The 72,089-nt window shown below is 46.4% G+C and overlaps 1 protein-coding gene across 1 annotated transcript; it reads right to left on the bottom strand.

Annotated features, from left to right (window-relative positions):
• Positions 1-20,863: 20,863 nt before the first annotated feature.
• Positions 20,864-56,613, bottom strand: COL1A1 (collagen type I alpha 1 chain). Its single transcript, XM_086923959.1, has 51 exons — positions 56,410-56,613; positions 53,100-53,297; positions 52,202-52,233; positions 51,923-51,958; positions 51,670-51,753; positions 51,481-51,549; positions 50,662-50,706; positions 50,075-50,128; positions 48,773-48,826; positions 47,907-47,960; positions 47,338-47,391; positions 46,749-46,802; positions 46,603-46,647; positions 46,068-46,121; positions 45,897-45,941; positions 44,116-44,169; positions 42,379-42,477; positions 42,238-42,282; positions 42,044-42,142; positions 39,886-39,939; positions 39,677-39,784; positions 39,397-39,450; positions 38,627-38,725; positions 38,083-38,136; positions 37,888-37,986; positions 36,894-36,947; positions 36,340-36,393; positions 36,191-36,244; positions 36,028-36,081; positions 35,377-35,421; positions 35,168-35,266; positions 34,198-34,305; positions 33,809-33,916; positions 33,055-33,108; positions 32,884-32,937; positions 32,057-32,164; positions 31,903-31,956; positions 31,224-31,277; positions 30,588-30,749; positions 29,998-30,105; positions 29,385-29,492; positions 27,621-27,674; positions 27,401-27,508; positions 26,694-26,747; positions 26,470-26,577; positions 25,480-25,533; positions 24,894-25,001; positions 24,502-24,784; positions 23,836-24,026; positions 23,477-23,719; positions 20,864-22,796 (listed from the first exon to the last, which is right to left on the bottom strand). The coding sequence occupies exons 1-51, from the start codon at positions 56,489-56,491 to the stop codon at positions 22,650-22,652; spliced, it is 4,353 nt and encodes a 1,450-aa protein (XP_086780085.1). The 5' UTR covers positions 56,492-56,613; the 3' UTR covers positions 20,864-22,649.
• Between the last annotated feature and the right edge of the window lie 15,476 nt (positions 56,614-72,089).

The raw sequence follows: 72,089 nt of genomic DNA, 5'->3' as shown, positions 1-72,089 counted from the left end.
ATTAGTCGCGGCACGCCTTGATTCTTTTTCTCTCTTGACTGAGGAAGCCTTTCTCTCCCTTCTCCCGTTGATTAAATCAGGCTCACCTCTAGACCCCTGCCCTGCCCACATCCTGAGGCACATTTACTCGGTCTGTGCGCAGCCTCCTCTTAAATTTCTCAATAGCTCACTGTCCCAGGGCACTGTCATGCAACCTCTAAAATCGGCCATCATTGTCCCTATCCTCAAAAAACCGGGCGCCAACCCCTCCGCTCTCATTAACTATCACTCCGTCTCATTGCTGCCCTTCCTAGGGAAGGTGCTGGAGCGCCATGTCACCAGAGCTCTCAGTACCTTTGTGGAGGAAAATGGAGTGCTAGCCCCCCGTCAAGCCGGGTTTCGCCCCGCACACTCCACTGAGTCCGTAGTGCTATCGGTCCTTGACAACCTCAGAGAAGGCATGGACACTAACCACCCCCAGGCCCTGGTACTCCTCGAACTCTCCGCCGCTTTTGACACGGTTGATCACTCCATATTACTCTCTCGTGTCGGAGCGGCGGGGGTCGGTGGCTCAGCTTTGGTCTGGCTGTCCTCCTTCCTGATGGACCGCACCCAGGCTGTCCGCTTGGGCGACTACTCGGCGGACTTCCGGAAGGTGCAATGCGGGGTCCCCCAGGGTTCTTCCCTCTCTCCTCTTTTATTTAATTTGTACATTGCCCCTCTCATCTTTGCTCTTCAGCAAATGGAGGTCTCCGTCTACAATTACGCAGATGACCTCCAGCTTATTTTTACTTTGTCCCCCTCCCCTGACTCCGTGGCGAATTTCCAGTCTATTATGATCTTTAACCGGGACTGGATGAATTACAACCACCTGAAGTTAAACCCAGACAAAACCGAGTTGGTTCTGACAGGTGGTTGCTCCAGTCCCTGGACCCCGCTCTTCTGGCCCCCCTCCCTAGGTCCCCCCCCCCCCCTCCTCCCTCTTCCTCCGTGAAAACTTTAGGGATCAAACTAAACGACCAATTCACTCTGCACTCCCAGGTCAGCTCTGTGGTTTCCTCCTCCTTCCTTTCACTCCGCACCATCCGCAAAGTCTCCCGTTTCTTTTCTTTTTCCGCCCTGAAACTCATTGTCCTGGCGATGGTAATCTCCCGCCTAGACTATGGCAACGCTCTATACTGCGGCATGCCCGCCTACAGCATGCGCTGATTACAACTGGTCCAAAACCAGGCTGCCCGCCTGGTTCACAATCTGGCCAAATTCCACCATGCCACTCAGCTCTTGAAGTCCTTGCACTGGCTCCCTATTCGAGAACGAGTTCAGTTCAAGATAGGATGTATCACCTTTCAAGCTCGGGCTGGCGTAGCCCCTGCGCTCATCTTCTCGGAAATCAAAGCCTACGCACCCGTCAGGGAATTACGCTCATCCTCTCAACAATTGTTGACAGTTCCCCGCTTTAGGCGTAAAAAGTGGGGGGGGGGGGCACGAAATTTTCCACACTTGCCCCTGCCTTCTGGAACTCTCTCCCCGCCCACCTAAGATCTTCCACTCAATACCCGCACTTCAGCAAGGCGCTCAAAACCTTGCTTTTCTCACAGGCCTTCCCATCATAATCGTCCTACTCTTCCCCGCCACCCCGACCCTCCTGCCCTCTTGGGCCCAGTACTTCAGAGCGCCATGAAAACGCCTGGTGTACGTGCGCTCTACAAATATTTTAGGTTTAAAGCACTTCCCCTCCACCCCGACCCTCCTGCCCTATTGGGCCCAGTACTTCAGAGCGCCATGAAAACGCCTGGTGTACGTGCGCTCTACAAATATTTTAGGTTTAAAGCATTTTTATTAAGACAAAAACATAGGGAGAGGGAACAGGAGGTTAGGGTTACATACATTTAAGCGGAGGAAATGAGCATGACATTACGAGTGCGACGGTGGACTAGTCCGCTGTGGAAGAGGAAGCAACAGCAAATGAAAAAGTCTACATTTAAGCAATAACTCCATTCTGAGCAAAGTTAACACCATCAGTCTAAGCAAAAAAAATAATAAGCAATAACACAGAGGAACCCAACCCACCAGCCCCTAGAACCCCCCCCCCAGAAAACTCCCCAACTCCCCCCCATCCCCCTGTCCAATGTACCGCTAATAACACTACCTGCCCCCCCACCGCACCCCCCCCCCCCAGGAACCCAGCCCCGCCACCCCTCCTATTCTGCTGGAATCACCGGTGGCGTCAATCTTAGGAGCCTGAGGTACCTCGGACAGGTGAGTTCCCTGAATTCGGTAGTTAATAGCGCACAAAAGGGTTGCCACAGCTCATCAAATTGGTCTATCTCCCCCGCTACCGTGAGTGACAATTTCTCCAAACCCAGCACATGCCAGAGCCTGTGCAGCCAGCCAGTGATGGAGGGGACCGTGGTGGTGCGCCAGTGGATGAGGATGTTCTGAACCGCTGAGCCCAGCGCTATCGCGATTTGCCTGCCCCTACGGGACTTCAGCGGATACATCAGGCCATTAGGAAGGCCCCGCAATATATACGCCGGAAAGCACGGTAATTCAATTTCAAAATGCATATCAACCTCATCAAGAACCTCCTTCCAATAAGCGGCCAACAAGGGGCAATCCCAAAGAACATGTGAAAGGGTCCCCACCTGACCACAACCTCTCCAGCACTCCTTCTCGATATGTCTGTTCATCTCGTGCAGTCTCTCTGGGGTGTAATACCAGTATGTGGACACCTTGGTGAATGTCTCAGTGAGGCCAGTGTGATATTCCTTATGGCTAAGTGTCCTACCCAATTCCCTGTGCCATCGTTCCCTGCCCGGGTTATAGTAGTGAAACGGAGGGGGCTGTAAGAACTTGTAGAGATCGGTGATTAGTTTAGCATCAGAGGTGCTTAGTCACCAGCCACCGCTCATATGGCATTATCTGACGATCAGCGGTGTCCCGCACCTGGGGTTGAAGCGCCCAGTGCCGAACCTGCATATATCGCAGTCTATCCGACTCCGGCAGGTGGAACTCCTGTTGAAGTTGCTGAAAGGGGACCACTCTCTCCGACCCATAAATCTGAAAAAGCGCTCGGCAGCCCGCCGCCCTCCAATGGGAGAAAGCACCCGGCTCCATCCCTGGGGAGAAGTCAGGATTATCCACTATGGGCGTGAATGGCGAGGGGAACGTGGTGAGCTCCCGAGCCTCGCAAACCGTGTCCCACACCCTCAGGGGAACCCGCGTGACAAAGGAAGCATAAAGGTTGGGGGGGCGGTGAACCCGGCGCAAGAATGGAACTTCCTGGAGGGTACGCCCTGCCACCGCCTGGTCCTGAAAGAGCCAGTGCTTATCGGATTCCCACCTGCTCCACTCCACAAGGTATCGCAGCTGCGCCGCCTGAAAATATTTCCGGAGGTCCGGAATACCAAGGCCCCCCGCCTCCGGGGCAAGCGTGGAGAGAACCCTCTTCATCCGCGGCTTGCGGCCTTGCCAGACAAAGCGTGCGATGTCAGCTTGCGTCTGCCTGATCCAACCCACTGGAGGCTGGAGCGGCAAGGCTCGGAAGAGATATAAGATCTGGGGCAGAACCGTCATCTTGACCGCTGCAATCCTACCAAGCCAAGACAACAGGCCCTTGCTCCAGCGGCCAAGCTCCTCCTTGATCTTCTTACTAAGAGAGGCGTAATTAGCCGTTACCATCTCCGGCAGCGTTGGCGCCAACAGAATCCCCAGATATGGCACCAGAGACGATGACCACTGCATGGGAAAGAGCCGCTGAAGGTCCCGTCTAGTATCCGCAGCCAGAGACACATCTAGAGCCACCGACTTGCTCATGTTCATTTTGAAACCGGCCACTCGTGAAAAAGCATCCAACTCGTGGATGCAGGCGGGAAGGGACCTCCTGGGATCATCCAGGGTCAGCAGGACATCATCCGCATAGAGGCTGACCGTGTGAACATACCGCCCCATCTTGATCCCGACTGCGTCCGGGTTTTGGCGGATCCTCTGGGCAAACGGCTCCATGTAAAGAGCAAAGAGGAGTGGGGAAATAGGGCATCCCTGCCTCGTGCCGCGCTCGATTGCAAAACTACGGGAGCTGCACCCATTGACCCTCACCGTCGCCGAAGGGTACCTGTAACAATTGAAAACCATCGAGCAGAATTTATCACCGATGCCCATTTTCTTGAGCACCTGCTCGAGGTAAGGCCAGTGAACCCTGTCGAAAGCTTTCTCGGCATCCACCGCTAGCAGCATCCGCTCGCCTGGGATCCGCGAAGCCTTCTCCAGAATGTGCGTCACTCGCTTAGTGTTGTCGACAGTTTGTCTGCCGGGCACAAAGCCGGCCTGGTCGGCCTCAACCAGACCCGGGAGGTGCAGGGCCAGCCTGGATGCCAGAATCCCCGTGTACAACTTGAGGTCGACATTCAGGAGCGAGATGGGCCTATATGAGCCACATAAGGCCCGATCCTTCCCAGGCTTCGGGATCACCGAGACCGTCGCTCTCAGGAGGTCCGGTGGGATGGCTCCCGATTCGGAGAAGGAATTAAACAGCCGGGCGAGGATAGGGGCCACAACCGGGCAAAAAGTTTTGTAAAACAGGGACGTGTAACCGTCCGGGCCCGGGGCTTTCCCATGCTTAAGTCTGGCTATCGCGGAAATCACCTCCTCAACGTGGATATCGCGCTCAAGATATTCCGCCTGAGCGGAGTCTAGCGCCGGAAGGGTCACGGACTCCAGATATTCCACGGCTTCCCTCGGCGAGGAGGGCTCCCCGGTGTACAGCGCCTCATAGAAACCACAAAAGGTTTCCGCCACCGCCGCATCACCCGAGACAGCCACCCCATCTGCACCCAAGAGTTCCTTCACTACGTTACGCTGTTGCGCAATACGGAGCCTGTGCGCCAAAAGTTTGCCACACCTGTCCCCCCCTGTGTAGAATGCATGCTTCAGACGTAACGCTGCGTATTCCGCTCTGTCCATGTCCAGCGCCGACAGGAGCTTCCTGGCAGCCTTCAACTGCCTCCAAACCCTTGGAGCACCCGTACGGCGGTGGACCTGTTCGAGCTCCCGTACCTGGGAAGTCAACTCCTCCCTCTTCCGCTGCCGCTCCCTGTTTTCTGCCGAGGAGATGGAGATGAATTCCCCCCTGAGGACCGCCTTCAGCGCCGCCCACTGTGTCGCCAATGAGGTGTCTGAGTTGCTGTTGTGTGCCTGGTAGTCTCGGATTGCCTCCTCAATATGTTTAACCACTGTTTTTTTGTGCAGAAGGGTGTCCCTAAGGCGCCACACCCCCCGAGAGGGGGAGGTCGCCGGCCACGCAAACGTACCCACGACCGGCGCATGATCAGACAGTGTCAGGACCCCAATGTCCGCCGCCGTAGCAGCGGCACGCATCGGTCCACTAACCAAAAAGTAGTCCAACCGAGCGTAGGTCCGGTGCGCATGTGAATAATAGGAGTAATCCCTATCTGTAGGATGGAGGGTGCGCCAAAGGTCATGCAAATCCATGTCGGTGATTCGAGCCTTCCCGGCCTGGGAAAGTTCCCCAGTCTGCGGGAATCGCTGCGCTGACCTATCTAATGCAGAATCGAAGACTATATTTAAGTCACCCCCTAGGATAACATGATGATCGGGGGAGGCAGTTACATCCACTAGCACCGAATCTAAAAATCGTTCTTGATGGTCATTCGGGCTATATAAGGAGCCAATGGTTAACGATATGCCCCCCAGACGGAGGCGGTATGCCAGAAGTCTCCCCTTCTGTTCAGCAAATTTATACAACACCTCCCCCTTGAAGGAGCTCGCCAGCAGAATAGCCACCCCCGCAGTCTTGGACGCAGCAGAGGAAAAAAACTGGGTGGGAAACCTGGCAGAGCGCATTCTATGACAGTCACGGGGCAACAAGTGGGTTTCTTGTAGGAGGCATATGTCAGCTTGTGTCCCCTCCAGTAGAGACAAAATCGCCCTACGCTTTACAGGGTTATTCAGACCCTTAACATTAAGGGTCACCACCTTCAGGGACAACATATCTCCCAGAGTCAGGAGACGCTATGTCGCGGGCAGGCAACCGGAGGGGGAGGGGCGCAGGGAAGCAGCGCAGGACAGGCAAAATAGGACCAAGCGATAACACAGGATACATCGGACGGTTCCTTCCCAGCCCCTGAACAACTCTCGAGCCCACCCCAAACGAACCAATGGCAACCAGCCAAATTCCAACACAAACACAAACCCATTGTCCCAGTCAAGTCCCAAAACGGACAAGTCTGCAGAAAGTACCAAAAGTGGACGTCCAGCCACTCGCTTCCCTCGCTCCCCCCCCGAACCTCCCTCCAACCCTCGAACCTGGCACCGAAGAAGCTGTGTCCATCTCCCCCCGGAGTGAGTCTAGGCCGTCAAGGCCACACCGTTCGAGGCGGCCGAGTCCCTGGCCGCTTCTCTCAGGGCACTGGCCATGTCCGCTCTGATGGTGGGCGAGTCAGGCCGCCCAGCGCTCGCCGCCGATCTCCTTCTCGCCGACCGCCGCCGTCCTCCTCTATCCGAGCGCCTCCAGGTCGGTGTTGCTCCATCCTCCTCAGTAGCCGTGAGCCCCAAGACGCTGCAAACATCCTGCAAGGAGCGCAGCTGATGCAGTACCCCGTTCCAACGGAAAATCAAGCGAAAGGGATGCCCCCAGGAGTACGGTGTCTCGTGCTCGCGTAGGAAATCGGTTGCAATCTTGAAAGACCTGCGCTTCTGCAATGTGATGGCAGACAGGTCCTGATACAGCGCCACAGGTCGCTCTCGGAACGTCAATGGTTGTTTCCTACGGGCCTCGGACATGATGCGCTCCTTCATCGGAAAGTCAGGGAGGTAGGCCAAGATGTCCGGCGGAGGTGCCGCCGACTGTCGCTGTCGGCCGACTCTGTGGGCCCTGTCGATGCGGATCGGAAAGTCCGCGTCTTCACCCAAAATCTACCGGAACAAGTCCTGCAAATAGCCCACCAGGTCTGTCCCCTTATCCGCAGACGGTACACCCCGTACCCGTATGTTATTCCTCCTCGACCTGTTCTCCAGGTCCTCGTTATGGGCTTGGAGTTCAACATGTTGTTCCCTGAGACGGAGAACATCCTGTTGCAAATGGACAATCTCGTCGTCCCGACGTTGGGCCGCTGCCTCCACTGTCTCCATTCGCTCACCAAGGCCCTCCACTTCCCTGCGGACCTCGCGTACTTCACTGGCCACCTCCTGCTTCAGCGTCTGGAAGTCTGCTTTAAGCGAGCTGAACAGGTCCTCCATGAAGGACCTCGTGACGGGGGGCTCACCCCCGGTCGGGTCCGCAGCGGCCCGGGAAGAGCTCGGAGACGGTTGTGCCCTGTCCCGCTGTTGCTGGGCCCTGCTAAGCATGTCCGGCAGGGTGCGATCCCCCTTCCTCGATCCTCCTCTTCCGGACATTCGTGTTCCGTACTCTGTCGCACCCAACTGAAGCAGGGACACTGGCTTCGGCCACTTCCAGTGGGCTCGGCCCTCGATGAGTTTCCGACGTTCCACAGAGTCCCTCAAGAAGTAACTCCTGGCTAGATAGGGGACCTGCGCCCCAGATGACAAAATGGCGGGCCAGTCTAGTCCCAGAGAGCCGATCGGCGCTCAGCCAAGATTCCAACAGGTACCCCCTGCCAGGGGAACCCCGGCCGGTGCGTCCCGCAGGGAGGGAAAGCTGTGTAAAAGCAGAGGCGAGGGAGACAACCTCAAGCGACACTGAAGGGGAGCTGCGTCACCGTCGCCGTGAAGACAAGATGGCAGTCGGGCGGGCCGGGTAGATCATCCAGGCCCGGCGGTGCCACCAGGGCCACTCTAGAAGCCAGGCATACAGAGGAAAGTCTTAACCATGGCTGTCCAGCTAGGGAGGGGAAACAATAGAGCCGGTTCCAGTCCTAAGCATTGTCGCCAACTGGCCACAGGGCCGGGGCCCGCACCACATGAGAGGCCACCACCGCAAGTCCAAGCCCCGCCACGATCACACGGCAGGGTCCTCGCGCAGTGAAGTCACACAGCTGTTATCCCTCTGACAATCCCCGTCGAGCACCGGGGCGAGCTGCACTCCAGATCTCCAGACATCAGCACTATGCCCCAGCCGAGGCGTCCGGACAGCGCCCCGCTCCGCTCCGCCTCCAGGGTGCTCCGTCGTCCTGCAATCGGTCTTTTAGCGTGCTTCCGCCGGAGCGATCGGGGCCAAAGTAACATCAATGTGTGCCCCAAGGTCTCCGCCGCCCGTCTCTCAGCCGCTGAGCTTCAGCGGGGGGAGAGAAGCTAACGAAAAAGGGCTCGGGCCTAGTCGGGCCGGAGGAGCTGCGGGAAGAAGCGTCCGCTCACCCCGCCATCTTGGCCACGCCCCCTACAAATATTTTAAACTCAAACTCACATCAATCTGCCCCTAATTATCTTCGGCCTTAATGACTACATCACCGGTCCTGCAAGATCTTTAATATTCTATGCAATCCTAATGGCTAGGAGACAAATCTGCAAGTACTGGGTGGATCCAGTTGCACCAACCCACTCAGAATGGCTGTCCTCGCCATATGAAGTATCCAAGATGGACATGGCTAGATCCTGTAGTAAGAAAAAGATCGCGTTTTGGGACTTACTGATTCAGTGGAGGTAGAGAGCTGGGTTTTTTTGCTCCCGGGTCCTATGATTATGCTCTTCTTGGTTACTCCTTGGACTATTATATCCTCCCAGGTGAGCAATATGGTCCATCAGGTCTGTAAAGACCGAGTTGGAGTAAAAAACCTAACCTTACCCCTTGACATTCCTCCTGCCTGCTAAACGTACCCTTGCTGGAGCTAACAAAATGCTAAAGACTCCTGAGCTCAAGCAGTAAGGCTGCGAATGGTGGCTGGTTTCTTTTTTTTTCGTAGGAAGGTTAAATGTGAATGAGGACAAAAAAAAAAAAAAAGAAAGAGTATCGTTACTATTGTGTGGTAATGTACCCCCTTCCATAATGTCCTTCCCTCTTTCTTTCTGGGTGGATTTATCAATCGCATTCACTGCTTCCTGGGTCACCCTGGTTATCATTGCCTGTCAGTTTTAATCCGGAAAGGTGTTTAGAGAGTAAAATAGTTATGTGTGCAAACTGCTGGTAAAGAGACCAGAGGGCATCCACTACGTTGCAAAAGCCCTTTGCCCACGCCCATTAACCATCATTAGGACGTACACCCTGTGCCTCATCCCCCTTGGTGTTTTCGGACAATCAAAGAAGTCTAATGGGACCACAACTATCCCATTAACAGGTAACGTTGGGGATGCCAATACTGTTAGAGCTCTTTCCGCATGAAAAGCAGACCGGAAGTTAACAAACACACAGTCCTACGAGCAAGATTTTGGGAGCATCCCGATCCAGGGACCACATCTCACCATGCTAATGCCACCCAGCAGGTACTGAGACCTTCCAGTTCCAGCCCTCATCCAGTGTCTAACTATGTTACTCAACTCACGCCAACCTTCGTACTGTCTCATCTTTAAGCATTGTAGCACTTTCAGGACAATCACAAACGAGGTCACTTTGGGTAAAGGTTGGAGGTAAGCATGTAAATTGGTTTTATTTCCTGTCCTCCCTACCTTCCTGCATGCATTTTGCATGTCACACACTGGGATATTCGCAGTCAAGAGTTGAGGTCCATCCTCCTTGGTGGCACAAGTTCCCTGTGCCTCTTGCACGTTGCTGCCTCACAAACGTGTATTCATGAACGAGAGGGACAGTCTGGTAAATGCAGTCCCAAGAGCCCAGCAGAATCCAGCCACCAATATCATGCCTTGATCACCATGGATCTCCGTTGCATTCTCTATAAGCATGTTATATGCATGTTAACTCCTCCTCCAAGCATCAAGAGGAGCATTCTGGTATATGTATGCCCCGGAATCCAAAATAGTCCAGTCAACAGAGTCCAGCCACCGTGTCCTGAACACCACAACTGCGTGAAACACCATGAAGTAAAGTCTCCAGTGACTTTGTGTGTTTTTAAATTTTGCAATGTGTTTTAGTCCTTAAATGTCTTTAAACAGGAATCCATGGCAAGGATAACCCCCCTCCCCGTATAGAGAAATATATGATGCAGCAGTAAACAAAACAACCTGACAACAAACTGACCTTTCTAGTTGACTGCTCCCTCCACTGCTCCCTCCACTGCACAGCTCCACCTGGTAGCTGCTGCTGCTGTCCCCATTGCTGCTGCTGACCCCTGGTCATGAGCTCGAGGTCCTTCTCCACCCTTAGGCTCCTGCCTGCGTCTCATCTCTGGTGATCTAGTGGTAGAGCGTTACTGCTCTGCTGCGGGACTGTCCTTCTGTTTCTCTTTTCTTATTTTCTCTGCCTCTTTTACCTTTACTGCTTGTGCCATTTTCTGCTTTTTTGCTTTTTTCCTTTTTTTTGCACTCGTTGCCGCCCTTGCCACTGCGATTCCCTGTTTCCCGCCCCCCTCCAGTGACCCTTACAGCTCTCCGCTTTTATAGCCTCCTAGCTGGTCAGTCCCCACCGCACACTCCTTCTTTTCTCAGCCTCTTTTGCCTTTCATCTGCTTCTGCCTTTTTTCTGCTTTTTCCTTGTTTTGCAGTCTTCATCGCCCTTGCTGATGGGATCCCCCATGGTCCCGCCCCCTCCAGTGCCCCTTCTCGTGTTTCCCGTCTCCCAGCTGTCCAGCCCTCCACACACTGCTTAGTGGCAGGCGCTGGGCAGTGAAAGTTCAGTTCACTGACATTTCTAGTGACGGCTCCATTCACTGAACAGCTCCACCTGGTATCTGCTGCTGCCTCCGTTGTTGCTGCTGACCCTCTGGTCAGGAGTTCGAGGCCCTACTCCACCCACAGACTCCCGCCTACGCCTCATCCCTGGTGGTCTAGTAGTAGAGTGTATCTGCCCTGCTGCTGGATTGCCCTTCTGTCTATCTGTTGCCGCTCTTCTGCTTGTATTCTGCTTTTTTGCCCTTTCCCTACTTTTTGCTCGTTTCCTGTTTTGTGCAATCTTTGTCACCCTTGCTGCTGCGAATCCCCACGGCCGGCCCCCTCCAGTGACCCTTCCCACTTTTCCCACCTCCCAGGTGTTCAGTCCCCCTGCACTGTTTAATGGCAGCCGCTGTGCGGTGGTGCCATTGGCGCACCAAAGGCAAGTCCGTCAGCGCCCATCCATGCCTGGACCCTGGTTCTCTAACCTTCACCCATACGCCGCCAGCAGCCTCCTCACCTTCAACACAGGACACCACACTGCCTGCCACCTCGCGTCACCGAAGGACACCCAAAGACCCTTCTCCTGCCAGAACTGCAGCCACACCCTCGCCCACCCCAACACGCCAGCTACTCTCGCTGCCCAGCTGACCAACAGCACACCCAACCATCTCCACTGCATTCTCCTCAACGTGCGCTCCCTCCACAAACACGTCACAGAATTCTGCGACCTCCTCGAAGCCGCCTCTCTCGACATTGCCTTCTTCACGGAAACCTGGAAAAACCCCTGCTCTGGTCCGGATATTGCCACTGCCATTCCGATAGCTACAATAGCACCCACAAGGACCGCACCGACCGGCCAGGAAGAGGCATTGTCATCATTCCCAAGAACACCCTCAGTCTGACCACTCACTGGAACGACCCTATGAGAACCATGGAACACCTCCATTTCCCCATTTCCAGGTCCAGAACAGCCCTAACAGCACCCTCTGTGGCACTCTTGTCTACTGGCCTCCCGGACTGCGCCCACCCTTCACTGACACTATTGTTGACCACATTGCACCCCAGGCTCTCACATCCACCAATTACATCCCACTCAGCGACTTCAAATTCCACTTGGACAACCCCAGTGACCAGAACACAACATCCTTTCTGGAGAACTTCGCCAACATCGGAGTCAAGCTGCGAGTCACAGGCCTGACCCAGGCAGCCGGACACACACTTGACCCCGTCTTCACCGCCAGCAGGAACATCACCTATATCCACACCACCGAACTCCTCTGGTCCCACCACCACTGAGTGCACTTCGCCTTCGCGACTCCAACCATCCTCCATCGCACTCAGCCCCCTTTCGCAGCTGCAACAAGGCCACCGAAGAACACCTCACCACCTTCCTCAGCACTACCACACTGCCGACAACAACAGACGCCAACACCTCAGCACGCAACTTTAACCAATGGATCTCCAACTGTGCCGACACTCTGGCACGCCTCAAGAAGGCACCAATACATGTAATGGGGTGACCCTGTAACACTCAGAACCTGGGTGGGTAATAAATAAAGTAATAATGGTTCTGTCGGACAGAAATACACACTGTTTTAGTATTTCAATGTTTCCTTTCTTCAGTCTCGTATCTAACCAGGATATCAAGACAGGTGTACTAATACATTCACAAACAAAACTCACTGACCATAAAGAAAAATGAAAGCAAATTTTACTCAAATCTTTCACATGTGAACACAAAATACTTCAATCACTGTCCCTAACGAACATTTAAAACATATAAGGCACAAAAACTTTGTGCTAGAGTAATACTAAAAACAACAAGTAAAATGTGTTACTTCATATACTTTTGGGTTAAACAACTATACATATACAATCATCCTGTAGACACTTCAATTAGATCTTGGATCCTACAGGATTTTGAATAGTTTTTTCACGCCAAAGGAGAGGATTGCGTCGACGTTTCGACCCTAGGGGGGGCGATGCGGTGTTTTCACGCATCAGGTGCGGGTCTTCATCAGGACTGTATATATATATGGGACAGCCTCTTGCAGACCTAGCTCCGCATGGAGTCCTGGTCTCTTCCTCTTGAATCGTATTGTCGGTCCGTGTTAATCGGGCCGGCTAAATGTTCATTACACCTCTGTATTGATATAGTCTATACAGATGGTTGTAAACTTGCTCCTTTGTATTTCTAACACGCGCGGGTCGCCTTTCCATTCCATTCCATTCGTGCTGACATATGTCAGCACGAACGGAAAGTGAAGGAGGCGACCCGCGCGTGTTAGAAATACAAAGGAGCAAGTTTACAACCATCTGTATAGACTATATCAATACAGAGGTGTAATGAACATTTAGCCGGCCCGATTAACACGGACCGACAATACGATTCAAGAGGAAGAGACCAGGACTCCATGCGGAGCTAGGTCTGCAAGAGGCTGTCCCATATATATATACAGTCCTGATGAAGACCCGCACCTGATGCGTGAAAACACCGCATCGCCCCCCCTAGGGTCGAAACGTCGACGCAATCCTCTCCTTTGGCGTGAACAAACTATTTAAAATCCTGTAGGATCCAAGATCTAATTGAAGTGTCTACAGGATGATTGTATATGTATAGTTGTTTAACCCAAAAGTATATGAAGTAACACATTATACTTGTTGTTTTTAGTATTACTCTAGCACAAAGTTTTTGTGCCTTATATGTTTTAAATGTTCGTTAGGGACAGTGATTGAAGTATTTTGTGTTCACATGTGAAAGATTTGAGTAAAATTTGCTTTCATTTTTCTTTATGGTCAGTGAGTTTTGTTTGTGAATGTATTAGTACACCTGTCTTTATATCCTGGTTAGGTACGAGACTGAAGAAAGGAAACATTGAAATACTAAAACTGTCAAGAAGGCACCAGGCAAGCAACAATCCAAGAAAGCCAGCTGGTTCACCTCCCCCCCCCCCCCCCCCCCCCTCCTCCATGAGTCCAGACGCACCTGCAGACAACTCGAGAAGAGATGGAAGTACAACAAAACCGCGGGAACCCAAGCAACCTTCAAAACCGCCGTTAACACACACCACCTCCTCCTCAAAACCACAAAGAAAACGGCCCTCCAAGACAGAATCAACATCAATGCACACAACAGCAAAGAACTCTTCGCCATCGTCAAGCGGTTTGCAAGGCCCAACAGCGATACCACAGGTGTTCCACCCTCCCAAGACTTCTGCAACAAACTCGGTATCTTATTCCATCACAAGATCAGGCAAATCTATGACAGCTTCTACACCCAAGACCCTGCAGCACGCCCGTCATTACAGCACTCAATGACACCGCACCCCAACAGATCCTGCTCAACTGGCCTCCGCTTACCCTAGACAACACACTCAAGACCATGAAGAGCATCCACTCCGGAGCCCCATCCAACCCTTGCCTGTATTGCATCTTCGATAGAGCAGCCACCTCCATCGACCCAGAGTTTTGCTGCACCATCAACTGCTCCATCGAAACTGCCACCTTTCCCTATGACGAAACACACCAAGATCAACCCCCTGCTGAAGAAGTCATCCTCTGACCCGACAGACCTCAATATCTTCAGACCCATCTCCCTCCTCCCCTTCCCAGCCAAGGTCATTGAAAAAGCCATCAAAGTCCAGCTCTCGGAGTTCATCAAAAAGAACCACGTCCTGGGCATCTCTCAATCCGGCTTCTGAAGTAAACACAGCATCAAGACTGCACTGCTCACTGCTCACTGTCACCGACGACATCCCATCCCTCCTTGACCATGGCGAAACCACAGCCCTCCTCCTACTGGACCTCTCACCCGCCTTCGAAACCGTCTCCCACTGCACCCTAATCACGAGACTCCACGACGTTGTGACAAGGCCCTGGACTGGATCCACTCCTTCCTTACCAGCCGAACACAGCGAATCAGACTACCTCCGTTCCTCTCAGAACCTTCAAAAATTAGCTGCAGAGTCCACAATGAGCCCCACTCTCTTTAACATCTACTTGGCACCTTTTGCCGCCATCGTCAGAAACCACAGACTAAACATCATCTCCTACGCCGACAATACCCAGCTGATCCTCTCCCTCACCAACGAACCCAAAACCGGCAGAACCAACTTCCACAACTGTATGACGGCCGTGGCCACCTGGATGAAAGATAGCTGCCTCAAACTCAACTCAGACAAGACCGGAGTACTCATCCTGGGACCCACCCCCTCAGCCTGGGATGACTGCTGGTGGCCCCCGCACTGGGAACCCCTCCCACCCCAGGACCAAGCACATAACCTCAGCATCATACTGGACTCTTCGATAACAATGAACAACCAGGTCAGCGCAGTTTGCTCATCCTGCTTCCACATGCTCCACCTGCTTTGAAAGACTTTCAGATTAATCCCCATAGAATCATAAAAACAGTCACCCACGCACTCATCACCAGCAGACTCGACTATGGCAACTCACTCTACACGGGTATCACCCAGAAACAGCTCAGGAAACTACAGAACGTTCAAAACGCTGCAGCCAGACTGGTCCTCGACATCCCAAGCCTCAGCCACATCACACAACACCTCTGACAACTTTACTGGCTCCCAGTCAACAAGAGAATCACCTTCAAGCTCCTCACACATGCCTACAAAGCTCTCCACAACTCAGGACCAGCCTATCTGAACCACTGCCTTTCATTCCACGTGCCCGCCAGACAACTTTGCTCCACCCAACTTACCCTGGACAATGTCCTACGGATCCACAAGGGGGAACATCACTTACAACACATTTTTTACAACGCACTACCATTACAACGCAACCATTACAACGCATATCATTGCAACGCATTGCGCTGGGGGGCGCTCTAGGATAGGGAATATATTTAATTTACTATCCAACACCTTCCCTGCTATCCACGGGGACTGGAGTTGGAATAGTAAATTAAATAATTCACTATCCAGCGCCTAAAAGCATTATGCGTTGTAATGGACTGCGTGGTAAAAACCGCGTTGTAAAGGCATGCGATGTAAAAGCATGCGTTGTAGTGACACCAATCCATCCACAAGACCAGAAACTCCTGGAGACCTAGAACACCCTGCCCCTGCAACTCAGGCAATCCCCGTCACTGGCCCAATATAGGAAGGATCGCAAGACCTGGCTCTTCGATTGAAACTCCACGCCCAGACGGATCAGCTGCCCCCCTCCCCCATCAGCGCCTTGAGACCCCCACGGTTGAGTAGCTGCTCTATACAAACTCCTGATTGATTGAAGGGAGCAGGAGCTGCGGTGAGGAGATCAAGGTGTAGTGGAGGTCTATCAGGGGAAATGAAGGGCAGGATAGCTTACTGCTGCCAGTTCCCCTGCTTTTCTTCTTCTTGCTACTCCATCCACAGCTTCTGAGTGTGGAGTGTGAAGCCGTCCCTCTGCCTCACACAGCTCCCGTGTGCCGCTGCTCGGCCGCTGCTCAACTGCTGTTCCCTGGCCATATGCCACAATTGATAGTGTTCATAATTAAGGATCCCGGTTTTCAAATTTTTCTAATTTTTACAGGTAAGTATAGACAGAAAACTAAGGGGCATATGTACAAGCTGCTATCGCCATGGGAACGTCACTTTTTGTGACGTTGCATGGCAATAGGGGCTTTGCCTTATTTACAAGGCAGTGTTAAGCCACTTTAAGTGGCTTAATGCTACCTTGTAAATAAGGCTCCCTGTCACGCTATGCTTAGCGTGAAAGGGGTGGGCAATGGGTGTTGTGGTGGACGCTGCCCCCTATTTACAAGGGCAGTGTAAATAGGAGGTAGCGACAAAATTAAGACCAGGGAAAACTTGGTCTTAAGTTGGCGAAACAAGGAGAAATGCTTTATTTCTCCTCATTTTTGCTTTTTCCATGTGTGCTGCCTTGTGCAGCACACATGGAAAAAGCAAAATGCCTTGCATTGTGCACATAAACATTCTGTTAAAAACAAATTACACTTTGTGACTTCCATGTGTGCTGCATTAAGCAGCACACATAGAAGTGACAAAATGCCATTTAAATATTGTTTATGCGCAGGAAGCGGGACCTTCCTGCATGGAAACAATTTCCCCTTCACGCAGACACCCTTGCATTATGGTGCAAGGGTGCCTGTGTTGGCACTACACTGATAACTGTAGCGCCAGTTCAGGGGGAAACACTAGGCTGCACCATATTGTTGAAAATATGGTGCAGCCTTGCGTTTCTGAAGTGGCGGAGTGAGGTGTTAAGCCATGACGGCTAACGTCTCACTCCACCACTTCCTTGTACATATGCCCTAAAGTGTTTCCTGTCTGTATTTATTTTTAAAGGCATAAAAATATGGAAACGCTGAGCTGATAGACTGCATGGGAAGTTTAAAATGGGTTTTAGTTTCCCTAACCACATGCATATGTTAAAATATATTTGTATTATAATGGTGATAATTACCAGTGGGTGTAATTTTTCGCTATATTTGGCTGCTCAATTTCCTAAAATGCGACACGCAGCAAAGTATGGTTGCACGTTTTTCAGTTAAATAAATGTGGAAATAAACCATTTTGTGACTCCATTCACTCTCAAAACACAAAATACATATGGATGCATACCAGTAAGATGGGCCAAAAGAAAGTGGATAAATACAGACAGAAATGTTAAAAAATAAATACCATAAAACTGGGGCCCCTATTGATAATTGATATTGATAGTGTTTATAAAGCGTCCAATTGCCCGAAGGCATCTTGTCGCTGTTGTCTGCTAGACGTCATAGTGTATTACCTAGAGTCAGTGATGTAAAGAAAAGGTTTTGAGTTTTTTACAGAAGCGGAGGTAGTTACCCTGGTCTCTGAGGTGCTTAGTCGTTTTGTTCCAGACTTTACAGGTGGTAGAGGTGACGCTTCGGCCACCCCAGGATGCTTTTCTGTATTTTAGGTATCTCAACGGTTCTTGATAAAGCAGACTCAAGTGCTCAACTGGCGGTCGACCATTTGAATTTTGTTTTAAGGTACTCAGGGACAGTATCTTGGAGTGATGTAGCTCTGCCAGCGCATGTGAGGTTGATTTAAACTTAGGGATTCTCATTAAGAGGTGGGCAGCTTTATTTTGAAGAACCTGCATTTTGTTCAAAATTCGTTGTTGGGTGCCAATAAAAGTGCATTACATTAATTAAGTTTGGATAATACCAGAGCAATGATTACCAGTTTCTGCAGTTCGAATGGAATAAACGGGACAATCTTTCTTAACAATTTTAGAAGGAAGAAATAGGAGAATGTGAGCTTATCAAGCTGGTCATAGAAGGTCAGGTTAACATCAAAGATGACCCTAGGTTCCTAACTGTCTGAACAGACTTGGGTCGGAAGCTCAAATGGGGCCACAAGGATGAGTTCCAAAAGGAGGTCTCTCTCCCGAACAGAAGGACATCCGTTTTTTCAGAATTCATTTTGAAACACTTTTTTCTCAAATAACTAACAACCTCGGCCAGGCAGTTGTTGAAGCGTTCAGCTGCTTCATCGATATATGTTGAAATTGACAGCACAATTTGCATGTCATCCACATATGCGATTGTGGAGAATCCAAAAGAGTGGATCAGTTTGGCCAAGGTGGCAATGTTAACATTAAAAGGGGTGGGGCTCTAAGATGACCCGTGCGAGACACCTCACGGTAGTGAAAAAAAGGGTAATGAAGTCAACTTTCCCATGGACACGGATTGTTCTCTGTCTAGGAGAAAGAAACGTAGCAGCTCACGTCCTCCAATGCATATGGCATCTAGGTGTTCAATTAGCAGTGTGTGACTGAGGGTGTCAAAGGCTGTGGATAAATCCAACAGGATAACTGCAGCCTTTCCTCCGTTGTGGACAGTAGATCGTGATTCGTCTGAGGCAGCTATCAGAGCAGACTCTATTGCGATTTTTCCTAAACTCATATTGCGCCATGTCTAGGAGTTCGTTGTCCTCCAGAAAGCTGGAGAGCTCAGAATTAGGATGTCTTTCGAGTATTTATGCTGGCATGGGTAGTCAGGAAATAGGGCAGTAGCTTTTAGTCCCATGGGCGTCGGGGGAAGGTTTCTTTAGCAGAGGATGGATGGATGCCTTTTTCCCTTGATAATGATATAGATCAGGAGATTATTAAGAGGACCTGCTACAATATCTGATATTTCGTTAAAATTTAGGGGGGACAGGGGCCCGAGGGAGCTCCAGACTGGGTGATTTCTAATATTTTGACCACTTTGTTATCTTTCAACAAAAAGAACTCATTAAGCCGACTCTTCTTGCTGACTGAGAGATTGGTTAAGGACTCGACTTGGATGATGTTGTGGTTAGCATCAAGTTCGTAGTACACCTCCGCTACCTTAGAGAAAAATACGTTTGCCTGGTTGTCACATTGGCTGGGAGGTGCAGATTTGGTACTGATGGAAGTAGAAAGTCTGAACAGTGTTAAAAAGTTTCTTAGCTGAATTTTTTGCTGAGGTGATTTTTTAGTGTGGTGGTGTGTTTTTGCAAAAATGATCTCACATTTGTTTTCTAAAATACACTGCTTGTATTTGTTTCTTTCGTCAAGATTATAATTTTTCCTCCACTTCTTTTCCTGTCTGCTGCATTTTTGTTTTAAGGATCTTAAATTAGGAGAGAACCAAGAACGGGTGCGTTGTGTTCCGTGATTTTTAATAACTTTAGGGTTAGCGAGCTTCATGGCTGCTTGGTTGATCCAGCTGGAGTAACTTGCTGAATCTAGATCTGGGTCATTTACCATAGAGGGCTGTGAAACATATAAAACAGCAGTGAGATCATTTTTGTTTATTTTTATCCCAGGCATGATATTTAATGACCTTTGTGGTTAAATCCATTGAAAGGGAGTTTTAGAGTAAACATAATAGCGTTGTGATCGGACAATCACTTCAGTATCTTCAGTGCGGCCTCTTGGTATTCACGCAGACTTGTGCAGGTACTTAGCACAACCCCCTATACCCCGAGGCTCCTTCCTCCCGAAAGCTGTTCTGCCCAGGCACGGGTTAAAGGTACGAGCAAGCAGCACAAGTCAAGTCAACCGAGCTTTTGGTAAGTGATTAGGTCTGCCATATCTCGTGCATGCAGTACTGTAGAGTGAGCATTAATGAGGATGAGTTGCAATGTGTGTTTTGTCATTGGAGGATATGTGGTAGATAGTAGGATTTGTACTAAGTTGGGTCAATGTGTTGAGCCAATGGTCTTATTAGTCTTAATGTAATGACCATCTAGGTTTAAGTGGATCAGAGGTTCTATCCCAAGGTCCTTCCTGGTTTAAAAGGTCACATCAGGCAATATACTTGTCCTTGTCTAGGTCTGCTCTTTGCTGGGGACACCGCGGTGGTGGGACACCCTCAGGATTTGATTGAAGAAAGAAGAAAGTAGGAAGTGAAATCACTTCCTGTGCAGGTGGATGATAGAACATTCAGGGATGTCACTTCCTGAGCTGGCGGTTGATGGGAAATGAAGTCCTCTTTTCAGGCTACTTCTTTTAAAGATGGTTTTGTCAGGAAACCAGTGATGTTGGGTCCTGTGCAGCTGAATGACTGGAAAGGTGCTACAGCAGCCTATCAAATGTCAGGCTTTTCAAGTCATGCGCTTGGACTGGCACTCAATGAAGCCCTCTGCCAAGAAACCCATTTACTCTTAAAGACATGCGAGTCCTGATAAAATTGAGTCCGTTGTTAAGCTTGCAGAAGCATCACTACTAATTAAGGTCTATTGTACTTTCAGTTATTTGGGGTTTTTTTCTGTAGCTATGTTGACCAAATCTTATGAAGAGTTGTGCAATCACCTTTTTCCACCCCTGCCAGATCCATCACCTAACTGATCTTAAAATGCCCAAGATCCTTCAATGAAGGGCGGGAAAGAAGGAAGAAAAGGCAGCCCGAATGAGAGATTAAAAAGAGTCCGAGAACCTTTGGAAGGCAGCTTGTGTAAAATAGAAGACCAAAGGAAATGAGAAGCAGACAAGGGTTTGGAGGTGAATTTGCGAGGGCATCGTGTGACAAAATAAGGCCTTGTGCAACCAAAGAAAAGACATGGGGAAGTTTTAGGAGTTTGAGGGCAGGTTAACATCACATACACTTTGTTTATGACCTCACCCTTTGCATATTATCATACCCAGACAAACTCCCCAATTGCCTGCCATGCATGCAAAGCTGCTCTGCCGTACCCCACCTGCACCGTACCCATCAGACTGTGGGCAAGAAAAAACATTTATCCACCACAGGTTGGTTTTGGATCATTTCACATGCTTTATTTCAGCAGCCAAAATAATTAAAAACATCTCAACTTATTATACATACAAAATAGGTACAGATCCATGGTCACGATATACCCTCAATACACCCCCCTCCTCCCCTCTTGCAGTTGGAAAGTCATGGGGAGAGGAAGAGAGAGAAAAGAAGGCTAGATATGAAAATGAGAGAAGTGGGAACGAGAGGAAGGACCAGGAAATGTGGTCACAGGGAAAGGGAGAGCGAGAAAGATTGAAAACAAGGTTGGAGGAGGGAAAGACAAGGACGGAGAAGAAAAACAGCATTTTAGGATCCACCTGCTTCACTTTTAAAACACGACTTTGGATTCTCTTTTCAAAAAGTTTGCTTTAAAAATTGTACACTCTAAAATTAGCACCATTTACAATTTCCCTGGGGCAGGAGGGGGAAGGGACTCTGTGTGCCTCCAGTGAACATATAGCACCATCAGGCCCTGCAGCCCCCCCACCGCTCTTCACAAAGTCACTTCTGTATCTAACTCTACGAGGACCACGTCCAACATTACAAATTGAAAAAAAGACCGGCCTCCTGGAGCCCTGGGATTAAACAAAAAAGAAAATGGCAAGTTGGTGCTGTCTGAGTGCTGCCAGCCAGGGCGATAGGGGTTGTATCTGAGGTAGCTTCTAGAAAGACTCATTTCATACAGATCTGCGCGTTTAACCCATACAGATAGATTCTCCCAAGCCTTTCTTGACAGCCAGACTTGAGGCCCACCTTTCCTCTCGGCTGCCCTATTGGGGCACCTTTATGCCTGACATTGGGGGTCCCCTTTTGGATCAGCTTTGCTGTCGAGAACTAAAGTGCTCTGCGGTGGCAGTCAAGGAAATGCCAGAACCGGTCGAAGTCTTTCCTGCCAAACTCCAGACATAAGTACCAGCAGAGATTAATATGCCCCAATGCACTTTTGTCATATTGTGCCCACAACACGACAGATCACCAATGAACCCAGGCCCACGAGCTTTGCACCTTCACACCAAGGGCATTCTGGTGGTCTTAGTCCTAGAGAAAAGCCAGAACAGCAGACAACGAATGCATCCAGTTAAAAGTTGAAAGATCGGTCCTGGGTGACATGGTGTAGTAAGGCATGCAGAGGTGCTGGGGCCCTCCCAACATTTACGAAAAGTCAAGTACCACCTTTTGCCGCCAGAACTGCAAAACTCAACCCCTGTGTTTAACGAGCCCCCTTGTACTCGCTCTGCTTCCTTTCCTTATGCGGTGTTACTCTCGGACAACAATTACGACAACTTGCATTTAATTTTTTATATTTATTTTGCCACCGGAACAAAAAAATTAAAAAAAGTTACATTACAACGATTCAGTGGAATTAAACTTCCGCCTTCTGCTGGTATCAAAAATGTGCGACCCCAGCGCAGAAAGGTTTCACCTGTAGCTTTTAATTTAAGGATTTCTTTATTTGTTTCCCCCCATCTCCAGGATTCAGTTTTTGTAGTTTTCTTTGCAACTTATGACAAAGTTTAGCACCGTTTTTGTGTTGCCATGGAACGATCCAATTTTTCAAAGTGTTCCTTTTCTTTCACAGGGTGGGAGGGCAGTCGTGTAGGTCACTGGTCCAAAGAATCCCCACCCAAAGCTGTCTTCAGGGGTGAGAGGTCAAGCAAGTGGAGTCCCTCCATCTTAGTTGTCTTGGGTTGTGGAATGCTTTACAGAAACAAAAATCGCTTGAGAGATGACGGATAGAAAAATGAATTCAAGTCCATGTGAAATTCTTTTCTGTAGGGATTTACAAGAAGCAGACAGGGCCGATGTCAATGCCGAATTCTTGGTCAGGTGTGCCAACGTCCATTGGTGCAATATCAATGATGGGCAGGCGGGAAGTTTTCGTTGTTTTGTACTCGATGACAGTTTTGCCCCATTCGCCGGTGTGTTGCTGCAGAGATAGGATAAAAAGGAGTGTTTATAGTCTGATGTTACGTTATAGAGAAATAAATACACATGTGCACGGGCAAGTGCAAGCTGCGCACATTCACCCCTGGTATACAGCTGCATGCGGGTACAGCATACATTTTAGGGAGGCCTATCTTATTGAGTAACCAAAGGCACATTTGGATCATAACAATCCCCATGTTGTACACATATGACATACACCGGTTAAAGTGCTTACTCAGTAGGAACTGTGCAAGAAAATACATCAAAATGTGCTGTGTTCTAGATCCTTAATGTGAAATTTGTCCCACCATTAATACCAGTTGGGAGCTCTGCGCGGTTTCTACTGCTCTCAAATTGCCTGGAGTTTCTAGCGAATGGAAATAAATAGAAGGTTCAATGCATGAGGGCATGTATAACCTAATATAGATCCTTCCCTATGGTTCACCTCGAGAAATAGGGCTGTATATTCTTTGACAGACAGACTCTGCATCTCAAGGCTGTTATCTTGAGACCCAGCCCTAAAATGGCGTGACTATTCAGCCTCCTTCAGATTGACTGGATTAATACTTTGGTATTTTTACGGCCAAGAGTAATCAGCCACAGGATTCTCAGACCAGAAGATTTGAAAGTCACACTGGGAGCTGGTGGAGATAGATTGACAGTGCATGCAAGGGAACATACCGTGCAACCGTCTTCGGTAACGCCATATGTGAAGCGGCTGTTGCCCTCAGCTCTGATTTCGATCTCATTGGAGCCTTGAAGGAGAACGGCCTTCTTCAGGTTGCCAGTCTCCTGGTCCATGTAGGCGACGCTGTTCTTGCAGTGGTAGGTGATGTTCTGAGAGGCTTCAGTGGCCATGAGACGCAGGAAGGTCAGTTGGATGTTAACATCAGCTGGGTCAGATCCCTCACCACCATATTCGAACTGCAGAATGGACATAAGGAAAGGGTCATGGATTAGAAGGTTATTTGTCACCAACTGCAGAGCTAGTTTAAACACGAGAAGAAGCTCTGCACCCCCATGTCAAAAACTCTACCCACCTGGAAGCCATCGCTCATTGTCTCGCCAAACCATACATGCTTCTTCTCCCTGGGATTCTTGCTGGTGTACCAGTTCTTCTGTGAGATGCTAGCCTGGGATGGGTAGACACAGGTCTCACCAGTCTCCATGTTGCAGTGGACCTTGATAGCATCCAGATTGCAGCCCTGGTTAGGATCAATCCAGTAGTCACCTGGAAAGGAGAGGCAGCAAGAAAAGAATAAGAAAAAGTCAGATGGGCAAGCTCTGGCGCAACACAGAATGTGTTGAAGCAAATAAAGCAAATGGAAATTGTTCTCATGTTTGAATTGTGCCGAAGTAGACAGTTAATGATAAATTACTCTTTAAGAACAGATTTAGTAAGTCAACTAAAAATCTTACTCAAAATAACAATAAACCATACCCTCTCACTTTAGTGATTCACTGGTGAATTAAACACAAATAACCAAGTTCAATGCAGACAAAGCATCTCATCTCCATTTGCTGTCCTGTCAAACACCTTTCCCAATTACAGTAGCCACAGTCACAAACACTTTGAGAGAGCTAGATCATCTCCTTCCACAAAGGCAGTAAGGCCAGCATGGTGTCATGGTGATGCCAGAACTTCCTCAACAAAGTCCTCGTCCTTAGATATCATGTCAGCCTTCACAAGTCATTTGTGAGCTTACCGCTCTTCCAGTCGGAGTGGCACATCTTCAGGTCGCGGCAGGTGCGGGCAGGGTTCTTCTTGGTGCCCTCTGGGCTGCGGATGTTTTCGATCTGTGAGCTCAGACTCTTCAGGGTAGTGTCAACCTCCAAGTCGCGGTCACGGACTACGTTGGCATCATCAGCTCTGTAATAGCGTCCTTCGCTATGGGATTTCTGCTCTGGTGGTTGAGGCATGAAGCTGAAGTCAAATCCGCCGCTTGGTGGACCAGGAGGACCAGGTGGGCCAGGAGGACCTGGGGGACCCTGTTTTGTAAAGTGAAATGGCAATGAGAACAATATTCACTGTTGTACCCAGAGAATCCAAGACACCCTTGCACCTGACTAAAGGAAAAGCAAAGTGCATCCTACTTACAGCAGGACCAACATCTCCATTGCGACCACGTGGGCCTGGTGGGCCAATTGGACCGGGCAGACCATTTACACCATCTTTGCCAGTGGAACCAGAAGAGCCAGGGGGACCCTGGAGAGGGTAAACAAACCATAGGTTAGTCTCAGTTCTATAGAGAGTGAAGTTGCATTGAGGAAATGAAATCAACAATCGAGCTTCATTAAACTGTATAATCAAAATATTGAAGTAAAACGGCTACTAGTCACGCATTGTTTAAATATTAATATCTGATAGCGCATGACTCCAATGTCAGTCAGCTAACATTGTGCCGGCATTAGGTATGTAAGAGAGCTTTCCAATGATGAGGCAGTTTCATGCAAAGCTGCATAATACCTTTGCTTTGCTTTGTAAAGAATGTGTTTTTCTAAGTTGAATGCATAAGATATATATATTTCCCAAATGTATTTTTCCCTCCTCTACTATAGCAAATTTGGATCTAAGGTCTTCAGCATAGTCTCTGATCAGATTTACTTTGTTATCAGAAAAAATATTCTTACAGCATCTTCCTAGGCGAGCTGGTGGAGCTTTTTGATGCAAAGGTTTTACTTACTCTTGGGCCAGCTGGGCCAGAAGGACCAGGGGGACCTTGTTCGCCACTGGAACCCTATTATGGAAGAAATAAACAAAAAAAATATCAGGTCACTGTCATAGATTATAGTGCTCAGAGGTGAACGTATGCTAGGCAATAGAGCAAGCTGTGTGTTATCTAGCTTGCTTGGTAATGCACAACCCCCTTGCAAAGGCCTGCCCTCTTCAGACGCACACAGCCAGGCCATGTTCTCTTTGCATACAGAGCCTGTGAGGCTCACCTGCAAGAGAAACACATGCCTGATTCCTGCCTTCCCGCTGTCGTCCAAGACTTGCCTTTCTCGTTTACAAAAAATTCTGTTACAAAAACCTCAAGCTGCCATTCTCTCTAACACCCCATTTTCTCATAGAGAGAGATCAAGGCATTCCTTGCTCATGCAGATGCCTAAAGATCATTTTACCCCACTTGCTCTTGCCCAATAGAAACTAGTTTCTGTGCTAATCAAGTCAGGAGACTGATGGCCGACTATCCTGAGATGCAGGCCGCCTATTCCATCTGTGGAAATGTGCAGGCCTGCTCTTATCTTCCAGAGTTAGTCGGGAGTTCTGTCATTTGAAATGACCTACGATTTCCCGTCTCCATCCCCTTTGTTTGTAAGGTCTAATAATACCCCAAGTCTACTCTACTGTTTTATAGAGACTCGCAGACAGGCCTCACATCCAAGACGTGGAGGCCTCTCAAGTTACCCAGCATCTGCAGTTACCCGCCTACATAAAAGGACTGCACCTGTCAAAAACAGAGCCTCAGTACATTTCCATCCCTGGGAAACAGCGCGAGCAGGACCTGTCCTTAGATAGCCACACTCAATCAAAACACGACCTCCTTACCCACATACATCCTAGTCCTGTTCTCATCAGACACAGAGAATCCTAGTTTGTCCTGCTCCGCCGCCCACATGCCAGATCCCCCAAGTGTGCGCCTTGCACGGAGGAAACCTGTTCTTAAACTTACGGGAGGACCGGGAGGACCCTGCATGCCGTTGAAGCCTCGGTGACCCTTCATGCCTCTCTCACCCTGTTCACCAGCTTCACCCTTGTCACCACGGGCGCCTGCAGGACCCTGCAAAGGAAGGAAGACGTGCACAGTCAATGACTCATCAGGGGAATCTGAAAGCCAAGGGCTTCCAATTCAAGATACCCAGAGTGTATTTAATTGAAATTGCAACTACAACTTACAGGAGCGCCACGGGCACCAGAAGGACCAGCGGGGCCAGCAGGACCAGCGGGGCCCTGGAAGACAAGAGGAGAGACAATCGAGAGCAGAAAGATTAGTGAGGAGTAGTACAAACGTGCTTTAAGATATGATGGTTAATGTTAGACTATCGTATTGCTTTTCAGGTGCACAATAGGCTAATACCCAGGCCTGTCTCTTTCCATAACACTGTCACTTCCTCTCCCCTTTCTATTTTGATTATATGAGTGTTCCATAATTCAACACAGGCCAATATGCTGGCAATAGGCTTTAATGACATATCAATATTGTTCTCCTCCTCTTACTTCCCATACTCATTCCATTGTTGTTTTGTTGTTTACCAGTTTTTTTCCCTTTATTTGCCATCTCTTTACAATTTTTTTAATGCCAATTTTTAGATTATTGGGGTGAAGATAAATTTCTATAAACAAACATGCCAAGAGCTTATGTCTTTACTTTCACAATTACTTTCTGCTGGCAGCTCTAAGAAGTGAACTGATTCTGCCAGTTTTCATCTAGATGTTTTCTCAACAAAGATCGGTTTCTTTTATTGTGCTGATGGCAACATTCTCTCACCTGTTCTCATCTTATTGGCACTCTTTCTGTGCTGTGTTCCTAATGCCTACATCAACAGATTAACATGTCCTCCACAAATACTTAAGTTTTCAAAATAATAGTGAATAGTACTTACAGTCTCACCACGATCTCCATTCTTGCCAGCTGGGCCAACTGGGCCAGGAGCGCCAGGGGCACCAGGAGCACCAGGGGGACCAGAAGGACCATTCTCTCCACGATCACCCTGTGAGGGAGAATGAAGAGGTTTTCAGGGTAGTTATCACTCAAGAGGAAGTAGACATAGGGTGAAAGAGTTGTGCCTTAATCATTTAGGAAGGGGTGAAGGTAAATCTCACCTTGGGTCCAGGAGCACCATCACGGCCGGGAGCGCCTTCAGAGCCAGGAGATCCCTGAAAACAGAAGAGAGATGCATATGAGCATTAAAGGAACCAAGAGTTTGTACCACAGAAGAGTACAGATTCTAAACACAACTGTTCACTCTTATGGGATTTCCTGGGTGGAAAACACAAAGGGTTTGTAAGTTGTTTCCAGCGTGGGATTTATTGACATAGTCTATTGGAAGATGTACTATAGATTCCTAAATAAAGCAGCATAATTAGAAAAGGATCTGTTGACTCCTTTAGACAGCAGTGTATTGAACCATGGTTTGTTAATTCCTGAAGGTAGAAGTGTATTGGAAGATTGTCTATTGATACATGGAGACACTAGCCTACTGTAAGTTGATCTACCGGTTCAAGCATAGTGTTAAGATATGATTTATGGATTCTTAGAAAGAACAGTCTATTGGGCTATGGTCAATTTATTCTTTCAGACAGTAGTGTATTGGAAGAAGAATTATTGATTCTTAGAGATAGCAGTCTTTCGAAAGACGGCCTATTGATTCCTGAAAACACCAGTGTTTTGGAAGATGGTCTGTTAATTCCTTTTGGCAGCAGTGCATAGCAAGATGGTCTAGTCATTCCTGGACACAGCAGTATATTAGAAGGCAATCTTCTTATTTATGTAGACAGCAGTATATTAGAAGAGATTTCAGTCTACGCATACCTGAGCCATACATCTTCTAATACGCACTGTACTGGAAGATGTGCTGTTTAGCTGCAGAGGCTGTACCCTAGTGAGAGTTGGATTAATTTCTAAAGACCAATCTTTACTGGAATTAATCTATTGTGATTTCTGGTGACATCTACCAAAAGGTCCCAAAGCTCCTTTGTGGAACACTAATTGTCCTGGCAAGGCGTGGCTTCAGTCCTAAAAGTGATTATTTCTTGGGACATGGTATTTCTGTTTCAAATGAAGACCAAATGCTTACTGCTCAAAATGTTCCTTAGTGAGAGATGAGAATTATATTCTTCCTATAATAAACACCTGGAATTTATTAAGAAGAGTTCTCACTTCCTTCATTTCTTTACATTGAATAATGTAATGATTGGATGTAGAATGACTCCAATGCAGTGGCCTTAAAACTTTTTAATGCTGCCCCCCGGTAAAAAAAATTTAAATCATCAGGCCCCCCTCAGATTTTTTGACAATTATTCAATCAAATTAGCAATGTTCACATTATTTAAATATTGCAGTTACGTTCTGTTACTGTTTTTTTTAAATGCAACCAAATTCATGATTGACAAACAAACTATTCTCGCCAGGCAGGCCTTACTAACATGTAAAATTATCCATGGTGATTATTAGAAGTGGGGGTTTTGAAGAATATTTAAAGTCCTTTCACTTTTGACACACACTCTCAGCTGGGATATACATGACAAAAGGCGTTAGTGATGACCCATTACAAAGCGGCTTACTGTTGCTCATTTTTTTCCACTTAAAACAAAGCACTGATATCAGCATAATGCTTCTTTTGGCCAGATTCTGGTTCCCACCTCCCTGCCCGCTTGGATCACTTGAGCCCCCCCTTGGGGGGGACCAGCCCCCCAGTTTGAAGGCCCCATTCTCTAATGGATTTTATCTAGTTTTTAAGACCTTGGAAAAGTCTAACTTAAAGACTGTGTAGAAGCATTGTTATCAGGTGTTTATTATACTTTTATGTAGTCAAGAGTTTCAGTGGGTTGGTGATGCATTTCTAATCTTCAATGTGTGTCACTCACCTCTCGTCCAGGTTCGCCAGGAGGTCCACCCAGGCCAGGTGGGCCGCTGGGGCCAGGTGGGCCACGTTCGCCATTGGGACCAGATGGGCCTTGTTTGCCAGGTTCTCCCTGTAGAAGGAAGATGTAATTTCCCATTAGAGTTGTGGTGAATTGCCGATGGTTTTTCAGTTTATAACAATGCTTTAAGGACAATATACAAATATTGCAAACCAACATGTCTTCCCTGTATTATAGACCACTGCACCTCCTCTCAGATTCTCTTGTCTATTCGTTAACTTCTATTTATTATTTACAAACGGCTCACTAGCAGGTGGTAAATTTGCAACATTAATTTATTTCTAATTCTGCCCATCATTTTTTACATCTACTTTCTTTGCTCTCATTCTCAACTTTCTTTCCTTAAAATGCACTGGCAGTGCCCTCAATCTAACTCATCCCCTAATATTAGCTGTACATTTTGTAATTTGAGCTGACGTCCCTCGCGGGACAAGATGCAAGCTGACACAAGGACGTAGCAGCAAGCATGGAAATGGTGTCTCAAGTGGCAGTGGCTGTCATGATGGCTGTAGAATGGGCTTTTAGAATTCAGATGATGGAAGAAAGGGATACTTACAACTGGGCCTGGAAGACCAGAGAAACCTCTTTCTCCTCTTTGACCAGGAAGACCAACAACACCACGCTGACCAGCAATACCTTGAGGTCCGGGGATACCAGGAGCACCCTAGAAGGTAACAAGATACAGAGATAAATGTGGCATTCACAACCAACAGGAGTACGGATACAGAACTTTAAACATTCCCTCCTTTATAATGATGTCAACATTTACTGTAGTCTAAGGAGAAGAAACCAATTAATATATTATCTCAGATACTTCACAGAATGCGCACGGGAAGTATGAAACATCATGGAGAGACAGGGGGATTACCATCTATGTAAAAATAACTATCGTCTTCGGGGGTAACCCAGACCCTAACTGGACATCAGCATATTCTCTGAAGATGGTGATTGTACTAATAATGTGCACAGCTCCCCTGATGACCTTTAATTTAGTCTGAGCCCCCAAAAGCCCACAGACAGTGCAAAGTGTTGGGATATTAAGAAAAAACATTACCCAACTGATCAAAAAGATGGGGCCCCTATTATAAAGTATAGAGAGTCAGAGGGGTCCGTGTGCTGGTTCCTGGAAGTGATATCAGTACTTACAGCAGGTCCGTCACTGCCAGGAGATCCCTTTTCGCCTGAGGGGCCAGGTGGTCCAGCAGGGCCAGGCTCACCAGAGCGACCAGCAGGACCAGTCTCACCACGATTGCCTTTGGCGCCTTCCTTTCCAGCAGGGCCAGGTGGGCCAGGAGGTCCAGCATTACCCTGTGAGAAAAGAGAAGAAGGACAAGTATCTGTTAGTTCTGACAGGTAGAGTAATGAAAGGAAACTACTTCACACCTACTGGCATTAGGAAGTTAGAGAGGTGTACAGGCCGGTCATCTTGGTAAGGGGTACCTTGTGCAATGACACACCACCCCCTGATTCGGGTTCCCGGGTCTAGCACCTTCACCCTCTGGTATATACACTGATAGATGGGCTAAGAAAAAGATGTTGCTGCTAACATGCTTTAGCTGTACAAAAAACATGTATTTCTCTTACACCCAAAGGAAAAGATGCCCTGGAACTGGGCTGAGAGTGTACTGGTTGTCAGTAAGTCTTTTCTGCTGATGGAAGATTCTTCACACAAAACTGATTAGTGGCCAGTGAGATCAGATTGTAGTCTAAGCACATGTATCCAACATTCCCGATGATGAAAGAGAACATGTTAAGTGGGGGCACAAAAGAAGGATTACTTACAGATGGGCCAGGTGGTCCCAAACGTCCAGCAGCACCAGGGAATCCAGTTGCACCCTAGAGGAAATAGGAAGGGTGGAAAATCATCAATGTGTTTCATTTACTATTATTTTTTTTATTGTCGTTCCCCAGCTTGTCTAATGAGCGGATTCAAACAAACAAACAAGGTCTGCCATATGAATCTATTGCCTCATGCTATAGCTGACCAGTCTGTGCTTCTTTAGTAAGTTGAGAGAGTCAGGAAGACAAAGAGAGGGCTCCTGACCTGAACAGCTCTCCAAAAATGATTTGATTGTGGTCTCAGCCAAGTGACTGTAACTTCACTCCTGTGCTTAGTTAAAGGATTAGATAATTGAAATAGAGAAGTGTTTCTAGTCTGGACTAATGAAAAAGGTACCTCAAATGAAAAACCTCAACCTGACAGTCAGTGGCTGTGTGTGGAAGCGGCCAGTATTGTCCATCATGAAATAGCCACATTGCCAGGTGAGTTCAGCTGTCTCAAACAGATGATGCCTGAGCGCCATACTACAACGATCTCAGGGGCACGAGATGAGACGTGATTGAACACCCATTTTGGCTCATGTAAATAATTCACCCTACCCATTGTTTCACTACTGTGCTGGCTGACCTTTAGCTTCCTGTTTAACTATAACTCCAAGTGTTGAATCTTGCAAATACTCACAGGGGGACCAGCAGCACCGCGAGAACCTTTAGGACCGGGAGCACCAATGTTACCCTATAGGAATTAGAGAAAAAGAGGCGGGGTCAGGCGAAACCTGCACTAAGAGATACAAAGGAAGAAGAACAGACAATCTAGATGAGGTGACAGGACTCACAGCAGGGCCGGGGGCACCAGTTGGACCAGCAGGGCCAGGAGCACCAGCATCACCTTTAGGACCAGCATCACCAGATTCACCTTTAGCTCCGGGTTGACCATCAGCACCCTGTGAAGACGAAAGATGCAATCATTGCATGTAGCCAGAGAATTCACACACTTTTGTTTTATCACTGTTTAAAGGTATAATAGCATTTGGAATTCTTTGCTAGGCTAGCACTATCGTTTGATAGGTAACAGTGTACATTTACAGTATATATAAAAGCATGCATGTTCTCCCATTAATTTTACTCATAATAAACAAATCAGCCAAATTGAACGGCACATGTGAAAAAGGTTTCTGTAGACCATGCTAAGACATTGCCTATGTCAAATCTTAGCTTACTAGAGTATCCATCCCAATTTCTTGCTAATCAAGTCATGGATGCACGGTTGCAAAAACCTGAAGTTAATGAGCTTCAGCCTTGAAAACTCTAGCCAAGGGTATATAAAACCAAGACCCAGAGACTCCTTTCTTGTCTGTTCTTGTCTGGTAACTTTCACTTTCAAGTGGTAGTTCCATTGCCTTCTGCTCTATATCAAAAAACAATTCCTCTGAATACAGCAAACAACTAGAAGAAGCAACTGGGTATGCATTGGTTTGAAATGGGCGCCCTTTAGGTGAACCACCCTCTCTAAAGGGCAGAAGGTGTTATTTGGAGGCCATGGACGATGTGTGGAAATGCAATCCTAGGGGCCAGGCATGATCCTGTTTTAAAAGAACCAACCATTGTGGATATGCTGACTACCAGCACTTTCCTATCAAAGACAGTGAAGAATATTACTCACAGGGGGACCAGCAAATCCAGCAGGGCCAGGGGCACCAGGCTCACCACGTTCACCCTTGAGGAAAAAATGACAAAGAGAAGATCAGTAACTTGGCCAGTGGATACTTTTCAGCGTGAAATATGCAACAAAAAGCAGACTACTCCAATGTGGCTTTGAAGAAGGACAACTTACAGGAGAGCCACGAGCACCAGTGGGACCAGCAGGACCGGATGGGCCAGCTTCACCCTGTTCAAAGGAGGCAAAGAAAGCAAGTTAGTAAATAAAGGCAGTAGCTCTGAAAGCAGCACACATTTCCGACATAAACACAAACCTGAACCCTTTGAAACCTGTCATGGATTACAGGATAACAATGACCAAGAAGGAACTGCCCATTGTTAAGACAATTCCCTATCACTGAACCCAAATAGCCAACTCTTCTCCAAGGCCTTGGCACATATGCAAACTTGAAGCCAGGTGTTGAGTTATGGCTGGTCTAAATAAAATGATACCCGGAGGGTAATATGCACCAGTACAAGGTTGAGGCTACTAGAGAAGTATCAAGATTTTGACCTCAACTCTGGTCCTATGTTGTGCTCGCGAAGTAGCTCCACTACTAATGGCTTGGTAAGTGGTGACGAGAATGCTTCTAAGGACCAAGGGCACTCAACTTGGTATTAATACATACAGCAGTCATGTACTCCTACACTGGTGGCAATGCATGATGCCAACTATATGCTGTGCTATTTACTGGGGACTCTGTGCTTAGAGGCAGTGGGTGTGAACTCGTTGGACTCTGGCATTCTGTGGACCTCAGCAGTCATCAGATGATGCCATCTGCCCACAGAAAAGAGCATGACCATATCAGCTGTAACTTTTGACTGCCTTCTCTGTGCTGGTCCAAGTTACTTTGTAAAACCAAGCATCGACCAACTTCTTTCAAACTCACCTTATCACCAGGTGCACCAGATGGGCCAGGAGGACCAATTGGACCAGTCAAACCTCTTGCGCCATCTTTGCCAGGAGCGCCATCAGTACCCTTTACACCTGCATCACCCTGGAGGAAGAAGAGGGAGAGGGCTGTTATTATCGTAGGGTAACACAAAATGAAGGGAAGAGAAAAGGAAGTAATAAAAGAGAGAGGGGGGAGAGGATAAAGCTGCTAGAGAGGCAGAAGGAGTTCACATGAAGTGGCAGAGTTTTGAAGATGTTGGTTTTTTAGGGTAGAAGGCTATATTTGTTTGCCTTCTTAAAGTGGCAGAAAAGATAAGGCACTTTGGAATGAGATGCACAGTCTTTTAGTTAGTGGGGTAAAAATATTATCTCTCTGATACTCACTCTGTCACCCTTAGCACCAGGCATGCCAGCAGATCCGCGTTCACCGGGCATACCCTGAAGGCCGGGAGGTCCTTGACCGCCTGGGGCACCAGCAGCACCAGCTTCACCCTAAAAAAGATTAATGTTAGGAAACACAGATGAGCAAAATTGTCCTGGAGACAGCAGCAAACTTTAAATTCTGCTGAAAGGTCAATGGTTGACTACCCTATGGCAGAAACCCGCTGGCCAATTAGCCAAACGTCAATTATTCACATGTATCTGTCTGTCTCCCTGTCTATTTGTCTATCTATATCACTTTTTAATTGTGTACATTCAACATAAGCTTCATCCATGTTATCAGGCAGGTAGTGGTAACAGTGAGGAAACCACTAACCAGCTATAGTTGCAATAATGTATTATATTGAAGCTACGAGGCATGTGGCTTTTCAATAATATTCAAATTAGTTGTAAGGACCACAGTGGATTTGTCACAACGGCACCAATGCTCACTCGGGTTTAAATAGACAGATGTCAAAATTGATGCAATGAAGCTAGGCAGATGTGGATCAGTTAATAGGACAAATTGTGTGTCAAGAAAGACAAGGCCTCAAAGCAGGTTAGCTAACGCCCAGATGCCAAATTAATGAATTGTGCCTACATCACTAGTACAGAGCAAAGAGGCACACAAACTTAATTCAAGATGGCTCCCAACTGAGAGAGGTCTCAGGAGCTGACTTCTATGCAATTGATTTTTTTTAAATTTTGTATTTATTTCTAAACTCCAGGTGTTCCCTCACCATGTTAGGAGTCTTATTCTTATGCATGCGAGGCCACCTGCCATCCACTGTCATACTGGAATGTATGGCACTTTCTGGGCACTTTACAGTCGCTCAACTAGTGGCACGTTGATCCCTAATCACCAGAGAGCTTTCTGCTTCTCACTACTTTTATCAACAAATTTATGGGGGTGAAGCAGGAAGGCATTGCTTACCTTTGCACCATCGTTACCAGGAGATCCAGGAGAGCCACGGGGACCCTGAGCGCCGGCAGGACCTTGGCCACCACGTTCACCAGGGAAACCTCTTTCGCCCTAGGGAGAAGAATAGAAGATGCAGGTTACAAAGAGCAAGGGCAACAGGTGACAGGATATAAAGGTGGGAAGGCATTGTCATTACCAGGGAGAAAAAGAGGAGTACTCACTCTTGGGCCTGAAGGTCCAGGACCACCTGCATCACCAGGAGCACCCTGAAAGAGAAAGAAGAGAAGGATCAGGACAACATTAACTGAATATCTAGCAGGTTCTCAAGCTTTTTTACAAGACTTGACCTGAGGGGAAGAGGAAGGTGGTGGGGCATTTAGAGGGGGGCACTGGTGGGTGGAAGTAACAAATTGACTGTTGAAGGTTTGGTGGCAAGTTTGTGGGCAAGAAATGGAGCTCCTGTATCTTTATGAACACATACTCAGTCCACTTCTTACTCCTGCAAATAATACCTATAAAGTTTCCCTTTTGGGAAAATGAAAGGCTCTGTCTATGTGTCAATCGCATATTTTAACATCTCATCTCATCAGAAACTGGGCACCCCACCTCTAGAAAGGAAGTTGTGAATGAATGCCACCAGGGGGCTTTGAAGAGCTAAACACTGTCCCATTTTTATATGGCAGTTAGGGTGGACGAGGTGTGTACACATATGCTAGCTAGGCTGTGTTAGGAAATGGTAACTACCAAATAACCATTGGAGTTCTTCAAGGAGGAGGCATCTGAAGCCTCTCTTTAAACCCTGCATTTGTTTCTCTCTTCTTAAGTCTCCACATTATGTGTAACTTCCACAGATCTGCTCTGCAAGCACTCACCTGTTCACCGGGTTTGCCAGATTCACCAGCAGGTCCAGGAGAACCAGGAAGACCCTGAAAGAGGAAACCATAAGAAGAAAATGTAAAGTCAGCTCACATCACCACTAGAAAAAATATTGTATCACTGATATGAAAATCGATGTTATGATTTTGCATCACTCACCTGGAATCCTGGGGAACCTGCAGGACCTTGTTCACCTCTCTCACCAGCAGGGCCCTAAACAGAGGCACAGAAGAGTTGAGTACTTTCTACACCACCTCAAGAATGGACAGCAGCAAACACAGAAAGGTCAGAAGAAGGCTTATACTTACAGATGGGCCTGGGGGACCCTGAGCGCCAGCCTCACCATCTTTACCAGGAGCACCCTATGGAGGAAGCAGTGGAAAGAGTGAGACAGGTTCAACAAATTCTCACATCCCTTAGGGTGGACAGAGTAAGAAGTAGAACATTTTAACACATAAGAGGATCTCTTTCCACGTGCTGACCATGACATGAAGCTTATCCATTTTCTACATGTATATTCCAATGAACTAATTGGAATTGCCCATCACTAATTGTCACATCCTTTTCTACCTGGCCATGATCGCTATAATTGCTCAGCCGCTAATAGCCACGCCCTTGTCTGAATGACCATGAATTGCTACAGAACCCAACTACTCCTATGCACTGCTATGATGTCCCATTCCGCGAAGCATGATTTTCATTTTGCAAGAAAGCACCTTCTGCACTCCAGATCTCACTGAAGAGAACGTAGTGCACGCCCACAAACAGCTGAGAAACGCTCTAAAGTGCTGAGAATTCGAGCCACAACAACAACTACAATGCATACAAAGCTAGAGGCAAAATAAATGAGATCAGTACTTACAGTAGCACCAGGGGGACCAGCAACACCTCTCTCGCCAGACTTGCCAGGCTCACCCTACGGAAGAAAACAGTGAGTCAGAAGAAGACACTCTAACGATGGATAGATAAAGACACAAAGAGAGCTGTAGTTATAAATCTGGAAGAACATGTATTGCATGTGGCTTCTGGACACGTGAAGTTTTGCAGGCAGCGGAAATTTTGAAATTGTCTTAGGGGTCCCTCGAAGTTGAAAAAAATAAAATAGCAGGTAATCCTAGCGTAAGATATTTTGTAAAGGATGAATATTTAAGGGTAAATTGTTATAAAGTATCCTTTTTTCCCAGTATAATCTTTAGGAGGAAATGAAATCCTAATGAGACAGGTAGTCTTCAGTATTGCCCAGCTAGCATTTGAAACTGAAACGTTCAACTCATCAGGCAGGGACAGGCACAAGAAGTCAGTGATGTGGATGACATCAGCAGTGGGGGATATCACAACCGGTGGCAGGGGATCAGGGGTTTTAAGGGACTGCTTTCCAATCAGTGGTCTAGGAACCAGGAAGTCTTTACGGTATTTAAACAGTGGTTAGGAAATTACATCATAACCTTGTTTTGCCTCTGGAGGTAACACCGTTCCCCTTATTCCTGTGTTACATTGTCAATGTTGTGTAAGGCCAAAAGGAAGAAATATATAAACCTTAGTTTATACTACTAACCGCTGTCAAAAAAAGGTCACAACTTATGGGGAAAGGACAGATTGTATTTAAATGGGGCACGTGAAATGTATACTGCTGAAGAACTAGAAAGAGGAAGTGACATCATATGAGCAGAATGCTTCAAATGTATTGGCTTTTGACCACCTCCTTGCCTCAACGTAGTGAGATTCTTCTTCTCAGTAGTTAATGGTAGAAGGAAGTTTTAACATCATGCACAGTGCAGCTACAGGTATCAATTCTACAGCAGAGATCATCACATTTCCAATCCCATGTCAACATATATTTCAATATTTATACTTACAGCTTGTCCCTTGGGGCCAGGGAAACCCATCACTCCAGATTGACCTCTTGCTCCAGAAGGACCAGGGGGGCCGGGGCGACCATCTTGACCAGGGGCACCCTATCAGGTTAAAGACAAAACAGTTTAGACAACAGCCTTTAAAGGAAGTAGATTGTGAAGTCTTACATGGGACTATAAACCTGAAAGGATACTTACAGCGGGACCAGTCTTGCCATCAGGGCCGGGGCTGCCAGGGCTACCAGTCAGACCCTAGGGGGGAAGAAGCAATGGTCAGGTTTTAGTGGTTTTGTACACTCTTGTGTCCAAGAACAGTAAAGGAAGCTAAGCTTGAAGATGAGAGTGGTAAAAGATTAGAGAATCCAGGTCAGAAAAAAATAGGTAAATTAAAATGTGAGGAGAAGATATTTGTGATTCATAATTTGTGAGGCAACACATACTATGCATAATTAAGCAGCATTCAAAAGACTGAACATTGCTGTTGCATGGATTTCTAAGCAATTTTCACCAATGAGTCAACATGGTGAAGTAATTATTTCAAGTTTTCCTATCCACAACGCTGCAAAGCCAGCTCTTCCCAACTTGTATTCCTGCTCCCCTTATTTTTTACCTGTGGGTCCTGTCTTTAATTCAACCTGTTCACGTTTAACCTCTTCCCACCTCCGCCTAACATGTTGCATTGGGACCAGTTTTTAGTTTGCAGATCATCATAACATTTCCAGGGCGCATGCCCAGTACTCACCTTAGCACCAGGAAGACCGGGCTCACCAGGACGACCAGATTCACCAGGAGATCCTTTGGCACCAGCAGGGCCAACGGGACCACGCTCACCAGGTGCACCCTATGAACGAAGAATAGGAAATCATTAAATATTAGTGCCTATCCTACAGCAAAAGAGCATGTGAACTTATCGTCATCGCACTGCGCTGAAACATCCGTTATGGAATATAAACCCTGTTACATGGATGGCATCCTCTGAGCAAGCTAAGATTAGTGTTTTTGATAGACTGTACCACAGCCACATTTTCCCTGCAGGTCGTCTCACTCTACAATTATGTGTCAATGTGAGGATTGGGTTCATTTCTACAGTTTATTCCCAGAGCTTGCCCTGATACTGTTTACATGGATATCAAGCTGTGTGAGCCAGCCAGTCTGGTGTGAGCAAGTTTTGCTTGGTTTTATCAAAACATCAAAGTAAGCTGGACACTGAAGTGCATCACAGTTAGCAGCTGAACCACTGCTAACTCACTGCCCTACAAGACTGTGATCGCCAGTAAGGGGCGGAGCCGTGTTCAAGATGCTGCCAGAGGAACAGACGTGAATCTTGTCTGTTTTTTTTTTTGCAACTTTAAAGAGTTCAGAGCTGCACAGGGAGATCCATGCACCTCAGGAATACTCTGGACTCTACACAAAGCGGGATATAACCCTGCTCGGCATTGAGGCCAGCATCTCTGCCTCTTTGATATCAAGTGGCTGGAGAAATTCATGAAAGTGAGTTCAGCAGGTTCTTACCTTGGGACCAGATGCTCCGTCAGATCCAGGGAAACCACGGCTTCCGGGGCCACCCTAAGAGTGAAGAGAAGATACAAAGGAGCTTGAGTCATCCTCCACTAATAAGCATACGTGAGATAATCACTGACTTGCCCAAAATGATTCATTAAAACACCAACCACTTGTGCTCTGTCCATCCCTTTAATCTTTTAACAAAACCACAGGAGATCCTATGGTCAGTCAATGCCCAATAAGGAAATTCTAAGGGGAGAATTTAATACATATTAAAGAGGTCACATACACGTTCGCCAGCAGGTCCAGGTGGGCCAGAGGGGCCAGGCTCACCACGGGAACCTCTCTTGCCTTCTTCACCAGATGGACCAGGTGGGCCTTGGACACCAGCGGGGCCCTGGGAAGAGGTAAAATGTCAGAGGGACAGGTGAGGATCTGCCAAGCACTGCAGCATCGTCATGGTAGAAGAGAGCAAGAAAATGGGTTGGTTTTACTTACAGGTTCACCCTTGGCTCCTGGCTCGCCTTTGTTACCTTGTGCACCAGGTTCACCCTAAAGACACAAAGAGAGAAAAAGTTAAAATCCATACTATTTAGTATTCTCTAGACATCCAATCATAGACTGGCATTGCGGGTGATTTGTGAAAATTTAGAAAAGATTTGTTCTCAAAAAAGAGAGTACACGTTTAAGATTGGGCAGTGTGTTCTGGAATTCTCATAGATGGACCTTATTCTTTTTATGCATTTATTTATTTCTAATTTCCAATGTTTCATGTAGCTGTGATACACTCATCAGAGTGGCATAGTGCATAATAACAGATAGCAATAGGATAAGAATTTGCACAACATGTACCAGTGAAGGAGATATTACATAATGTTTACAAAGTTGAGGTAAGTAAGAGCTCTACACATTTGTGGTTGGCATCTGTAGAGTCACAGCCATTTAAAAGATGTATACATTTGTAGTAAGCAGTGATTTAACATACTTAGAGAGTAGTATTAGTAGTGAGGTTTGTAACATACGTACATTTGTAAAATGCAGCAGTTGTGGAAAAGAAGTTGAGGTGAGAGTGCAGTTAGTGCATGAAGTAATTTGACAGTCTGCAGCGTTTCAAGTGACAAGTTTGATGCATTTGAAGTCAAATGCAGTATAATGGTAGTGCAACAATGCAAAATATATGATTGGCACAGTAGGTGTATTGGCATGAACAAAGCGAGCTATGATACGGTAGCCTTAGTACGTGATCTTTTAGTTCGACTTCGAAGATTTGCAGAGAGGGAGAAAGTCTGAAACTGAAAGGGATGCAAACTTGCAGATGCTGGTTTGAGGGTACTGGTCATTAGTATGTCCTTGATTTCCAACTGGATTCTGCAACTTTGACACATTATTACAACTTGAGCTCTCTGGCCTAGGCCTTAGCTTATCACGGGTTACTGGCCGCCAATTCTGATGTTCTCGCTGATTTCTGAAACCGAAACTCTGTGATCCCATCCTTTCAAATCCCAATTTGTTGGGTGTCAGGTTCTCTGGTTAAGACCTAACACCATCAAAAATACTGAAATCTTGTTCTCAGGCACAGATGTTTTCCTATATTAAGTTACAGAGTACCAAGCTTTCTGATTCAGGTCTAGACAATCACAAACCCCAACATTTAGGTTCACTGGTACAGGGCTTGACCATTCTACAGCAGGATTTGTGCTATATTAAAACCATTGCAGGCAGCTGACTTATAGCACCACCAAGAATAGCCTCAAGAGTGTGCCAGAGTGCAACAATTTGCCTCAAATGGCTTTTTTTTATAACGGGTACAAGAGCATCTAAACAGCAAAATATAATTTTATAGAAGGCTCTGAAAATCCTTGTAATGGGAGTTGATAACTTTACTGAGTGCTAGGCTGTATAGTTCTGACACCAAAGCAAATAAATAAACCTAAGATATAGGAGGAGACCTTATTTACGTGTTACTGAGACGCAATCTGTGTTGAGGTGCTGGGAGGATCGAAATTTGCTTATACCCAGGCTCTCCGATTCCGTCCCTAAAATATTGCTAGTTGTTGTATTTCTTGCTCTATTGCACAGGTCTGATGCCTATCAGTTGTTACTGAGATTGAGGCTCTCGGATTCAGACCTGGAAGTTGTCACACTTTTCTTAAACTTCACCCCCTTGGTTAGTTTCTTAAACTGCAGCATTGATTGCTCTCATAGGGTACTTGGCCAAGGCTTTTCACTATCATTTTATGAGACTCAGGCTCTGTGTTGCAGGACTGGAGGAGGACACACGTAAGCTCAGCCCTACTGGTAAGTTTCATAGACTGCAATGTCAAATAATGTGGTAAGATACCTGGTCTTGTCTTTAAGCTGCAGACGTGGGGCTTTTACTAGTTGCAGATAGGCCTGAAGGTGGTCACACATTTCTAAGACCCAGACTCAATGCTCCAGGCCTTAAGTCTCTTAAGTTCCCTACACCTTATTGCTAATATTTGTCAGTAACTAGCCTACTATTAATGTGTGTCAGTAACCTGCCTATATTGCATTACCCAGGCTCTCCGTCGAAAGCGTCTGTCTATCAGAATGACTGAGATCAATACTCGGATATCATGCATTACAAGGTGACTCCGGTACAGGTGAGTGGAACAGTAAAGAAAAAGCTACTTACGTTGTTACCCTTGGGACCGGGGGCTCCAGCAGGGCCTTGTGGTCCAGGAGCGCCGCGAGCACCAGGGAAACCAGGAGCGCCAGCAATTCCAGGAGCACCCTATCAGGGAGAGAATAAAACCTTAGTTCCAGGGTTCGATCCATGGATTGGAAGATACCACTGTTATCAGCAACCTTTCCTCAGCGGATACTCACAGTAGCACCTTTGCCACCAGGTTGACCATCAGTTCCGGGGTTTCCCTGCAAGAGAGAGGAGACACGCATGGCTTAGCTGCGGTGTTCTGCAGCTCACTCTGAGATGGTAATCCATCCGTAGAAAATGGAGGCTGTACTTACAGAGGGTCCAGCAGCGCCAGCAGGGCCAGGTGCACCGGGCTCACCACGAGCTCCCTGGGGGCCTTCAGAACCGCGAGAACCTTGAGGACCAGCATCACCCTGGATAAAGGAAGAAGAGGCAGTTCAGTGGTTTGCCGGTGGAGGCCTCGTCCGGATGCATCTGTGAGAGCTAGCCCTGCAAAGGAGCTCCCTTGGATTAGGCCCTGTGGCTCTGCATTCTCTCAGAGAACATGAGCATGTATGCATGTGTATAAGTATGAGTGTAGTGGTACTAGTAAGGCGGAAAGCTAGCAGGAACGCAACAAAGCATGTTCAACAGCTATGATCAGACACCCACTTGTTGATCAGGTTTGTAGAGCATGGGACATACAGGACTGAGGAGTGCCATGCTGAGTGCATGACAGATGTATCTCTTAATTTGTGACTGGTATGGAGGCCTCAGCCAGCAACGTTTGATAGCTGCAACATTTAGGGGGGAAATTTGCCTTTGATGAAACTCATTGCAGCCCGTCCCAGTCTACCTAGCAAAGGAATTAACAAAGGCTGCAGGAGGCAAGTAAATAGTGCTGAAGCCTCACTGCAAGATGAAATCCGTCAGTGGGATAACAGCAAGTGCTGCGGGATAGGGCAGGATATGCAGGAGTCTCAGTACAGGACCGGGGCACAATGTTCAGTGTCGGGAGCGGGACTTTTGTTGGTTTGACTGCTGGGATTGCGGATGGCGATGCTGGTCTGGATTGAGGCACATCTTAAGAGCTGTTCCGTTGGCCTGTTCTAGTGCAGCAACGCTAGACAACGTGGTGCCTGTGGATGGAGGTGCCCTGTCAGTGCCTGTGCGCTTTACAATGTAGGAATCATGAGTGACTGTGTTAGGGCCTCAGTACTGGAATTTTCACTGGTGCAGCAGGTGAGGATTGAGTTGCACTGGCAGAGCTGCATGTTGTAGTAGCTGAATAGCATAACAGCATTGGACGCAAAGCTCTTTATTGGACAAGGGTATGCACCAGGAGAGGGTTGGGGTGTACTGGTAGAGATGTGTAGTACTATGACAATTTGAACATGCCTTTATGCAGATGACGACAGAGCTGTGAGCATGGTTGCAGGAGTCAAGCAGTACGCTGCTGAGGCCCATGTAAAGGGTTCTGGATCCCTAGAGTAAAGTGCAGAGCACTGCACTAAAAGTGCAGTTATATGGCTGTGCTAGGCTGTGCTGCGGCCCAGGCAAGAGTGCCTCTGGTTCAAAATGCCCATGTGTTTGGACATAGAACAGATGCAGTGGCAGTGTTGGGTAACCCACTGCTGGATTGACAATGGGAGGTGTATGTTGGAGTGAGGGTTGCGCCCTCAGAACTCGGTAGGGTGTCATCAACGATGGAGCAGTAACAGGAGATGTGTGATGGGATGTGGCGTACTGGCAGTGATATGAGAGGTGGCACTCACTGCAGGGAGATGTGTGATGGGATGGGATGCACTGGCAGTGCTATGAGAGGTGTCACCTTAAAATGGCTAGGTCAGCTATGGCAGATGTGTGTTGCAACAACGTTGGACTGGCACATCTGTGTGGCAGCACAAGGTAGAGATATTTTGATGGAACTGTGTGTTGAAGAGAGTGAGAAGATTCTGTCAAACTAAAATTACACCATGTGAGAAAAGAGCACTCTTGACTCTTATTGCTCAGAATGACAAGTGCATGATCTTCGGGCAGCAGTGCAAACACACACCTTTACACTGACTCACCTTAGCGCCAACAGCTCCGGGGAATCCAGGGGGTCCGGATGGGCCAGTGGGACCCTAAAAGAGAAGGGAAAAACAAACATGTCATAAGTACACTCCTCAAAGAATAGCACCTACTCTTCTGACATTTGTTTTTTACAGGAAGAGCTGTGGGTAGCAGTGCCCATGATAGGAGACTGAGATGACAAAGGTCCTTGGAGGAGATGCAACAATGGCTGAGGATTTGATGATGAGAGCAGTGACGATCGGGGAGTGACAGAAAGGGTGCCCCATATGATGTCTCCTGTATGATGGAGGGGTCATACTTAAGATTGTGGTGAGTGGGGGCTATGGTCTCTATTATACCTGAGAGGGACCCATATTTGGGGATATGATGGAGAAGGGAGCTATCTTTAGGGGTATGATGGAGCAGGGCTATAATCCAGCATAGGATGGAGGGGTTAGGATTGAGGTTCTGATGAATCAGAGTAATGATCATAGAAAGGACGGGATGATCATTGGGGATAGGATGGAGCTGTAGATGAGATCCAGGAGCATGAGCTGTGAGCGGGAGCTGTGATCCGGGATTTGATGATGGATGGTGAATGACTGAATGATATCAGGGAGGAAGGGACTATGTTTGGGATAATGTTGGGTAAGGTCTATGATCACGGATAGGATGGAGAAGGAGCTGTGTTTGGGGTATAAGATGGAATGTGATCCCCGAGTATGAGGGGGACTATGATGAATAATGTCCTTAGATTGGTGGATGTCATGTATGATTGGGAATGCAATGAAGAGAGTGCTATGATCAAGATTATGGTGACCCACGGGCTGTGATCACACAGATAGAATGGAGATCTCTTTGAGATGTGATGGAGCAGGAGATATTATGGAGGGGGGTATGATCTGGTTGGATTAGATAAAGAATTGTAGTTTACGATAGGAGATATATCAGATGGGAGCTTTTTTTGGAGAAGTGGTATAATTCAGAGAGTGTAAATGAAGAAATAAGATGGTGTGGAGAGTATGGTCCTGGTGGAGATGGGGTGCGGTCCTGCTTTGAGTGAAAGGGGCTATGATCCTCATACAACGGAGATGCGGCTGCGGTCCTGATGGGAGCGAGAGGGAAGCTATGGGCCTCAGGTCATGGAGATGGGGCTGTGGTACTGATGGGAGCGAGAGTGGGCTATGATCCTTATATAAGGGAGCTGGGGCTCTGGTCCTGATGTGAATGAGAGTGGTCTATGATACTCATGTGATTGAGATGGGGCCTCTATCCTGCTGTGAAGAGGAGGTGGATATGATCCTCCTGTAATGGAGATGAGGCTGCAGTCAATTATAAATGACAGAGCACTATTATCCTCATGTGACGGAATGAGGATATGAGCTGTTTTGGTGATAGTATGAGGAGGCTAGGATCCTACTGTAATGGAACAAGGATATGAGCTATTTTGTAGATATTATGAGGAGTCTGTGTTCCTAATATGACGGAGAGGGGCTATGACCACGTATATGATGTAGAAAAAACTACAGGGGGGTGATAGAGCAAGGACTGTGATCATGGATCGGTGGAGAGGAAGCTACACGACAATACGCTTGAGAGGTGAATATGAGTTAGAAAGGCTATATTGCTGGAGATTGTGGGAAAGTATATAATGCAGACAGGATACTTAGATAAAGGCGAGATGGACATCTATATTTCATCTGTTTATACATATCAAGGTCTTCAAAGAAAGCCAAGAGACGGACTGTTTTCTCTGATGTGGCACAGAGTGATCAAATACAGCCAGCATGTCACTTACGGGAGGGCCAGCAGCACCAGGAGCACCATCGTTTCCGCGAGCACCCTGTGAGGCAGAAGGAGGAAAGAGGAACACGCTAGGGTTAGAGTGGGTGCATTATTCTCACAACAGGACATGTAGTGCCTTGACAGACATGATTCTGGAGAGGAGGAATACAGATGGGATACTCACAGCAGGTCCAGGGGCACCGGGACGGCCTCTCTCGCCGGGCAGGCCACGGGGTCCCTACGGTAGGAGAGAACACAGGCATCAGCAGCTGGACAGGTGTTCAAGAGCGAGGTATCAGAGCACAACCCCTTTCTCTTCACCCTACTCCTTGTACACCTTGTAGTTAGTACCTTGTATTTGAGGCATTGTCTTTCCGCTAACTGATGCTGGGACTTTAGATACATACACACTGTGATCCGCTTATTGGCAACTACCACCCCTAACTCACAAAGCTACTCTTACCAAAAATCAGAGTCACAAGAAGAAGCTGGCACATAACTGCCATCCACCTCCTATTGGTGGAAATGTTCATGCTTACAGAACTAAAATCCCAAAATCTATCAGTCTGTCCTCTGCTCATTTTCCTGTGTGATATATCCCTGCACTGTATCTGCCTAAAATGGCCTCCTTTCATGTCATATAATGCATCTTCTGTCCTTCACCAGCCACTGTTGTGTCTCACTCCCTAATCAATGCAGGTTAAGCCAAGGCCACTCACCGCTTGTCCAGGAGCGCCGTTCTCACCAGGGTTGCCAGGCTCGCCCTAGAAAAGAAGGGTACAGTTTATCAGTAAGGCTGCCAAGATGGGGAATTTTCTTTGGTGTGTGATGAAGAGGATTGGGGAGAATGGGGTTGATGTTGTACCTTGGGGCCAGCTGGGCCGTTGTCTCCCTTGGCACCATCCAGTCCGTTGAAACCCTGTGAAGAAGAAACAGAAATTAAAGGGACAGTCACACATCAGGCAACAGAAGCAAACCCACCAGCTCCTACACAGCCCTGAACATATTCAATGTTAATGGCAGCCCGCGATTACTGGGGCTGGTGAAAGATGATATGTCCTAGCACCAAGCAAGCATTGGCAGAACAATAGGTCTGGCTTGCATTTTGAGCCCTGGCTAAAACATTTTAAAAAGCCTGCTTCATTGAACATACATAGCAGAAAACAATTGTTTTCTTTTACAATGTATCTATGATATAAAGAATTTAATGAGATGATTCAGAGCACTTTCGAGTTGTAAACTAGTTCCTCGTGCACTGGAATGCAAGTGCTGCTTAGAAGGCGGAATGGAACACTAAGCAGCCAATAAATAGCATGAGGAGGGAGAGGACACGCCTCTGGGCGGAGCCTATGCCCATTCATGTATATTTAAAAGAATTGGTAACACTAGGTCTTGGGGGCAGCTGCAGTACCAAACCCTACCTAAAAAAAAATGAACAAGGATGAAGAACTTACTCTGTGTCCCTTCATGCCAGGAAGGCCAGCTGTTCCGGGAAGTCCACGAGCACCCTGTAGGGAAGGAAGAGAAAAACATTGAGGAGGAGTTATCACCTGATGTCTGGATGAAAAGGAGGGTCTTGATATAGCAATGAAAAGGGGCCGTGGGGCTGCGGTTGTGAAAGAAACAACCGGAAGCATGCTTGTCCCTGGCTGAAGAAAGCAGAGTTCCTGCTTGGTGGGTAGTTAAGACTGGCAGAGACTACTATAGCTCTCCTTATAGAGAATATACCTTGTGATTGATTTATCGAAGGAATAGACTCTGCATGACGGTATCAAGAATGCAGCATGTTTCTGTGGGGTCAAGGGGCGGCAATTCCTCCTAGATTCGGATTATTTTCTGAGGGAAGCTGCTTGCATATGCCATTACTTGGGCCATCGGTCGGTGTCATGGCAAACACGACTGAGATTTAAGGGTACTGGGTGAATGAGCTGTATGAGAGGGCTGGGGCCTGGGTCTAGCGCCACACTGACCTGGGACAGCCAGCTGGGCCCAAGGGGCTTCTACCTCCAAAGGTCGATCTTACCTGAGGGCCTGAAGGTCCACGCTCACCGGGGCGGCCTGGTTTGCCAGATTCACCCTGTAGAAACAGGAAAGAGAAAGTCAGGATACACGTGTTATGGATCCCGGAAGCGTCAACAATGGTGATACATTTAGACAAGTTGTAGTGGGTGAGGAACAGTCAAACCATGCCAATTATGCAACCAAAAAATGAAGGTGAGGGTGTAAACAGTTGTGAGTATTGACATGCATGCATCAAGGAATAATTGCTAATAATGTATTTACAGCGCAGCAGATGAGCGCATGCCAAATCGGTGGACATGTAATGATTTGCCCAGGCTCCCAGTGAATGTCTGTTAAAACTCAGGTCCAGCATCTACAGACTTTAACCAATGTATTAACGATGTGGAACACCACCCAGCTTGCTCACAGGCCTTGCAGGTTGCATATGCAAATCTCAATTTTCTGAAAACGGATTTGATTCTGAAGTAATAATCTCAAAAGTCAATCTCACAAAAGCGCTTAACAGATGTTCAAGGTCGAACGTCATGCGTGGGTGAGGAGCTCCGCGGCTGCTTTATCCCACAGACCCCACTGCAGGAGGGACCTGAGAGGAACCTGCAGCCCTACAATATAGGTGGCCACTGGACGGGGTCAGGCACCTCATTACTTCAAGTGGATACATTTAAAGCGCAAGTAATTACGCGCAGTAGAGTAATGCATGCGCCTTTAAGTTGCATGTCCTAGATCCCAATAGCAGTCTTTATTGCAGCTTTTCACGGCCGCACATGTCGGGTGTATAACATCACGTGTTTTAGTAGAGCTAAGAGGCTGCAGACACATCAAGTTGTAATTGCTTGGCATATAAAACAAAAGCATTACGTTACTTACATCATCACCGTTCTTGCCAGGTGGTCCTGGGGGACCTCGGGGACCAAGAGCACCCTAAAAGAATAAAATAAGCAGCTGCGTTAGGCATCGATATATTTCTAGACGATGAAACCAAGTGCACATCAATTACATTGTACAACATATTCGCTCATTGCTTTACAAAAGTGCTTCAAGCAAAGACAGGCGCAACTGAAGAAGGTGTGGGCCATTACTGAGCCAAGAGAGACATCAATGGGTCACAGTTGGAACTGCAGGTAACATAAATAGATTGTAGCTTAGGCAGGGTAGGAATGGAAACTTTGTGATACATTTAGTGATATGTTTTATTGCACGAACTCGGCCTGAGGGCACCGGAGTGATTTACATGAGCACCAAAATTACGCAATTCGAGGTCATACACTTTTTGCTGCAAAGACCAGGAAGATAAGGTTATTATTTGTGGCTTGCCCAGAGTTACAGAATGTTGAGCAGCCGCCTGCACTTGAACCTGAACGTCCATTTCCAAAGACGTCAGCTCTGGCCATTAGGCCACATCTGATCAATTTACATGTGAATACTGAGTTATTAAAGCCTGCAGTTATGTTCGTTACCACAAAAAAATCAAATAAGAATGTTATTTTTACAGCTTCTTTGTATTTTTTTGTCTTCATATTTGTAATGCAACACCTTGCATTGGTGGCGTTTATGAGGGCACCTGCTGGCAAGATTTGGAACAGCAGCTAAACGTCGAAGTCCATGAGGTGCTTGCGCCCCCTCTTGCGTTATTCAGACGTACTGCTGGAGCAGCAGTCAACACTTATTATGCAAAGCCGCCCACTGCACCTGTGCTGAGATCTACTGGCCAATGGTGAGTGGCGGTAGGACTTTTTTTTTTTTTTACTTCGAAGAGGGTGGTGCTTGAATGGCAACCAGAAATCCCTGAGAAAAGGGACTTTCTTACAGAATAGTACACCACCAGCTAAATTTAACAATCCACGTGGACCACAGGAGGGCCTACTGTGGTCATGTGAGAGTTTTGTGGTCAGTGGTTTGCTTAGGGAACTTAAGATGGCACACACACATGTAAATTAGGGCGACACCACTAGAGCCCTTCTCCCACAGGAGAAAAATAGGAAATTCCGTCCAAAGAATTGGACACAATCATAATATACCCCTGCACCGACTGCAAGTGGATTTTTCCCTGGTCTCAGCAGAGGAAGGACAAGAGTCGGTCATCTAAAGCCGGCAACACGTCACTCAGTTCACAGCATATGACCCAGCATACAGTTCAGAGTAGGACCACCCCAAGAATATAATACTTACAGATGCACCAGGCTCGCCGGGTTCGCCAGGGGGGCCTTGGAATCCTTGGGGGCCCTGGAGGAATGAAAATAGAAAGAAGTTAATGAAGAAATGAACTTTATGCAAACATCTGATGTTCTTGTATTTACAACATTATTCCTCACATACAGCCCTGGTTCAAAAGTCTCTTGCACATAGCTACACTCTGGCTCCGTCCATTTGACATTCAGATTACATTTTGAAATTGTGTTTTGGGCTAAAGTATTGAAAATACTCAGCAAACTCTAATATTATGTTACATATAAAAATCAAATTACTTCAACGAAAGTCTCATGGACATATGTCTATAAATCATGCTGTTTAGTTCAATGGGGGATAGTCAGAGGAGTCGGGGGGGGGGGCTGAATATCTAGTAGTAATACTAGATATTCAGCCCCCCACTCCTCGGAAGTAGTGAAGGGGGTGGCAATCTGCAAGGAGACCTATGAAAGCAAAAATAGCCGCTTCCCTGTGACCATGGTTTGATCAGCTACATCCATATACCCAATATTAGAGAAACAATTTTGGAGTGCCAAGGGGTAACAGGCTGGAGAGAGGATATTACTTACAGGTGAACCAGCAGGGCCAGGAGGACCACGGGGACCCATTGGACCCTAGAAAAGAAGGGAGAGAGAATACATATTAATACGTGAAGACATGCAAAATTAGCATCAGTCAGCAGCCATTTTGTTTGCAAATGTCTGTTAGCTATCCATTTCCTTGTCTGTTGCTAAGAAAGACTACTTTTTCCCAACATAGCCTGTCAGATATCTCAGTCCTATCTTTCATCCTGATTTATGCCAGTTACAGCCAGCAAAAGAATATTTTCTTTCTAATTCTGTGTTTTGTTTGATTTCCTGCCATTTGTATTCTGCCACCCAGCTGCCAGTTACATGCATTGCAATCAGTCATTTTGTTTCCTGTAACTTGACATGTGCCATTTTGTTTCCTGTCGGTTGTCTGCCATCTTGTTTCCTGTTTAACTGTATTTGAAATTGCGTTTCCTGTCTAAGGCAACTGTTGTCTTATTTCCTGCTGCCACCTTTCTTTTTTGCATTTATCAAGGTATCACATTTTTTTATATTTCTTGCATATGGTCAGATGCTAGAAACACCATATGTATCTAAAGAACATCGTTCTCTAGGAATTTTTAAAAATGGCTTCTTTTGTTAACGGGGTTGGAGGGACTCTCTAATGCTGTCACACAGCTTGTCAGCCTGCAATGTTTTCGCCATGCTTGTTGCCTATTCACATTCTCTGTACCATTGATAAGTTCAAAGCAAACTCGTGCACATGTTCTCACTACATTTACCCAAGTTAAAGCATGTGCTGCATTCCCCTTCACATTCTTACTTTCTTTGGACTAAGACCAAATAGAAAACACTCACCATTGGGCCAGGCACAGAGATACCAGCAGATTTCTCATCATAACCGTAAGACATTTGAGGAGCGAAGTTCTGTGGAAAAGGAAGAAGAACATGAGAAGGTGGGTTCAAAACGACCTTGTAAAGGCCACCAAAAAACATTTGATAAGAAAGAATCCACTACTTGCAAAAGCTATGGAATATGGAACTTACTCCGCCAAGGCCTGGGGGACCAGGAGGGCCAGGGGGACCTGGGAGGCCAGGGTTGCCATCTCTGCCAGGTGAGCCAGGAAGTCCCTGTAAGTACAAAGTAGCAGATAAGAAATGTTTGACCTTCATATATTGAGGTTATGAGGGTATTGGAAGGAGGGGCTGGACAATAAAGATTTTGGAAAAAGAGTGGGGTGGGCGGGACAGACAAGATGTGATACTAAGAGGTGAGATTATAGGTGCAGAAGATACCTACCCGATCACCTTTAGGGCCTACTTCTCCCTTGGGTCCCTGCAAGAAACAAACAACATGGCCAATCAAAATCCATTGCTCAGACTCAACTACGCTTAGCCTAAAGTAATGGATACAAGTCGCGGGTACCAAATAAACAATATACATCTGCTGTTGTGTGGGGCATTAATAATAAAGCAATAAGTCATCCTGAGTGACCATTTGCATTCTAAACAAACGAGAATTATCATTCATGATGTATTTAACGTCACTAAAATTAAATGCGGAGGAATTTTTCATTACCTCAACTCCGGTTTGTTCTGAATAAGAAGTTCCTATAAAGAGAAAGGAAGGCATAAACATCACATATTGATTGTGATCTACGCTAATGATGTTAGAGGATCTTGATTCTTTTATGAAATATTCATGTTCTGTGGCTACAAACTTTAACAGACCTTTGTGCTTTAACCCTTGAGACACCTTAGAGGCGTTAAGAGGTGAAATGCAAGGCTCCCCAGCCTTCTCTACACACGCTCTATGAGTTGCATTGCCTTGCGCAAGTGGCAGCCATTTTGTTGATTACATCTAAATGGCGGATCAGTCTTATACTTCTACAGAACGGCAAGGTATGGTTCACGGCAGACACTGCTTTGAACTCAAAGACAACTTATGTGGGCACCCAAACAAGGACACAGGAAGATTAACAGATATATAGTTTGTCTGCAATAACAATACAAGTACGAGTTGCTAAGCTGGGGAGATTGGTCAACTCTGGGGTGCACCGCCTCTGTTTGTCTGCTGGCACTTTAAGCCCCCAGTGACTGCTGTGTGGGCGACACCCCCTGGAATACACTCTGAGAGGAAATTCATTGGGTTGGAAACAGAAGTATTGTTCTGTGAAAACGTCACTCTACCTATTGTTTATCAGGGTATTGTTGGGCCATGGGAAACAGTGACGAAATAGCTGCACTGCACGTGCTGAAGAAAACAGGAGGTCTCAGGCACCTGCGGCCTCCGCACGAGGCAGCGATTACAGAGGCCTCTTGGGAGGCGAGGGTGCCTCAATGACGTTCCCACCCTCCCCTCCCCGCCTGCTGTCGTAAGCCGCCCTCGGCTCCCACGGACCCCGCACCTCCCACCCACCCTCCCCTCCCCCCACATGCTCCTTTCACCACCTGTGGAACCATGAGTCGGGCATTACCGTCGCCATTGGGGCAGACTGGGCAGCACTCTCCGAAGGGGATCTCAGCGTTGGGACAGTCCACGGGGTAGTCTCCGCAGGTTACGTCATCGCACATGATGTTGCCGTTGTCGCACACGCAGATGACGCAAGGTTCGGGTTTCCAGACATCCTTATCACTGTATGTTGTTCCTTCTTGGTGACAGAGGCCAGATTCAACTAAACGAGAGATGAAAGGAGAGCGGTCAGTCACCTGGGGTACACTGCCCTCTAGCTGACCTGCAAGACGTGTTTAAACTGGTGTCACATATAGTAGCAGCTGCTGGCCGCTGAGGCCTAGACACTGTGTCCAGGGAAGGGAAGAAGTCAGTGTGTCTAGGCGGGTCTGGGCGTCTCCACCGTCATGTTTTGCAGACCCGTGGCTGCTTCCCTTCCAAGATAATAGGGGCCCATGTTTTCCATCTACGTGGCCAATCTGGCAGGAGTCCTTTCCGGAGTCTCGAAGCGCATCTGCTTCTCATCAGCATCGCTTTGGGACAAGGGAATAAACTCTAAACCAGCACTCTTGGAGGGCTTGAGAGCAGAACAAGACCTGTCGCCAGCTGTGGCAACCGAGCACAGGTCAGAACCACAATCGCTTCCAAGGAAGACGGCGGTGTGTGTTGGTGAAGGGGCAGCTGGTGGTCCTGTTGGCAAAAGGAGAGATGGGATGGGAGCATGTTTACTTGGGACTTTGAGATGCCCTGGTGGGTGCTGGAAGGGGAAGACCCAGAGCCGCATTAGTGGAGAGGGGTCAGTGACCTCCCGGAGGGGGAGGGGGCGTTTAGCAGTAAGTAACAATTTTAAAGCACCTGCTGCAAGAGTGCCTTGTGCCCCAACTTTCAAGCAGCAATCAAAATCATGTCACGATAACTCCTGTGATTAAAGTTCCTGCTACAGAGAGGGGGTTTTGTCTAGTGGCAGTTTTGACTCGCCAGAAAGTAGCGCAGAGCGTTAATATGCCTGCTGCAAAGAACGCATTTGTATTTTATGTGGATAGCTGAGTGGATTGGTAAAGCCAGCCTTTGCCTGCGCTTTAAAACAAATGAAATGCATGTGAGAGAGGGGTGAAGGAGAGATGAGGGGAACTTGTGCTGGGCGGTAGTGAGGGAATCCGAGGAAGAGGACATGGGGGAGGAGGGGCACCCAATAAAGAGTGTCACACCGGGTGCCACCAGTGCTAAAGCCAGCTCTGGAAGAACCCTCTCCACACCAGCAGGTTGGCAGAGCTGGTAGCGCCCTGAACTTGTTCATGGTATTTGACGTGCACACAAATAGGAGATTCTGGCTCTCATGTGCAGCCACTTAAGAGCTGACCTCAAATATCCCAGATGACTGTATATCACATGCCCATTAGCCACAAGTTGGAAGAAAAGGAACAATACCCATGCACAACGGACATTTGTTCATCTTATTTAACGTATAGTGCCGTAGTAAGTAACATAACCAGGTAATATCAGAAAGTATAGTCTAAAATACACGTGTTACTGCTTATGACGCATGCATCGATCTTTACTGATACTGCATTCTGGGTTACTCATCGCACCCTAAACAAGAAACTTAATGGCAAGCACAACCCAGTCAATAGCTAACAACACACATTGGATGTCAAATTCAACAACCTTTTAAAAAGTCGGCCCGAAGCGCCTTTTCACTCTTTGATGACAATGGAAACGGGAACACAGCTCACAATGCGCTATATAGGAAAAGAGCCGCTATTGGCGCACTTCAGAATGCACGATTACACTTTTGGCCACCAGATGGCGGTAGCACCTTTCAATTGCTCTCAGCGAAAAAGCCAACTTTCCAGCATCCTCAAAACTTTTTTTTTCTCTCGTGAAGTGATGTCTAGACTTTTGTACTAACTTACAGCCTGCTAAAACATTTTCCCTATGAATCATCACAGGCCTTTTTTTTTTGTAATTCTTTCCTGATGGTCTTAGCAGATTTCACCCTCCTCCCTCCAGAACCCCACACAGAATCATATTCTGCCACAGAAATCACATCTGTCTTGTCATCTATTGTTTATGAGAAGAACTCTTCGAGAACCCCCTCCCTTTCCCTCCTACACATACTTTCTCTAGGATGCCGTGCAATCTAACTCCTGGAGGGCGTCTTTTGCCTGTACCGCCCACCCTCCGACCCCTCCCTCATTCAGAACTTGGCAGTGACAGAAGCGAAAAACTTGCCCAAACGGCTCAAAATCGTGGACTGCCCCCCAGGGCCACTTAAGAGAAAGAACACACCCATTCCCCCTCTCTGCAGCTGGACAGCTCGAGCCTGTCATTCTTTTTCCTGCTTTTCATTGTTTTTTCATTATTTTTTCAAAGCTGAACATGTTCTACATTCCCTGGGCATGCTGCAATGCCTGTCCCGTGAGCCCAAGTACTGACCTGCGTGCACCAACAGAGCGAACATCTACAAATTAACCGGCAAGTGACAACTTTTTCTGACTATTTCCACAATATTTAACTCCCTTTGACAAACAATTCACCTTACATTAATTGCAACACCTTTATCAATAACGTACATAAAGTAACATCCTCTCACTTTTCACACTCCACAATGAAAACCATGCGTTAGCACATCCTAGTAGCTTCTGATAAACATGAAACTCCATCATTCCCAACACAATAGTTGTGTTTTCTTCAGATACTAACATCCTATCTCTTTGTTTGCTTCATAATTCATCTTTGGTACATTTCATATTTTTAACGCAATTGAAAGTACATTCCTCACTAAAATGTGGAACCATGCCCTTCATTTTGCATGGACATCCTTTAGCCAAACTGCACGTTTTTAAAATAAACTGTCTAATCCTCGGAGAAAGTATACAAACTGTTTGATTTACCGTTCAGAAAAGAAGTTATACAAAGGGTTGTTGCATTAGCTTACTGATCAGAAATAGTTAAAACAACTTGAATGGCCTTACTGGCCAATAGAACATTTAAAACATGATGTTCCTTTTTACAGTTTAAGAAGACTTTAAAAATTGATGCTTGCTTCAGTTAACTGCTCGTGCACTTCTTACATGAGTAAATAGATTCCTGTTCCCATATTTAGTCCCACTGTTAAAAGATTATTGCATAGTTAGCTGCTCAAACACTTTTAAAATCAATATTGTATAACTTTACCGATTAAAGCAAGGACACTTGCACAGTTAACTGCACAGTTGTCATCAATACTCGATAACTTTGCAGACTGAAATAAAGCTTTAAAAACTAAGCCAGTTGTTGCTTCTAGCTGCTCCCACGAGGCTTAAGATGCCAAGAATAAAAGAAGATGTACTTACTGTCCTCTTGATCCTGGGCCCTGACCAGGAGCACACAGGCTGCCAGCAGGACCAGTAACCGGTTATCCACAAAGCTGAACATGTCTAAATCTGAGACATGTAGACTCTTTGGGGCCCTGGGTTCTCTTAGAGTCCGGTCATACGGGGGTGGTCTTGCTGTGTATTGTTCAATCCAAGCCCCCAGCAGAAACTTCCTACTGTCTCTGCACTGGCTGGCTCCCCTTTTATACCCAAGCAGCACCCTCGAGAGGGTGGGGACCACCCGGCCCTGCTGAGGAGTGTGCAGGGAAACCTGGACCAGCCCCTCAGCCAATCAGAGGCAGCCCAGTTGGACGAGGAGGAAAAAAGGTCCTGCAGCAGCGGGCCAGGAGCGCCCCTCCCTCTCCAGCTCAGCACAGGGCAGGGGAACAGCTCCTGACTCTGTGCACAGGCACCACAGCCCTGATGCTGCAGGGCAGACGTGGGATGCGCCGTGTCCCGTGGCTACCAACACAGAACTTTAGCAGCAAACTTTGCATTAGAGAAGTTCATACCGAGACTTTTCATCAGAGAAGTTTACTCGAGCCTGCACCCTAACGCGCCTATAACCCACAGCAGGCTAATGTACAGGGAGAACACCGCAGCCCTCTCAAGATTAATACAAACTGCTCGACATTAGCACGATGAAGGGTGCAGCGAGCAGGACGAGGAGGTGAGACAGGTGTGCCAAGGTCCTAGAACTACATCGGGCTGAATGGATTCAAAGGAGGCAGAAAGCACACCAGTTCTTCAATAGGAACCAAGTTCTGCGTCCCAAATCTGCCAGCGGCCGAGTGTCCGGGGCCAGGTCTTATTTGCAAACAAACTTCGGAACCTCTAAACTTTGGGGGAAGTTTGACCGTTGCATCAAAGCTAGTGCTATCGGATTCGGCTCAGAGTTCGCGAACCTGCTGCAGCCACAGTCCAGCCGAACTCAGTTAATGAACTTTTCTTCTTAGCATAGTATGAAACGTTTTCTAAATTTACTATTCACAGTATGTAAAATATATCCCCTTTACTGGAGAAATGACCCTGAGGGCTTGGGGTGTATTGGAACACGTTCATGCTGTGTATTGTAGAACGGCTGTACCACAAATACATTTGTTTGTAAAGTTCTTTGAAAAGTGTGTTTTCCAGATTACGTGTTGACATTGCCTACAGGCTCAATCAATCTATCTATCTATCTATCTATCTATCTATCTATCTATCTATCTATCTATCTATCTATCTATCTATCTATCTATCTATCTATCTATCTATCTATCTGTCTGTCTGTCTGCCTGTCTGTCTGTCTGTCTGTCTGTCTGTCTGTCTGTCTGTCTATCTTTCTTCTTGTGGTTATTCCCCACCATTTTCACACAGAATCTGCACACTCCCATTCAGGTATAGAGGTGGAAACATTGACACTTGTTGCCTCAAAAAGTCACTGTTTCTAACTATCACAGGCAGGAGAATGTAGGCACACAACCGAAATAAAGACAATATCAGCCGAAAAATAATGTTGCCATCTCCTAAAACACACCCTGGGTGAAATGTAATTTTTTTAAGCAGAAAAACAGTTTCATTTACAGGTGAAAAAAAACAGTATATTTCTGTTTATTTGACTACTTGATAAAAAAAATCAGGATGCTGCATATATTTTTTTTCTTTCTGGTGAGAAAGAGAAAAAAATTGGCACCAGGCCACAGCTGTTTATATGTAAAAGAGCCACGTTGGAAATGTGGAAAAAAAAGTCAGACATCTTCACCATAACACGCAGGTCGGGTGCCAGCGCGCCGCTTATAGAAGCTGTAATTACCTTGGGAGCGGGGGAGGGGCTACCACGCAAGGGCGGCCTGGTAACGGGGCAGCAGACATGGCACCTCTCGCGCGCATGGACCACGTGCGCCTGGACATTTAGAGACCCCCCGTGCATCTGCCATATGAAGACATGTGCTGCTCGCCATATCAGAAGCCCCTTGCGCACTCAGCCATGTCTAGACCCCACGTGCATCTGGGCATCTGAAGACCCCATGTGCACCTGGTCATGTGAAGATTCTTACGTGCATCTGGCTATTGGGGTGCCCCCGGCCATCACCGAACCCCTACGTGCACCTGGCAATGTGATGCTCTCGCGCATGGACGTATCAAAACCCCCACGTGCACCCACGCATATAAACAGCCCTCAAGGCCATTTGTACATATGAAGATCCACATTAGCACCTGTCCATGTTAATATTCCCATGTGAAACCGAACACAGCAAGACCTGAAGATGCATCTGCCCATAGAAACATGTGCCTTAGCCCACATGAAGCCCCCTGCCATTTACATATGGTCGTATTACCCCAGCGCCCCAAACACCCACACACACTCACCTCCAGACACCATCACACCCTCTGCATGACAACTGTCCACACACTTTTCATCAACAGTCTGTCATTTGCCACAGTTTATGCACTTTTATTGTTGTATATGCTCTTTTCAAAGGGTTCACCTGAGTACATGCTTGCTCTACAATGATTTAATTAATTGCAAAGAGAGTTGAAGAATAGTGTATTACATTCGGACGTACCTTTGTTTCGCATTAAGCTGTAGATTATGACACAATACATACACTCCTTATTAGAAAGTGCCCCAGTGTCATTTATAGCACTATAATTTTTGCTACATATGCAGTTCAGTATGGAATTCAACTGGGCCATTTATTGAATTGACATGTTTTTGTTGAACATTTTGAAGCACATACACTTTGCAAATTAGTGCATTTGCTGTGCATGATGGGGTGACATTTAACGATCTATGGTATTTGTTGTTTTTATAGCTCATTTTTTCAAGGTTACAAATGTGCAATTTATGACACGTGTCTCTAGTGACGTGTTGCATGCACCGTTTTTAAAATGGTGATGCTGTGCAATGTACTTCTCCTGTTCTTTTCGTTGCTGGTGCATGCCCCCAGGTTAGCCTTGCCCCTGGGCACCTCCTTTCCGAGGTGCACTGCTACAATTCACATTTTATCAGTACATGAATGAATGTTCGCTGCTGGCACCTCCAAGGCTCTCCATGCTCCTCCTGTGTGCATGGGCAGAAGGGCACACGTGAATAACTTGCAAGCTCCTCTCGAAGGGGGCGTAAAAAGTTTAACTTCATTTAAGAAGCTTTCCTCTCTTTCTTTTCTGCTCATTATCTCATGGGGCAGGAGGACACGTTGGAAGAGGGGAGGGCGCAGGGGAAACAGTAACGTGGGATGAATTTCTAGCTTTCTTGTGGACTGTAATTAAATGGCAAAGCAGCTCCACCAAGGCAGAAGTCTGTTTTTTTATACAATACGTATGTATTTAAAAAAAAATCCTCCTGGCTTAGTGTCAGAATCTGTATCCATGCTCTGTAGACACGTTGCAAGACCGAGCTCCTCCAATCAGGGCCCGCCTCCCTGACTTGAAAAAGCTGGATGTCTTCCAGGCTGGAGATGTGTCTTTCATTTTTTTAAGCATGACAGAAAAAGAGAAGAATGCAATATTTTTTTCATATGCGAAATGTAAAGTGGGAGGGGAGGGGAGGGGAGGGGAGAGTGCCACCTCACCATTTACAGTCTGTGCGCTGAGAACTTTGCAGGAATGCACTGTCTGTTTGGTGACTGTTGAGAACAGTGGAAAAGACAGTGCTGGTAGATGGAAAGGCTGGTAAACTCATCAGTTCTATGAGACACACTCTCTCCCAAAAAGGGCCTAGAATGTCTGTCCAGGGGACTTTACAGTAAAGTAGAATGCAGTGCATGTGCTTAGTCTGTTGTGGTAACTGGCAGTGCCCACCCTGGGGGGTTTCTGCCACGGGGGCTTCTTACATTGTAAATGTGTTTTGTTGACACTATATGTGTCGTTTGCATGGGTGCATTTTAAGACATTGTTGTGGAAGACATTATACATGTGGGGAGTTATATGCAATGCAGGGGACTCGTATATTGAACTCTAGAGCGTCACATCTGGTGGGATATGGTCCACGTGTCTAACCTCTTAGCGCTATATAGGAACCAGCCCTGCAGTAAAAGCCTATTAACCCATAGATCACCGTTACCAACTTCCTGCCTCAGCAAAATGGTTTCATGTTGCTTGTGTGGCGGTCTGTGACATCATGACTAGCACTGCTACAATCAAACCTAAGCTGGACCCTGCTTTCCTGTCTAAGGAGAGACCCATCACCAACTTGCCATTGCTTTCATGAATTCTCAAAAAATGTGTTGCTTCGCTCCAAAAACATTTGTATACCTTTAACTGTTTGTCCTCTTGTGCTCTGGGTCTAGATCCAGACATGGAATAGAAAGTTCTCTTCTTGAACCTGTGAAGGTGCTTTAAGATACTCTGATGAAGTGCAGACTGCCTGCTAGTTCTGCTGGATCTGTCTGTTGTGTTTGAAGCAGTGATTAAGGACATTGTCCAGCGTGGCTGATGGTCATCTTGACTCGCTCAATGGTTCCAGTTCCTTCTCCATGCTCGTTGCCAGCCAACAAGTCTCCCCTCTTGCAAGACGCCCACCCCACTCGTGAGGGGGCACATAGCTCCCCAATGTCCCCAGCTTTATTTAACATGCATATACGGGCACTATTCAATATCTACTGGAGTGCTAAGTAGGTATTGAATCCTTTAATTATTAAATACAGGTGTTTATTCCATTGTCTGAAGATAGAAAGTCAGTCGCCGACTTGCAGAAATGCCTCAGGAAGCGGCAGTTTCCTGTCGATAAAAGCGGCGATAATGTATCACCCGTTCTTGATAATATGGCTCAGAGTTCCTACTCTTTGGCACCAACGACCGACCTTCCTCCCTGTCTGCCGTTATTATCCCCAGGCACCTGGGGCTTGCTCTTCCCCTGTCTTCCAAAGTGAACCATCTAGGCTGTCTATTTGAGACGGCTATCAGCGCTCAGATAGGAGCTCTCTCGGGAAGCTGCTTCCACCAACTCAGTAAAATGAGACCCATCCTTCTTTTCTAATCTTCCAAACACAAGGCCATGGTAATGAGGGTGGTGGTAAACCCTTCTCCTGACTATTGCAACAGCTTTACTTAGTCTTCCACACCAATCAGATGCGTCATCTCTAGCGGGTACAAAGAGCTGCAGTCCACGTGGGGTCAGAGGTAGGGAGTAGAGACCATGTAAGCCAGAGTCAGGAGGAGTCTGCATTGGCTACCGGTGCAAGATAGAATGTCCTTGGATGATTTTTTTTACAACAGACTTATACGCAATTACTTTGAAAATAAGATTGTCAAATACCAACCTGATAGAAATCTCAAAAGAAAGATGAAGCTGTTTACGACCATACCTTGTGTTTAACTTAAAAACAGAATAGGGAGAACATTTGTGGTACAATCTTTCTTTGCATATGACGTTCAATATATGCCATCCTTACTTTGTTTTAAATAAAACCATTAAATTGCACGTAATTCCACAACTTCACCTTTATCGAAGACACACCATTTGCACTAGCCCAGCTTTCTTACTCCTCCACAGCCTTTTGTAACTCTCTTCTGTCTTTTGTGTTGTTTACTGACTTTATTTATTTTGCGACAAGAACTCTTTTTCATCACACCGATGCCAGATGAGTCTAGAAACATAAATGCTCATGTAGGCCAGAGACATGCCAGAGTTTCAGAATATGAACAGCATATACATTTACGTAGAGTGGTTCTATGTATGAACCATTTAGTAGCTATTTTTTATATTGATTCTCTGGTGCTATATCATTCATAATAATTAACTATAATGCCTATACTCCGACTGCCCACTGAAGTTCCTCATTCAGGGCCCGATTCACAGAAGTAACTTAAGACAAAATCCTAAACTTACTACCATTTTCGTATTCACAGAAGGCACTTACTCATTTCGGTATTCACAGAAGTTAGGAGCCCTAACTTTAGGACTCCTAAATGCCTTCTGTGAATACCGAAAGTCCTAAAGTTAGGATTTTTCTCAGTTTAGTAGTAGTAAAGTTAGGACTCCTAACTTTTGGACTCCTAAATGCCTTCTGTGAATGCTGAAAGTCTTAAAATTAGGATTTTTCTCAGTTTAGTAGTAGTAAAGTTGAGAAAAATCCTAATTTTAAGACTTTCGGTATTCACAGAAGGCATTTAGGAGTCCGAAAGTTAGGAGTCCTAACTTTACTACTACTAAATTGAGAAAAATCCTAATTTTAAGACTTTCGGTATTCACAGAAGGCATTTAGGAGTCCTAAAGTTAGGAGTCCTAACTTTACTACTACTAAAGTTAGAAAAATCCTAACTTTAAGACTTTCGGTATTCACAGAAGGCATTTAGGAGTCCTAAAGTTAGGACTCCTAACTTCTGTGAATACCGAAATGAGTAAGTGCCTTCTGTGAATACCAAAATGAGTTAGTGCCTTCTGTGAATACCAAAATGGTAGTAAGTTTATGATTTTGTCTTAAGTTAGTTCTGTGAATCGGGCCCATAGACTTCTTCCAGTCTGAACTATTTTCAGTAGGACTACATGCTGAACCGTTTCATCATTGCTAGCAGAAAGTCACATAACTGGCACAATTTCAAGAAGATTTTTCATGCTAAATACTTACACCCTAAAGTATGGAACTTTGGGGCTTTTTTACAAGGAAGTTGCAGAGCATGGTGTTAGCCTTCTTGGCCTAATGCCACGCTCCGCTACTTCTGAAACACAGGGCTGCCGTGTATGAGGGCTGCTTTGTGCAGCACACATAGAAGTTGCAACTCGTCATTTTTAAAATGATTGGTCATGTGCAGGAAGGAATACCATCCTGCACATAAACAAACATGCATGACATTTTGCTGTTTTTATGTGTGCTGCACAATGCAACACATATAAAACCAGGAAAAACAAGGAGAAATAAAGCATTTCTCCTTGTTCCGCCATGTTAAGACCAGGTTTCCACTGGTCCTAATTTTGGTTCTGCCCCATATGTATGCCGCACTTGTACATATGGGGCAGCGGCAAAATCAATGGATGTTGCGGTGGAACGCCCACAGCAACACCCATTGCCCACCCCTTTTACCCTAAGTATAGCGTGAAAGGGTGCCTTATTTACAAGAGAATCAACAAACAATATCTCAACCGGTATTATTCGGAAAGGCAATTGAACATGTATGCATCAAGCATTAAGTGAACAGAGACAAGGAGGCTCAATAAGTAGTTTTAGAAATGTGCTCAAGGCATCGTATAATTAAAGGAAACATTATATACAGTTGTTGCAGCACTGTATGTAAACAATTATAAAACAATCCGAATTAGACTTGGTGCTCTAAATGTGTAAGTGACACAAGAAGAGGCGACGCAAGTGACAATTGTGATCAGCAAGAACAGCACAAGGTGCTTGTATATTTACAGTGTATTAAATAAACAATGTGGCTTAGAACAATGGTTTGTAATGTGGTTTTCAAGGAGTTGCCAGATGGATTAGCAGAGCCACATTATGGAATGCGCCTTCAATTGCGCTGAACGATCAACGACGTTTCAATCCTCTTTCGTCAGGATCATCATCAGGACCGGGTTGACATTAAAAAAGGGTGCATGTAGGTCCCAGGACGGCCGGAACAGATGCAGTAGTTCTGCGTTAGTCGGCATCTGTGGAAACGGTACCTGGCTGCAGGGAAAATTAAACAGCGGAGGTCAATCGTGCCGGTTTAATTGTTGAACGATTCAAGGGGGCGGCAACGAGGGTAATTCACGGGCGAAGGCCCAGGTGAAGGAAGCCTATGGCTGAATGAATCAGCGTCAATAGCAGCGAACTCGCCACGATCGCGTGCAACAAGGCAGTGTTAAGCCATGCTGCCTTGTAAATATTGTAAATAGCTACAGGAGCATAACCCTTATACCAGGTAAGGTAAGGGTAGGACATGTGTAAATTATGAACAAAGACCCAACTGGTATTATTTTTAGACAGTTACATTGATATGCAAAAGCATTACATGAACAGAAATAAGGAGACTTAAATTGATTTCAGAAATGTGCTTAGAGCATCATATATTCAAAACGAAAGGTGAGAGAACAGTTGTAGCAGCACTGTACAAGAAAACAAACCCAAAATTGAACTTGGTGAACGGTATGTGATTGTGACATACGGGTAGCGACGCAAGTGACGATTGAGATCAGCTGGGACGGCGCGTGAGGTGCAATTTGTGCGGATATATACAGTGAATCAGGACGATGAGGTGGCTCATATGACAATACAATAGACTTTTTTGTTTTAAGTGATCAATTCAGTTGAGCCAACACGGTCGGTGCGCCATTTAATGAGCTGAGGAGTCGACGACTGTTCGATCCTATTGGTTTAGGATCATCTTCAGGACGGATTTGTGTAGATGGAGCTGTGCTGTGAAGCGCTGTTAAAACGGGTAATCCAATAATCCTGAATATGCGTGGCCGTGGCGGGAGGAAAAGTGCTGCTACAACTGTTCTCTCACCTTTCGTTTTGAATATATGATGCTCTAAGCAAATTTCTAAAATCAATTTGAGTCTCCTAATTTCTGTTCATGTAATGCTTTTGCATATCAATGTAACTGCCTAAAAATAATACCAGTTGCGTCTTTGTTCATAATTTATGCCTTGTAAATAAGGCGAAGCCTGTATCACCACCACAACGTAAAAAAACGGATGTTCTGGTGGTGATAGGGGCTTGTAACTATGCCCCCTGTGTATGAACCATGTTCTGTTTATAACCATTGTATTATCAGCTTAATCAAAATAGGGATCGATGATCCTAAGCGAGTGATGCTTGCCTGCTTATTTTGCTTCACTTCTACAGGACTATCGCACGTAATCAATAAAATGCATTGGGTTTCATAGAATAACCAGATTTCTGATCCCACCCATCACCCGTTTCAAAATCAACCACACCACCGCCCAAGCAATGCGTTATAAGCAAGCCTAAACACATTTAGCACACTTTCGATAGTCCATATTTGTCTTACACCAGACATGCAACAGCACTATCCGCCCAATACTAACACATCACACACCAGCCTACAAATCACACCCACAAATGACCAGTCTCAGACACCACTCATTAGGCAGGACCCCTATGTCAACATGCACAGCACAGAGTACCTCAAGTGATAAAGCTGGCAGTCTGCCGATATGTCAACAGCACTGTCAGACACCACATCAACATGCACTCTAAAAGACTGAATAATCTGAGGCACATACCAATCCCTCATGTGCTCAAGATCCTGCACTAAGTAACATATTGAGACTGTGATGCTTTGATAGAAAGCACTCTACCTTGGCCGAACACAGGACAATCAACCACCAATCCAAAGACAAAAATGTATAAACCCTTTGTTACGCTCATAAGACGCCATAGTGGTCTTTCCCAGACCGGACAGGTTTCACTTTCTTGTTAACTCACAGATCCACTTGTAAAACAAACATTGAACAAACTCTCTGCTAATCTCACCCAACTGAACACCAATTTACAACATCTTCAATTGACTCATGGAATATCGAGTTCACACAAAGGCTGTCCAGATTAAGAAAGCATCATGATGCCATAATATAGGTTAAAAGTGCTTTACAAAAGTCAACGGTTTACATAGCTAGTAGAACAATATCACATGATTTAATAATGTCCGATAAATGCCTAATCAAGTGATATTATAGGTTATGCAATTTTGTTAAACAAGGAAGGTCAATTTCTTTGGCAAAGGTAATTTTTCAAGATTTCATGGTTCACATGAGGGTGGGGTGGTCGACTCTGTCAAATGCAGCTGCGAAGTCCAGCAATGTCAGATTGCAGCGTCATTTTCATCTGTGATCAAGAGAGCTTTCTCTATAATGTGTGAGGTAGAGATCTCTGTTCTGCAGACTATTTGAAGCCAGATTGCTAGTTGTGGTGACTTGGTTAGCATCAATATGATCTTGGAGTTGAGCGTAGATTGCTTTTTCGATGATCTTGCTGATGGATGGTAGGTGAGTGATGGACTAGCAGTTGGTGAGATCAACTGCTGCCATTAGCTCTGACCCTGCCAATTTACTTTGTGTACAAGAGGAAGATCCTCAACACAAATTTAGGACCAACACCCATTTGTTTTCAGTATAGACGATATGGAGGACCATTCCAGTGCACAGATGTCTTTTTGGCATCCGATGACCAGATCACTGCTGGTTCCTATGGCTCTTTTGTCCTCAACAAACATCGAGATAACCACCTACTGTTGTGTCACATTGATCTATATGACATAAATTATGACTGGTCTAAATGTATTAGATTATCTATATTTTGCGTAAAGCCAATTAGCTAGTACTCTTGTCAGGATGTGTATTTCTGTATGCAGTAAAGAAATGGGGATTTGCCTTGTTTATTAATGGGTACTATACTGGCAGTTCAGTGATTAGGGGGTATTAATACATGTATTTGAAGAGGAAAAGTAAAGATGTGAGGTCAGGGTTGAGCAAATGTGCAGGACCTCAGTACATTTATGAGTCACATCAGTGACAAGCAATACTATGGTTACACAGTAACAGCAGTCACCGTTTATCCAAAAAGTCTCGAATGGCTGCGGCCCTTTGGACACATTTTTGACTGTATGTTTAAAAAAAAAAATCAAATGCACTATATTGAAATAAGAGAGTATTTCATCCATATAAATAGTACAGAATTTTGCTATTTAAAAATTCCAGTAAGTCAAGATGGGTCTGGAATGTTTACTGGGCATATTGAAAAATGGTTTGCTGAGATGACAAAGGACTTAACCATATGAGAGAGTCTTGTCATTTAATATTAGAATGCATTCATTTGTTGAAAATGAATATCTTCTCCCCCCTTTTATAGAATTTGTTGGTGTATGTCACACCAAAATGTGTTTTTTAATTTGTTTAAGCTTTACACTGTAGACACTTTTTTTAACTGCGATTTAATTCGTTTGTATAGAAAGGATAAAGCCCCAGAATATGCTGGAAATTGAAAAGTATTTGGACACAGCGAAATCAGATTACACTACTGAGCAAAAATATGAAGAACTTTAACACGTTCAGGCTCCTCAAAATTGAGAAATCTAAGTTGTCTGAGTTGCTTATTCCATTTGTCCATCCTAAAAGATAAGACAATGGAGTGTATTAATTCTCACACCCAAAATATTTTAAGAGGGGTCGTCTTAAAAGTGTCCAACATAATCTTAAAACTTATGGCAGACTGCAAAATGATTGGGTTACCTAATACTGACCTTCTGACAAATAATAGAAAAGCATCTCATACATGTCATATTCACCCAGTTATAATTTGCACTCTGTAGGGCAGAGCAAATAAGTGGGATAGTCCCAGCCGGTAATGTGGTGTCCTTTACTAAGTTTTAGAACCTTATACCACTGCTCCTAGAAGCTTTTCTTCACCATAGAGCAGAATAAATTGTTACAATGAAATGTCAGTGTCTGTTTCATTTTTCCATAAGGTGAACTGTCTCCCATTTTCACTAAAAACATACAATTTAACACATTTCATTTTTCTTGTCCAGACAGGTTTCAGATGAAATAATGGGCCCCATTCTCAGTCATTTTCAGCTGTAAAGGTATGTTTATGCAAAACAAAATGCCTTGATTTTCACCTGGCAGGAATTCATAAAATGATTCCTGACAGACATAAATGGTTTTACTACTGTGGATTTCTCTGCAACGAGGAGGGGGAACAGATCCTCCCTTCATACCACCCCTGGACGTGGTGGATGATTAGAAGGGCTTTCTCCATAGGCATCAGCCACGGCCCGTGTAGGGAGTTGCGGTGGGGCAGAATGGCGGGGAGGGGGAGGGTCAGTCGGGGGTGCTAAAAACCGGAATATGGAGTACTCCCCACCCTGCCCCTCCCCCGCCCCGCCTTTCCGCCCCACCGCAACTCCCTACACGGGCCGCGGCTGATAGGCAAATATGTTTCCATAGGAAGAAAAAAAGAGAAAAATGTGATTTGTATATTTAGGTGACTATCCAACTGTTAAGGATTGTAGGCCATGTACAGTCCTGCATAGGGAGGATAGGCAGCCTTAAATGCTCACGACAGGTGTCAGGCATAGCTTTCCAGGAGTACTCTTACAACTGTTTGGAGGATTGGAAAACAATTGCAAAAGTACATTCAGGCTGAGTTGTAGACCTCTGTCCATAGCTGTACACTTTTCTTCATGAATTGTTCCCGATGTTGTTAGGCTGGTCATCACAACTAAATTTGCTACTTCATTAAAACATGCTATAGTATGTGCATAAGGTCAGTAATAAGTATTTTGTTCCCAAGAATTATATTAGCTCTCAATATTTTATTTTCTAGCAGCTACACTATACAACCTTAAAACTCATATATTTGTAAAATGGAAGAGCCTGTTATCTGTTTAAAGTGAGGGCAAGCAGGCTCTGTAATCACATACAAGCTAACACGTTTGACCATAGAGTACTTGTGGGCTGAGGGTAGAGATTTTGCTCAACACCATTGCAAGTCTACCCCATTGCGTCGTCCACATATAAAAGTGTGGGTATACAGTGGGATCCTGCCCTTGGGATGTCCTTGCATGCTGCACATAAAATTGGTCCCAAATTATTAACATATAGGGTAAATAAAAAAGGCACCAAGCTGCAGCCTTGTCTAATCCCCCTATACAGATTTACATTACCAGACATGTTTCCATCTTGATTATATGTTACTGATGCAACAATGTCCTGATGGAGTTCACGCAGAAAATTCACTATATTACAATCCACACCCCTGATCGGTCAACACACTCCACAATTTAGATCTATTGACCCGATAAAACTCAGAAGTTAGATTCACGAACGCCATATATAATGTGCCTATCTTTGCCACAGTGTATTTCCGATAATCAATTGTAGGTTCAAGCATTGGGTTAGCATGCCTTTTCACCAGCCTGAACCGATATTGTAAAACAGAAATTACATTTGTTTGCTCCACCAACTGACCTTAAGTCATTTCCCTTTCATCATAATAGCAACTAATATGTCAGTCCCACATACTAAGAAAATTGCTTCAAAAATGCTGTGGATCTAGATCTTCCAAATATTTATTAATAGAGAATATACTAAGTAAAAAATCAGAACAATCCAAATTTCAAGAGAAGTCTCTTTTAATATGACAAACATATGAATTAAAATATGTATTCAATGTATGTATGAGTAGTTATCATTTGCTTTAATTTCTCAAGAGTTTTAGCAAGTTTAGACGGGAACTGGCTAACTAAAAGCTCCTGGGGTTAATTTTCGGTTGTTGAAAGAACAGTTATTTCTTTAGCTGTATCCAATGCATGAAGAGATCACCGGTGTCAAAATTGGGAATTATGCAATGGACTGCAAGAGAAAGAAGTCCTTTGGCATAGCAAGATATTTCTGTACTGCCATATCCTTCTGAAAGGCTTGGCTGAAGACAGTGGGTGCCATGTGTGGCACAACTGGTTCTGCCACAGTCCTTACATCCTAGGCAAAGCATGTGAAATACAATCTCTTGATTGCAGAGGACACTACTTCACCTGTGTCTCCAACTATAGTGGAAGGAGTTCTTGATTCTTTCTAACACCCCATCCATATGCCCAACTTCCTCTACAGCTTCATTTTTACTCTTATGTTAATAGGTTATCCAGAATTGTAGAGCACAGCATTGACTAAATACGGGCCCCTTCGTGCTAACCAAACCCTAACAAGAAGCTAAATTGGAGATCAGGCAAGCTGTGCTCAAGTTCTAAGAACTGAAAGCCATTTAACAGAGGTGTGTATAATGTACAAAGATGTATTGTTTCAACTTCGTGAAGTTTCTTTCTAAAACTTTGCGAATTTAGTAAAACACGTTTAAAAAAAGGTGAAAAAACTTCATGAGGTAGAAAAACATGCAAAATATATATTTTTTGAAAATGTCACGTTTTTATAGGGAAAATATATGTAAAAAACTGTGGGAAATATCATCAGGTGAAAATGTGCAAAGGTGACAAACTCAACAGGGTTGTGGATTTGCCAAGATTTTAATTTTAACAATATTATTCAGATTAATTTTCAATCTTCCATATGCTTAACACTGATTGCACACTGAAAGTCTGCTGCTGGGTGGTCATTCCAGAAAGATATTAACCTGTATGTGAAGACATTTCATAAACATTTGGGCTGCCGACCAAGATGGCCTAGCAGCGCTGAGGCTCAGCCAGCGATCTCAACAACTTCGCCCATCCTGCTTTTCATCCTGGCCGTGATCAGTGTGGGACGATGCTACTGATTGCTCCAAGGTGCCCACGTACATCGGAGCCGGCTGGATCGTCTGAACGGCTCTAGTCTAACTATGGCAGCCGAGACTGCGGGAGGCTGGGGACAGAGTTGGTGTGGAGAGCCGTGCGCGGCTGGAGGCTAGGCCGCGCCAAACACAGCGGCAGAGCGGGGCTCCAGCAGCTTACCCGCCGTTGAATCGGCCACACGGACCTCGCGGGCCAGCAGGTGAGATCGATCTACTTGTCCTCACGATCTGATATTGGCCCTGATCTCCATACTCAGCTGCAGACCAGCCCTTTTATCCCCCGGAGGACCCGCCGTTAGCAGGGGCGGCCTTAGGCATGTTCAAGCTGTGCACTTGCACAGGGCCACCAAACCTCAGGGGCCACCACGCCAATATATATCCTTAATATAATAATCCTCTGAGGATGGATACGTATTTGCGTGGCGGCCCCTGGGAGGAATTTGGCGGCCTCCGGCTCTGTTCCACTTCCAAACACCCTGACACCCCCCCTCTTCACTGGCCTCCACGCTCCGCCCACCCGGACCCCCTCTTCCGGGGCCCCCTACCTATGCTCCCTGCCCAGAGCCCCCATGTGCCTAGAGAGGGACCGCGGGCGAGCCTGGGGGCCAACCACACAGCTGTTTGGGCCGGCTCGGGGGGCCGCGGTGAGTCAGGCTTGCCAGGCGGCGCCTGTTACAGATTCGCACCAATCAGATACCAGCGGACGCACTGAGGTGCGCAACATCAGCCTCATGACACCGTGGTGACTGATCCCATGCACTGTTGCCCTGCCGGCATAGCAGAGCTGCTACTTATAGTTCTAGTACCAGGCCACTGCTGGATTGGTCTGGTGAGGCACCGAGTGGGCCATTTTGAAGAGGCTGGGCCTTATAAATTCGTCTGTGCTACTGTTAACCTACCACATTGGTCGACCGGCCTTCTGCGAGGCCCTGTATCATATTTGGTTCGCAGTAGGTTGGTAGGCACACCATTTTTTGCAGCTGAGATCTATAGTTGTGCCCTGGGACAGGCTGGCAACTAACATGCCCGGCAGGGACAGAATGGGGAAGAAAGACCCCAAACAACGCCTACTACAATTTGGGAGGCCTGCCAAGCAATCTGTTGAGTCTGGTGGCAACATGGCTGAGGGGGGCACAGAGGAAACCAGCCTTAATGATGCCCCGACAGGATTCAGTGCATTGCTCCTCGAAATGCGGGCGGGTATTAAGATCTTCGACGGCTGCTTCGACACCCTAGACAAATGCTTGGACGAAATGGGCACTGTCGTGCCCAGACGATGGCACTAGGACCCTGTGGATACAGGGTGGGGGACAGGGGACACTGGACACCACATCCGGTCAGGGGAGGGGACACGGGTCACAAAGAATCAGGACCTCTGGGTTGGCGGTGGCAGGAAGACTGTACTGCATATGTCTGCATCTACAAAAGAATAAAGTCACCTGCCAA

Source organism: Lissotriton vulgaris, chromosome 5, assembly GCF_964263255.1.
Source record: "Lissotriton vulgaris chromosome 5, aLisVul1.2, whole genome shotgun sequence".
Lineage (NCBI taxonomy): Eukaryota > Metazoa > Chordata > Amphibia > Caudata > Salamandridae > Lissotriton > Lissotriton vulgaris.
This window is presented reverse-complemented; position numbering and strand designations above follow the sequence as displayed.

Excerpts from the sequence above, each read along its gene's own strand:
- COL1A1 (XM_086923959.1), bottom strand. The coding sequence starts at position 56,491 with ATGTTCAGCTTTGTGGATAACCGGTTACTGGTCCTGCTGGCAGCCTGT. Across the intron at positions 47,392-47,906 it reads GTGGACCTTCAGGCCCTCAG|GGTGCTCGTGGACTTCCCGG; the intron begins GTAAGATCGACC and ends CCTTCCCTACAG. Across the intron at positions 38,137-38,626 it reads CCGGTCTTCCTGGTGCTAAG|GGTCTGACTGGTAGCCCTGG; the intron begins GTGAGTACTGGG and ends CTTCCCCCCTAG.